The 72089-nt window shown below is 36.8% G+C and overlaps 3 protein-coding genes and 1 non-coding gene across 4 annotated transcripts; all 4 read left to right on the top strand.

The window, feature by feature from the left end:
- The first annotated feature begins 27858 nt into the window (after positions 1-27858).
- On the top strand, positions 27859-38526 carry LOC121260067 (MADS-box transcription factor 23-like). Its single transcript, XM_041161924.1, has 8 exons — positions 27859-28040; positions 33399-33477; positions 36759-36820; positions 37580-37679; positions 37805-37846; positions 37939-37980; positions 38159-38317; positions 38411-38526. Exons 1-8 carry the CDS (start codon positions 27859-27861, stop codon positions 38504-38506), a joined length of 762 nt encoding a protein of 253 aa, XP_041017858.1. The 3' UTR covers positions 38507-38526.
- Positions 38527-42069: 3543 nt separating this feature from the next.
- TRNAN-GUU lies at positions 42070-42143 on the top strand. The gene has a single exon. It is a non-coding gene; the product is annotated as a tRNA-Asn (tRNA).
- A 378-nt stretch (positions 42144-42521) lies between these two features.
- Positions 42522-48257, top strand: LOC121260551 (serine hydroxymethyltransferase 2, mitochondrial). Its single transcript, XM_041162476.1, has 16 exons — positions 42522-42856; positions 42980-43030; positions 43157-43243; positions 43577-43698; positions 43836-43912; positions 44230-44354; positions 44867-44959; positions 45060-45152; positions 45269-45466; positions 45585-45689; positions 46346-46411; positions 46532-46609; positions 46861-46972; positions 47055-47165; positions 47283-47450; positions 48057-48257. Exons 1-15 carry the CDS (start codon positions 42767-42769, stop codon positions 47426-47428), a joined length of 1554 nt encoding a protein of 517 aa, XP_041018410.1. The 5' UTR covers positions 42522-42766; the 3' UTR covers positions 47429-47450; positions 48057-48257.
- An 866-nt stretch (positions 48258-49123) lies between these two features.
- Positions 49124-60350, top strand: LOC121259158 (L-type lectin-domain containing receptor kinase IX.1-like; the record flags this gene model as incomplete). The annotated part of the gene is made up of 3 exons (XM_041160654.1): positions 49124-49145; positions 53623-54435; positions 59057-60350. Coding segments are annotated over 3 exons (1926 nt in total), but the record flags the coding sequence as incomplete, so codon positions are not given.
- Positions 60351-72089: the final 11739 nt, after the last annotated feature.

Below are 72089 nucleotides of genomic sequence, written 5' to 3'. Positions count from 1 at the left end.
TTAGTTTCATTTTGTCATTTCAGGTTACCATCTTTGATGCTTAACGAGCTACCTATGTCACTCATCAGGTGTATTCTACCCTTTTTAATTACTCCTTATTCAAATTTGATTCTTAAACATTGAAAACAATGTTTCATTTAAGTTGGGGGTGGTGGTGCAAATTTAGTATTTAAAATGCTTGTTGGAACTCTGTGCCATATTTTCATGGGTTAACTTTTTTTTTTTTAATTTACATCACACGTGCATCATTTTCACATGTGTACTCATTCTCATTCATAGCCATTTTCGTGAATTCACTAAATCCACTATAATCATTTTTTGCTTAAGCATTCACAAAACCCCTAATGTACTCATCCAAACTTTGTGGTAAGATGGTGGTTTGACACATATAGTTAAAGAACTTTTTTGCTTAAGTATTTATGTGAGTTTTGGTGAGAATTGAGATCCTACAAATGAAGTAAATTATTATAAGCATTCATTGATCTGTTGAATTGGGCACTTCTTTTGAGAATATCATTACATGATTTGTGGTAAGATGGTGGATATACGTAGGATATAACGAATGTCAACTTAGGATCAATGTTTGAGCCTTTCAAGCTAACTCTTTCTATCATAGACCCCTAGTAGCCAACTGAGCCAATAAACACATGTAGCTTTTTCTTTTCAACCACATCATCCATGCCTCTCCACATTGGAGTATAGCCTATACACTGATTTTTCTACCATTTTTACTTCCAAGTGTATACTAGGTGTGAAATTTACATTTTCTTTCTTTTGCGTTGAGTTCTTTGATTAAATAAAAAGTCAAGGTTGAGTAGAAATGACAAGAATACCAAAGTGTTGTGTGTTTGCTCATCAAATTGTTGAAAAAAAAAATAGAAGAGGAAGAAGAAGAAGAAAAAACATTATTATTCGATGATCTGAAAAGATGAAGAGTATATCAAGTGAGAAGTGTGGTCTATTGAGATATTTAATAAGATTCCCTTTATATGTACTTGGAAGTTTTTGAATCTTTTTCAATTTTTTTTTTCATATCGCCCCGACTCCAAGCTACGTTACAACCTTTTGCGTTGACCGTTCTGACCCTAAGTAAGCTTTTGGAAAGAGTGGTGGAAGTCTCATTTGTTAGTGCTCCTATTATAAGATCAATGTTTGCTTGTTGCTTGTACATAATTGCCTAATTCCCCATGAGAGTGTGTACACCCATTGTCAACTCCATAGAGAGAATCCTCACACGAAACACTTTTATACCCATGAGTTATGGAGTTGAACCTTTCGTATGAAATGTTCTTGATGTTGCATGTGTCAGGGCTTTTGGTTAAATGGATATAGTTTGGAACACACACACTCTGTGGATTGCTATAGGTGGATTGCTTGTGATAAGGTTATTGAATTCCTAAGATTGCTTTGATGTGTGAATCTGGAAAGTGTGACTTGGTGGCCTTTGTGTGTGATTTTCTTTGGTCTCTTTCGTTGTTTTGGCAAGAAAATTGCTTGGGACTAGCAATAAGCAAGTTGGAGGTGTGATGAGTGTACAAAAGTGCATTCTAAATACCCTATTATTAGACTAAAAATGCTAAAATGTGAAAATAAATCATAGAAATTAATGTGTATTTTTTAATTGAGTTTCTATTTATTTTGGGATACTCCTGAGCAGATTCTTATGTTTAATTTCAGAGTCAAGAGCAAGTCAAAACTCAGTCAAATTCAAAGGACTTTCAAATGGGCAAGACCTTGGAACAACCTAAGAACTTTCAACGATTGTAGGACTCTTCAAATAAGAATAATGATGGGGTTTGAGAGTAATTCAGATCAAGAGAAAAAGTCAGTCCGAAATTCGCTAGAAGACAGTCTGTACATATTTTAGTATTTTAATCTTAACTTTCCACTCAAATATTGGATTGATGTGATTCTTGATGCGTTGGAAATCTATCTTAAAAGGATACAAATTTTTCTCTAATAACGATTTCTAAATTCGAACTCTCAAAGTGCGTATGTGGCTGCCAAGATGAGTCCTAAAATTTAGGTGATTTTGTATGTGGGAATATGAAGACATTAGGGTTTCTTTCCTACCCTATATAAGCATTTCATTAGCACGAAATTGGGAGTGAGGGGAGAGAAGGGAGACGGCTCAGTACTGCAGAACGAAGAGACGAAATTAATTTCTATGGCCGCCGTGTGCTTTATTTTTCTCTTGAGATTTTTGTTGTTCATTATATTTATGGGTAGCTAAATTCTCAAGTAGGGCTAGGGATGAACTTGCACATTATATGGTATTTTTAATTTATGTATTTGATTTTCAATTACTAAAATTCTTTTGTTTTATTATTCTCAATTCATTGTTGATATTTTCTTCTCCGAATAATCATAGAATTTATTTTGTTTAAGGATTCAGTCATACTATTTCTATTAAATGGATTAGCTCTTTGATTATGTTTGGATCAATTATTTGTCTATATTGATTTAATTCTTTGTTGCAATATCACCTCATGAGTATATTTTCGTCGTTGAATTTTCTCAATAATGATAATAATTTATGTATTTTAAAAGTGGTGAATGATTTTTCAAATGGTTACATTTGGTTTAATCTTGGTTTATAAATCTATACCTTCTGATTGGAAATTTTGGGAATTGAGTTCCCAATTGAGTTATTCAATGAATTAAGAATAATTAAAATACTGGATTCATGCAAGGGATTCCCGACGCTTTACTATTTGTCAAATTTGAATACTTTTTCCATTAGTCACTTTGCTTCACTTTAATTTGCATTTAAAATTAATCTTTGATCTCTATTAATCATTTCATATTTTTCTTCAGTTTCTTTGTTCCTTCTGCTATTCTTTTAATTTGTCTCTTTGTAGAATCGACACCTCAAAATTGTACTACAACTACCGCGTTATTCTTTAGGCGTAATCAGCGTGAAGAGAGAGAGAGAGAGAGAGAGAGAGAAGGAAAAAGAAGAAATAAAGAAATGAGAGTTCTTTGGATTTGATTCCCTTGGGAAAAATGGTTTCGTTTTATAAGAGGGTTGGGCTTTTCTTCCAAGGCTTTGAACCTTCTTGTGTGCTAGGCTCCACACTCAAAATGTGCTTTTTGTGTGTTTCTTGGCAAGAACTTGATCTCTTAGAGCTCCCATAAACATCAAATGGTGTTCCACTCAAGCACAGAGGCTAAGTACAATTTCCTTGCCAACACTACAGTTGAATTGCAGTGGTGTGAAGACATGTTAGTTTGTGAGTTTATTTTGGTGGAATCTCTTTGTGACTGTAGCACTTCTCTTTAGTATTTACTTCATGATCTGTGTTGTGCTTCCCTGTGCTCCAAAGCACTGGTGTGATGATATTGGCGCTACACACATGTTTACCAACTCGATCTTCTAGAGAAATGATTTATGCAATCCTAAGGTGTGTATGCCTTACACATTTCTTTTGAAAATATAGGTAAATCTGGAAACCACATGAAAAAATTCACTTTTTAATAGTAGGCCCCATTTTTTTCAAAGGCAATACGCAAGGTTTTGCACATTCCATGACTTTATATAGCATTACTTGGCCTTCCATGCTCAAAGTAAGCATGTAGACATCGATTTTCATTTTGTTCGTGATCGGGTTGATGCTATAGCATTGCAAGTGTGTTTCATCTCTAGTTGTGACCGGCTTGCAAATGTTCTTACCAAACCCATCGTTTTCACATGTTTCCAGTTGTTGTGTTCGAAGCTTGATGTTCATGACTCCCCGTTTCACTTGTAGGCGGTTTTGAGAATCCTATGACAAGACTCTCGTCCAAACCAAATTCGTACAATTCATCAGTAATCAAATTCAAATAAATGAAATGTTACTCAACTGAAGTTTGTATTTCAATATAATCTTAGCTATATCTCTTCAGATGTAGTTGCTCTCTTATATTACTTATCCTCTGTAACAACTTAACTTTTACTTGAATATAGAACAAGATGCAAGCACCTGATAGACATACGGATGATTATACCATATAGCTTTACATTAATATTCAAACTCATAGAATAAAATATGCATGGCTTATGCATCATAGTTTGATTACGTTAGCCTAATTACCTCATCCTCATACATCTGCAATAATTAATGCTAGCTTATTTTCTCCTGGTTGAAAAAGTGTGAATATTGATTTGTCGAGTGCATTCACTTTGGACGGCTCATTTCGCAATAGTCTAGGCAGCGGCGTGGTGTTGGCTTAGGCGACAACAACACAGAGTGGCTGCGAAACAAACACAAAGGGGAGAGAGAGAGAGAGTGGCCGAGAGCAAGCGAGAGAGACACAGACAAGGAGACAAAATGAGCACACAGACAGAGAGAGAAAATGAGTGTACGAAAGAGATATGGATGGAGGACTTGCTAGTGTGGTGTGGCGCTGCAACCGGTGTGAAAAAGACAACGGAGGCGAAGGGGAAAGAGGAAGAGGAATCGAGTAATTAACGACAGCAGAGGAGCATGGTGATGGCCTGGTCTAGAGGGCAGTGGCTTGGAAACTCAGAGGGGGAGGGAGAGTTGGGTATGGGAGGTTGTGCAGAAAGTGTCGGGGGAAAGAAGGAGACATCAGGTGGGTGGGAGGAAGGAAGAGACGAAAGGTTTTATGGTTTTATTAAAATGACATCGTTTTGATCTATCCCCCCCCCCCCCCCCGGCGGGGCAATCTTCTCTCGTTTTTGTTTTTTCAAGTCTTGGATGTGGGCGTGATCATGGGCTGGTTCATTACAACTATACTCCAAAAATACTAATCAATACAATCATATCCCTCTTAAATCATTAATTATAAAGAGTAAGAATTTACCTCTTTCAAATAAAATGAAATCACATATACTACCTATATGCACTCATAAGTTAATAGTGAGTATCACAAACTATGTTATGTGTTGTACTCATCAAAATAAAGAAAAATACAAAAACTTGACTTTTATACCAAATATTAATTACATAACATATAACATACTCCAATCAGGCGGGGAAAGGAATGGAAAGAGTTCGGATTATAACATTATACAATTCAAGTTGAATATGATGCAAGCTTTTGACCATCTGAATATTCGAAGCCCACCACCTTGAAAGGAAAACAAAGCCCATGAATTCAGCTTGCAATTAGGCCTGGGGTTATTGTAGGTAGAATAAAGAATTATATTGAAGTCGAAAAGTTTGTCTTTTTGCTTTATTGAGAGCCCACGTACCTCCTCGATAATTATCGATCATAATTACGGTACAACCCATAATAATAATAATGACTTGACGGTGGTGGTCATGGTATTTATTACCGAGAAATTCTATTTACAGTGTAAGTCTTTTATTAAATAAAAAATAATAATATTATTTTAATAAGAATATTATTATAATTTTAAAAAAATTTTTGAAAATAAAATTAACTAAATTTATAATATAGTCTTCATTTAGAGACTGTACGTAACATTGCTCTTTAGTATTTACCTCGAGAGTTTTACTTTTGTTCATCCCGTCATCTTCATCCTCATAATATCATTGTATAATTGTCACATACATCTTTTCTGATATGCTAAAATCCCAGATATATCATTTTTTAAAATATGCATTCTTATATTATTTTTTTTAAAAGAAAAAAGGAAAAAAATCGACACCTATCTTTAAATTAGATTCAACAGTTAGGATACTCATGTAAGGTTATATAAATATATATATATATAATGGTTAGAATTAATTGAACCGAGAAATACTAAATTCGATAAGAGGAGACAGTTTAAAAGTTGCAAATCTATAGAAGAACAAAAAAGGGAGAGGATAGTAACTGCCCGGTGGTATTTATGGAATATTTATAAGTGGATATAATAGTAATATTGAGTGTGGTAGTGAATGTAAGAGTTATCAATTTTAATCTTCACCATCCAAAAAGCAGACCAATTGTGAGGCCCAGCATTAGTTAAGGTTTTCGATATTTGCACATGGAAAAACCTAGGGAGTATGCCCTCCCAACCCAACATCTACCCTGATACTTACACTTGGTCCAAAAAGACAGCTAACTAGGCCCATGCCCAGGATTGCCATAACAATTAGGCAAGTTCCAGTACCAGTTCCTTTAGCAACTTCAGCTGCACAAAAGTGCGCCCTCTTGCTTAGTTAAGCCTCTTTTTCCAACATCCTCAGCTCGAGTCTTTCCCGGCTGGGGATCAATGTTCTTTCTTTTTGCTCTTTCTTGAGTGCCAAGGATGCTTATTCTACGTTCATTTGGTTTGATACCATCTTTAAATTGAATATAGATCTGTATTTTGTGTTTATTTCTCTAGGACGTCCTGAGTAGAGGCCACAGTCCCTATCTTTGTGCAGGGTTTTCTTTTCTTTCTCTTCCTCTTGTCTGCATGTTCTTCTATGCTGTATGGAGGACGAGTTGGGAAAACATTACAGAGATTATCTCTCACTGAACAAGAACAAGAAGAGATGCAAGTGGAGACCAGCCTCTTGGAAGATGCCATTTCAAAAGGGAGCAAATGTTTGATTATGAAATTGCTCATAGAAAAATACTATAATAAGGAAGCTTTCAAGCAAACCATGAAGAAGATATGGAAACCAATGAAGCCAATTAAGTTTCGTGATTTGGACTCCACTCTCATATTGGCAGAATTTGAAGATATAAGGGATAAAGACAGAATACAACGTGATGGCCCTTTGTCTTTTGATAAACAGTTGGTGATGATGATGGACTTTGATGGTAGACAGCAAGTTCATCAAATCCGTATAACAGAGGCTCTATTCTAGGTACGAATTTATGATAATCCTCTGATGGCACGTAATGAATATGTGGGTTGCCTTATCGAAAGTTCGCTAGGTATAGTGGAGGAGATTGATTTGGAGAAAGGTGAAATGGCATGGGGGGATACATGCGTGTACGTGTTAAGCTTGATGTAACAAAGCCCTTGATGAGGAAAAAGAAGATCATTGTAGGTACAAATGAATCATTCTAGATTTGTTTCACCTACAAAAGATTCCCCAATTTCTGCTATTGTTGCAGACAATTAGGCCATGGTCGTAGCGACTATGAACATTGGCAATTGTCAAAGAAAACTTTTGAAACGGAAGCATTCCCGTATGGTCGATGGCTTTGTGCGGGAACTACAGGTGGACGAGGGTGGGGACAACGGCCACTGAAAAAGGCAATCGATCAAGAAATTTTGGTAAGAAATACAACGCCGAAAAGCAATCAACAGCAAGCATCAAATGTGTTTAAAAACCAAGGCATTACAGATATTGGGGGTGTAACTGCTACAGTTACTGGAATGACAAAGCAAACAAGGGTCGAGAATCTTGTGGAAGATAATTCTTGGTTGGCGAAGAATCCTTAGATTTCAGGGCGGAAGGTGATTGATTCCATGAACCATGATCAAAGGCCAACATATGTTCAATTTATGGTAAGAGGAGATGTAAGGAAAGATACGGAAGTTATTAGCAATTTGGATACGGGCCATGATGTTTTGGGACCTAAAACAGATAAGTTTACTTTGGATGATAGTCCACTTGCCACATTGCTAAAACAAAAAGGCCCACAGAAAGGTACTCAATGGAGAAGGAAGGATCAACAGCTGAAACAGATAGAACAGATTAACCCAAGCTCTCATATAAAGAACAACGGGCAAAAAAGACAAGCTTCAGAGGATGGAGATGAACAAGGCAGATATCAGAAACGTCAAAACATGGATACAAACGAGACTTATAGGGCAAAGGAGAAAGTTGAGCTATCGGCGGTGGCTATCTCACAGCCCTGTTGGGCACAATGAAAATTTTAAGCTAGGAGTCCCGTGGGCTTGGGAACCCACGCGAAATTCATACACTCCGCTACAATGTCACAAAGGAAGATCCTGCTTGGTTGTCGATAGTGATGGTAGAAGAGGTGGGCTTGCATTGATATGGAAGGAAGGAATTGTTTTGGCTGTGCTAAATTATTCAAAATATAATGTTCATGCGTTATTGATCAATGATGATGTTAATAAAACTGAAGTCATATCTGACAGGTGTTTATGGGCACCTTGACACGGCTAGTAGAGGGGAGACTTGGAGTTTGATCAGGTCTTTAAGTAGTGTAGATGGAAAAGCGTGGCTTGTTTTTTGGGGATTTCAATGAACTGTTGATGTTAATGAGAAGTGGGGTGGTAGGGAAAGGCTAGAGCAGCAAATGATTGCATTTCGTGAAGTACTCAGTAATTGTGATTAAGGGATTTGGGATTTGTTGGAACCCCATATACTTGGTATAATAAGAGGGAAGGGACTGCTAGCATTAGTGGAAGGTTGGATCATTTCCTTGCAAATCCTCAATGTGCCAATTGTTCCCCATGGCATCTGTTACTCATGAAAATGCTTTTATTTAGACCATATTCCCTTTTAGTTAGAAATGGATGGAGTTTATGTAGTGAGAAAAAAGGAGAAACCTTTCAGGTTTGAAGCAATGTGGGTGGAAGATAAGGGTTGCACATGTATTATTGAGGAAGCCTGGAAATGAGGTTCAAATAACAGTAGGATAGAAGATATTATGGAGATGATTTATGGTTGTGCAAAAAACATTGAAAAGTTGGAATAAATAGAAATTTGGGAATGTGCAATTTAATCTTAAGAAAGCACAAATGAACCTAGCTAGACTTTAGTTGGCAGACCCCAGTTGCTTTGATATGACAGCTCATATTCATGCAAGAGACAATGTTCAAATGTGGTTAAAAAGGGAGGAAATGATGTGGCATCAAAGAGCTAAACCCATGTGGCTGCAAGCAGGAGATCAGAGCTCTAAATACTTCCACACAAAAGCCTCACACAGAAGGAAGAAGAACATTATAAAGAAGTTGCAACATGATTATGGAGTTTGGAAAGAAGGAAAGCAGTTAACTCAAGAAATCTTAAAGAGTATTTCAAGAACTTTTTTTCAGCTTCGTATCAAAAAGGCTTGATGGAGATAGTGACAAATATCAGTTGCAGAGTAACTGGACAGATGAATGAGGAACTATCAAAGCAGTACACTGAGGAAGAGGTCTCATTGGCACTCAAGCAAATGCATCCTACCAAGGCCCCTGGGCCAAATGATATGTCCCTTATCTTTTTCCAAAAATATTGAAATATTATTGGGAAATCTGTTATTGTTACTACTCTACATGCCCTAAATTCTGGTGACTTTCCTCATGATTTGAATCATACTTTCATCACTTTGATTCCAAAGAAAAATCTCCTATGAAAGTTGTTGATTTTCGCCCCATAAGCCTCTGCAATGTCATTTATAAACTCATATCCAAAGTGATTGCAAATAGGCTAAAGTAGTTTCTGCCTTGTATTATTTCTGAGTCTCAAAGTGCTTTTGTTCCGGGTATATTCATAACTGATGATGTCCTCATTACCTATGAGCTTATTCATTATTTAAGACAAAAGAGGAAGGGGAAAAAATGTTACGTGTCTCTCAAATTAGACATGAGCAAAGCTTATGATAGCTTCGAATGGGACTTTTGGAAACAAGTCTTGACTAAATTAGGCTTTGAGGTGAAGCTGACCCAGATGATCATGAAATGTGTTAGAACAGTATATTTTGTTGTTCTGATCAATGGTGAACCTAAAGGGCCTATTTTTCTAACTAGAGGACTGATACAAGGAGACCCTCTATCCCATTATCTCTTTCTTCTCTGCATTGAGGGGCTTATTCATTTGCTTAAAAAAGTTGGCAGGAATCAAGTTGTGCTTGGAATTCAGATTTGTAGAGGGGCTCCTACACTAAACCATTTGTTGTTTGCGGATGATAATGTGAAATTTTGTAAGGCAAGTCCTTCCATAGAATATACAAGAGTTGTTGGATCAATATGAACATGCATCAGGGCAGAAAGTTAATAAAGATAAAACATCAATGGTGTTTAGTAAAAATGTCACAGATGCTATTAAAGAAGAAATTATGTCTTTATGGGGTGGTGGTAATGTTCAGCAGTATAAGAAGTACTTAGCTCTTCCTCCCATAGTTGGAAAATCAAAGTCTAATATTTTCTCCAGTATAAAACGTATACTTTGCAGAAATTACAGACTTGGAAGGAAAAAAAACTTTCTCAAGGTGGTAAAGAAGTCTTTAAAGCTGTGGCCTTGTCTATTCCTGCCTATGCTATGAGTTGTTTCAAATTGCCTAATTCTTTCTGCAAAGATCTTGAATGTATGATGGCTCTATTCTGGCGGGAGAAGAAAGCAGATGAAAGAAATATCTATTGGGTTAGCTAGAAAAAGATGGGTGCTTCAAAATTTAGAGGGGGTTTAGGTTTTAAAGACCTGAAGACCTTTAATATATCACTTATGGCTAAGCAAGGATGGAGAATCCTACAAGAAGAAGATTCACTTCTACAAAGAATACACAAGTCAAAATATTTTCTCTGATCATATTTGTTTAACTCAAAGTTGGGCTATAATCCATCTTATGCTTTGAGAGGAATTTGGGAACCCAAGAATTATCTACAACAGGGCTACCAATGGAGAGTGAGAAATGGAAAGTCAATAAGGGTTTGAAGAGACCCCCAGATTCTAGGACATAGAGTTTTAAAGCAGGAATTGGTGATAAGGGATGCAGAAGAAAGGAATAACACAGTTGATACACTCATTGATAATAACACATAATGGTGGGATGTACAAAAAATTAGAGCTCTTTTCAATCCAAAAATTGTTTCAGACATTTTGAAAATCATGATCTGTCCTAGAGGAAATGGAGATAGATGGATATGAAGCCAAGCATAAGATAGGAGATTTAATGTCAAGAGTACCTATAGATTTTTTTCTAGTATGTTGTAGGAAAATAGAGGAGAAAGCTCTAGTGCTAACAGAGATCATACTTTGTGGAAATTGCTGTGGAAAATGAAGATTCTCCAAAAGGTCAATATCTTTGCTTGGAGAGCCTGCAAAAACTGTTTACCCACTAAACACAATCTTGTGCATAAAAATGTTGATATTGAAGTCATATGTTGTTTTTGTAAGGATCAACTAGAAGACCTCCCCCATGCTCTAATCTACTGCCCAATTGTTCTTACTGTCTAGGATAGTTATCTGCCTATTTTGATTATTTTGAAAGATAGTGAGAGAATTCATGATATTAGGGATGCAACTATGATACTGAAAGAGAAAGGAACAATGGAGGATTTGACAACTTTCTTTCTAATGGCTTAGGGGCTGTGGTTTAGAAGAAATAAGATGCTTCATGATAACATCTCTTATGAACCTAAGAATGTGGTTGCCTATGCTTTTTCTCTGCAAAAGTTCTACAAGGAGTGGAGATCTACTTCAAGCTCAAGCCCGGCAACACAATGTAGCTGGAAGCCTCCACCCACAATTTTTCTCAAACTCAATGTAGATGGTGCTATGTTCTTTGATCTACACAAAGTAGGAGTGGGTGCTATTCTTAGAGATGAGAAAGGTAGAGTCATCATGGTTGTGAGCAAAGCGGAGGAGGAGGTTTCGAACCCAAAAACAGTTAAACTCCTTGCTATGTTAAGGGGGCTTCAATTCTATGTTCAACAGGGCATCTCGAAGATTATTCTTGAAAGTGATCACTTAATGATGATCCAAGAACTACAAATAGCAGACTCCTATTTATCTCTGCTTGGGAATTTGCTTAAAGAAATTATGAGTTTAATGCAGTCTTTTGATGAGTGCAAAGTACAGCATGTCCATAGGCAAGGGAATGAGGCACCTCATCGACTTGCCCGTTATACTTGGAATGTGGAGGGTCTAGAGTTATGGGGGCAAATATACCAACGTTGTTATCATAAGCTGTATGGCTTGATTCAAACTCTATGTAACACTTTCATTTGTTTTATGAAATATTTTCCTATCAACAAAAAAAAAAAAAAAAAAAAAAAAAGGAATGAGGAAATTTAACACATACCTACAATTACATTCCTTTACATAGCAAGATTCATATTTGCCATTGAGTAGTGCTACAGAGCAGCCACTGTAGCTATGCACACATTGCACACACTACATGGCTGCTTCTCATCATTTTTTTTTTTTTGCGCAAAACGCACTAGACGTCTACCACTCTCTCTCTCTTCCTCTCTCTCATCATCTCTCTCTCCATCGTCTCTCTCATCATCTCTCTCTCATCTCTCTCAGCAGCAGCTCTCTCTCATCAGCTCTTTCTCTCTCATCGTCTCTCTCTCATCCCTTATCGTCTCTCTCTCTCTCATTGTCTCTCTCTATCATCTCGGCTCTCTCTCTCCTCAACTCTCTCTCTCATCAGATCTCTCTCTCATCCCTCATTGTCTCTCTCTCATCTATGCTCTCTCTCTCATCTCGATCTCTCTCTCGTCGTCACACTCTCTCTCATCTCCGCTCTCTCTCATCGTCTCTCTCTAATTTCAAATTTAAAAGATGTGTGGTTTAGATGATGCCACATAGGGTGTGCAAAAATGGCTACTCCCAATAATGGCTGCTCCCAATATTTTTCATTTGCAATTAGATCGATTGCTACATATCCTTGTTAATTTTCTTGTCAAACAACTAGGCGTCCAATTTCACCATATGAAATAGATCATATATATTAAATTAAGAAGAAATTTTAACATCTCCATGTAAATTTGAGAAATACTTCTGTCACAAAGAAATTTTACAAAAGTAAACTCTCAAACTGACGTGATTTGATATAGTACATCAAATTATAAAGTTATTTTTATTGTAAAGTAGATCTAATGTATAGTATAAAACCACGTCAATTTGTAACTTTACTTTTGTAAAATCTTTTTATGCCTAGGACACTTCTTTAATAGAAAAAATACTTTAGCCATAACAAAGAGATTACACAAAAATAATCCCACGAGCTGATCACATGCAGGCTTGATGTGATTTGTTAAATTATAAAGTTACTTTTATCATACAATAAATTTAACGGATCACATGAAGTCATGTCAATTTATGAGATTATTTTTTAGTAATACATTTGTGACAATAGCACTTCACTTCTTAACATGAATATTAGACTTTTAAAAATGTATTTTTGAAGATAAAACTTGATGAGATTTTGATAGATATGAATAGAGAGATTGTTATTGCTATCAAGGAAAAAATCTTCACACTCTTTTTCAATTGATTGTAGCAAAATAAATATAAGTACACAGATTTTATTCTAGGAAAGAGAACTAAAATTAAGCCTAACATTTACAACACATTTACAAGAGATTGTTCCAGCTATTACTGAATATTTGATTTCTATTACAAGCATATTTTCAGCCTATAAATCGGGATATTTGATCTTGAGCTTGATTTGAGGAGTCTTCCCTTATACGCCCTCGCAAGATGGAGGTGCCATCGGCTAAGCCAATCTTGATTTTGAGAGAGTCCATGCGTTGTGGTTATAATGGCTTTGTTAATAAGTCTGCTAGCTGATCTTGACTATTGACATGTTGAACATTGAGAATTTTCTTTTGAACCATGTCACGAAAAAAATATAGATCAATCTGAATGTGTTTCATCGGAGAGTGCTGAATAGGATTGAAGTTAAGATGTGTTACACCCAAATTATCACATAACAATGTTGGTGAAGCTTTTATTGGTAGCCCGAGTTACTTGAATAATGATAGCAGCCATATTGTTTCGGAGGCAGCATTTGGAAGAGATCTATATTCAGCCTCGGTCGATGATCTTGCTACAGCTCTCTGTTTTTTTTTAACTCCAAGAAATGGGACTGGATCCAAGGAAACTTATGTATGCTGATGTGGATGTACGATCATCAAAATTGCCCGCCCAATCAATATTGGAGTATGTGATAAGATCAAAGCTGGAATTTTTTTTAATGTGGATGCCATGGAATATAGTTTGTTTCAAGTACCGGAGAAGTCTCTTGACAGCTGCCCAGTGAGTTACTGTGGGTTTATGCATAAATTGTGACAGTTTATTGACTGAGAAAGAAATGTCTGGACGTGTGAGAGATAAATACTAAAGGCCCCCAATAACACTTCGAAACTCAGTGCTATCAAATGATGTGGTTCCATCAACCAGCTTCAAAGCCATGCTTGTAGATAGCGGGGTAGAGACCTCCTTTGCACCCATCATATTTGTTTTTGAAAGAAGATCCCGAATGTATTTGTGTTGGGATAGGAAGAGACCTGATGTTGTAGGAATGACTTCCATGCCCAAGAAAAAATGAAGCTGACCCATGACTTTTAAAGAGAATTGAAGTCCAAGTTGTTCAATGATACGAGATAAAAATTTCAGATTACTGTCAGTGATGACCATATCATCCACATATACCAATAATAACACAAAATAGAGTTTTGGTGGTATATAAACAAGGATGAGTCTGCCTTTGAATTTTGAAAACCGAGACTCATGATGGCCATTTTCAATGCTGAATACCAGGCTCTAGGGGCTTGTTTTAGGCCATAAATTGCCTTATTTAACCTACAAACATGATGAGGTTTTGAAGCATCTTTGAATCCTAAGGGTTGGGCCATATAAACTGTTTCAGTCAACTGTCCATGCAAAAATGCATTGTTCACATCAAGTTGTCTCAAGGGCCATCCCTGCATCACAGCAACAGTTAGAACAGTTCAAATTGTAGCAGGCTTCACAACGGGGCTAAAGGTTTCTTTACAATCCACCCTAGGACGTTGATTGTAGCCTTTTGCGACAAGTCGCGCTTTAAACCGATCTATTGACCCATCAAATTTTCGCTTGACCCGGAATACCCATTTGCACCGCATGGGTTGACACTTATTGTGGGGAGGGACCAATTCCCATGCACCATGTCACATAAGGGCAGTAAGTTCTTCTGACATGGATGTTCTCCAGTGTGGTTCATGAAGAGCTTGGTCCACACAAGTTGGTTCAATGGTGCTTGGAATGGGATGTTTGGCTGTGGAATTTAGTTGTTTGGGTTTACAGATGTTATTGATTGACCAAGTGGTCATGGACTGGGTTTGTGTAGGATGTTTTGCAGGTGAGTCACAAGGAGCAGATGAGGTGCCAAGGTGCAAATCAGTATTAGTATTGTGCGTGAGTGGAGTGTCATGCGAATGTGATGAGGATTGCGCAATATCATGTGATGCAAGAGGATTAGGGCATGAGGAAACAAAGTGTAAATTTTGGGAATTAAGAGAAGAGGAGGGAAATGCGTTACCTGGAGGCGATGCAAAAAGATGGGTGAAGCACTTGCCGAGGACGACGAAGAGGCTGGATTTTCATAAAGACCATATCAGTTTTCATCAAACAGAACATGTCTGGAGTGATACACTTTGTTGGTAGATGGATCAATGCACTTGTAGGCATTTTAGGCCAAAGAATAGCCCACGAAGAGACAGGGGATTGCTTTGGGCTACATTTTATTTGTGTTATACGGCCGAATGAGTGGAAAGCATAAGCAACCAAATTTTTTTAGCTTCAAATAATTTATTGGTTGTTTAAACAATACTTCAAATGGAGATATGTTTTGAAGGAGAGGGGTTGGATGACGGTTAATAAGATATGCCGCAGTGGAAAAGGCATGGGGCCAATATTTCAAAGGTAGGGAAGCATCATGTAATAAAGTTAGGCCCGTTTCCACTAAGTGACAATGACGACGTTCGGAAACACCATTTTGTTGCAGTGTATGAGGAGCGATTGTGTAGTGACTTATTCTATGAATTGAAAAATACTTTTTTAAAGCCACAAATTCACCACCGTTATCCGAATAAATGGTTTTGATTTTGGATTGAAATCTGGTTTCAACAAGACATTTAAATTGAGAGAATATTGTGCTAACACCAGATTTTGTTTCCATAGGATAAAACCAAATATATTTTGTGAAATGATCAACCAAAATGAGATAATAATGTGATCCATCAGTGCCAATGGAACTAAAGGGTCCCCAAACATCAGTATAAATTAAGTCAAGAGGAACATGACTTTGAAGACTATTTTGCCGAAATAGAAGTTTGTGGGCTTTATTAACGGAACAAGAAGTACAAAGATGAGAAACATTTTCTTTTATTATTGGAAGAGAAAAAGAGTTGACAAGTTGTTGGACAATTTTATGATATGGATATCTAAAATGTTTGTGCCACCCATCAACGGAGGTCCTTTCATGCACGTTGGCAATCATTGTTGGAGAAGATTTCACCATTGACTTAGGAAGGGTGTGGACACCATTTTCACACGCACCTTTGAGTAGAACCGTTCCCGTGGTCTGATCCTTAACAAGAAAAAAAGAAGGATGAAACTCAATAAAAACATGATTGTGAGTTGTAAAATGATGAACAGAGATAAGATTTTTTCGTATATTGGGCACACAAAGGGTATCATTTAAATGAAAAGTGCGGGTAGGTGAGTGAAGAACCAATGAACCAATGTGAGAGACATGCAAACCCGAACCATCACCGATGACAACCTCATCAGTGCCATCATATTTAGAATGGATAGATAAATTAGCCAAATCACCAATGATATTATGAGAGGCTGCCGAGTCTATAAGCCACTTTGTGTCTTGGGCTAGTACAGTTGAGGCACAGTTTGTCATTGCTGCAGTAAATTGGATACGAGGGCAATTTTTTACAATATGGCCCAATTGTTCACAAAGTTTGCATTTGGGTGTGTAATGGCGATGGCCGTTGGGCTTGAACTTCCTATTGTCTCGTAGGCCGTTGTTATTTCGGTACTAGCCTGAGGAAATGTTGTTCTGGGGAGCTCCAGTGCTGCGATCAGAACCATTCGGCTTTGAGAAGCTTTTAGAAGAGTGGCCTCCAGAGGAAGAACCAGATCGCCGATTAGAGTAGTTGGCAAAGGCGACCAGCTGCTGGAAGGTGGCTTCAAGGCGGCGAAGGTACGCATTGTGACCTACAAGAAGATCATGTAGTTCCTCAAAGGTAAGTGGGCATTCTCGTGCACGAATAGGAGCTGCGATCACGCAAAAATCTGCACTCAGACCATTGAGGATGTAAAGCGTTCGATCATCTTCAGAGATTGGATGATCTATGAGGGAGATTTCATCTGTGAGAGATTTGATGGTGTGCAAGTACTCTTGAACCGACTTATTTCCCTTTTTGATCAGAGTAAGTTCCTCTTTAAGTTGCATTGCCCTAGTCCGAGACTTGCTTGCGTACATGGTGTGTAATTTTTGCCATGCTTCTTGGGATGTTTTGGCAATGGAGATGAAGGGTGTTATGGTGGTGGTCGTGGAGGCCAGAATAGCACTGAGGATAAGTTTATCTTGTCTTATCCAGTGAGTTCTTTAATGGGCAGAAGTGGGGTTGAAGGCAGGGCTTATCTCTAGTAACAGAGTCAAGGATATTATATCCATTGTGGAGTGCTTCGAACTGGGCACACCATTGAGGAAAGGTGGAAGGGGTAAGTTTTTCGTTGATCTAAGAGGTGATATTGAGAGCGATAAGGGGAATTTCTGTTGAAGATGGAGGAGTTGTGATCGAATTATAGGTATTTTCAGAGTGGGGGATCGAATTCTAGGTGGAGGATGGCTCTCCTGATACCATGATGAGATTTTGAGACATATGAACACAGAGATTGTTATTGCTATCAAGGAAAAAATCTTCACACTCTTTTTCAATTGATTGTAGCAAAATATATACAAGTACACGGATTCTATTCTAGGGAAGAGAACTAAAATTAAGCCTAACATTTACCGCACATTTACATAAGATTGTTCCGCTATTGCAAAATATTTGATTTCTATTACAAGCATATTTTCAGCCTATAAATAGGGACATTTGATCTTAAGTTTGATTTGAGGAGTCTTCCCTTGCATGGGAAGGAGCTAGTAATTCTGAACATGGGTGTGGCACGTCATGATGAGTAATCACTTTTGAAAATTGGATTAATGTAGAAAACAGGGTTCGACAAACCCTAACATGCATGGAAGGAGCTAGATAGGTTAAAGTGTAAAATGCATGATGCCAACAGTACTACAGGTACTGAAAGTTTTGTCAAGTATACCTGATTAACTGCACTTAGATCTGTCCAATCCATTAGCTAGCATGTTAGTTTAGGGCATCGATCAGAGGGGGATCACAAACATTCATCTCCTTCAATTCAAAGGAAAATAAATAAATAACTAATTAAAAAAAAAAAAAAAAAACCCTATTTTCTACATATACTTTAATTTCGTCCTTGCATGGTGCGTAGGAGAAATAAAAGTTATGATGAAGCTCATGTGCTTTCTCTGTTCTTCTCAATATATGATATACTATTTGCATCACAAACTAAAAAGATGTAATTTTTAATTTGTATAATGACTGATCAGTGAAGCGACACAATTCATCGTTGGGATGATAAAACTGAGTACTGGGAATGTACGCAAAATCACCTTTCGATCTTGGTCTATGTAAATATATGATTTCCTGATGATTGACACCTGGCCTGCCAAGTTAATTCGCATGCAGTTGGCCAAGTGGTATATAAATCTGACCTAATATTATTCTTGGACTTGATGTCTAGCTCCTTAATTCAAGGGAGGCCACGGCAGCGCTATCATAGTCATATCGAATCTTATTGGTTAGAGAAATCACGTCCACGTGGGCTAAGCCAATGGCAAACTGTGTTTGGCGACAGTCACGCCAGACCTTAATTATGATTATCGGGTGCAACAATAACTATATATATATTTAATGCAAAAGGTAAAGCACTAAGACTTGTATATTAAACTTATATATTTAGTAACACTTTCCCTGTATACCATAATATTGCCATTTTCTCGTAAGCAGCTTAGTACTCTATTTTTGGCCAGACAATAACTCGCACGTACACCTACAGCTTGCAAGCACGCAGTACTACTGTTTGCCATTGGGCTACTAAGCTCGATAAAAGCGTGGAAAGACGCCCCTCGATTGGCGGATGGTGACTGATCTAGGCCTCCGTCATGTAACACTTTGTGCCAGTCAATCTGTACAACGGCACGTGCCGGGTACATGTCTACCATGAAGTGACTTTTTAATACGGCCTGATCTAGATATAAGTTCCTGTTTTGGCTTCACATCTTTCCTTCCAAAATTATTACAGAATTTAATGATCAAAGGGTGTTCCACTGAATAAAACTTGTACTTAGAGGTGACCAATTGTAACAGCACTTTGGTGATTCAAGAATGAGTGCATGGTTTGTTTAGGCTTAGTTTAGATAGTGAAATAAGATGTAAATAATAGTAAAATTATTTGTGAATAATAGTAAAATGTTTTGAGTTGAGATATTTTATAGAGTTTTGATAAATGAGAAAAAAAAAATTGAATAAAAAGATTATAAAGTTAAAATATTATTATAATGTTATTTTTTAATATTATTTTTTTTTTTTTATTTAAAAAAGTTAAATTATCTTTTGTGCTTTGTTTAGAAGTTTAAAAAAATTTTAATGATTAGATAATGATTAGATAAAAAATATAAAAATTTGAAATTGAAAACTGTTTTTATTTATAGTATTTTGATATTGAAATAACATGGGATGGAATGATATGCTCTTGCTATATGCAAACAAGGCCAAAGAGTAATTAGATGGTGAACCTAAAAGTTAAGGATCAAGACTTGTAGGGCGACTGTTGAAAGAACTACTCTAGGCCGATAACAATTATTATTACAAGTTAAAGTCATGAAAATGTAGAACATAGACCTAGGGCTGGGCTCCGACTCCGACAGAGTCGGAGTGCTCGTTTTCGACCTCCGACTCCGACAAGAGTCGGAGTCAAATTGGAGCTCCGACTCTGACTCCGATAGGAGCTCCGACATAAGATCGGAGCTCGACATGCGCTCGACGTGGCGCTCGAGCGGAACTCTTTTAGAGAGGTTCGCTCGACTTCCGCTCAACATGTCGCTTGAGCGAACCTCTCTGGAAGAGGTTCACTCGACTCCGCTCGACATGTCGATCAAGCCAATGTTCAATACAACGTGTGCTCGACTTGCGCTCGACACCTCGCTCGAACGCAAGTGTACAGTAAAAAAAATTTCGGAGTCGGAATCGGAGCTTCTTGGAGCTCCGACTCCGACTGCGACTCCGAATAGATATTCGAAGCTACTCCTAATTCAGACTCCGAATTCCGATGACTCAGACGAAGTCGGAGTCGGAGTCGGAGCGGAAGTCGGACGGAGTCGAAATTTTCAAAATTTTGCACACCCCTACATAGACCTATAGATTTGCTTAAAATGGCCTAGTATGCATTGACTAGGCCTAACTACTTGGTGGGCCCTCGCATCCACCCGCCCCCCGTGTATGGGCCCAGATGGGTAGGCTTTTCTTAAAAAGAAAGGAGCAAGTGCGGGGGTCGTTGGGCTACCTGCCCACCCCAAATAGGGCCCCGTATATAACGAAAAAAATCCTAGTTTCTCATTCGTCTCTTCTCTCTTCTCACTCAATCCCTCCTATTGTCCAACCCCCATCTCCCAATCTCTTCTCTCTTCTAAATCTCCTTCAGAGCTAGCCCAACCCCCGGCAGTGCACCATGTCTCCTTATTCTTCTCCCCCCCTCTTTGTCCTCTTCTCTTGTCCTCCTTCTCTATTTTTTCTCCTTTAAGGTAGTGCGATGTCCACGGGTTACTGTGTGGCCATGGGTCTGAGTAAAGAACTACTACCATGAATGACTGTGGGTTTAAGAATAGAAGTGTTAGGCTTACAAAGAAATCAACAAATCAAGCCTCAAATACATAGATTCAATTAAAAAAAAAAAAAAAACCTTAAACAAAATAAATAAATAAATAAAAATAGCGCATCACAATGATGGAGACCATGGCATGTCCATGCTGGTGAGAGGGGCAGGGTGGTGGCTGACTGCCCACCCCAAGGAACGGATAGCAAGCCTAGCATTGACATATATAATATTTAGTCACTGAATACGAATAGACAAGTAGAATGGTCATAAAAGAAAGTGCTATCATTAGATCATTGCCTGTAGAATAAAGACGGCACAGATGCATAGTACAATATTACGATCTAAAGTTTAACCAAGTTAATCATAACTAATTAGTATAAATGTTAATTAAGATCTGATTTGGTGTTTGGTAGGAAAATCTACCAACCATCTAAGGTGCTAGAGGCAAGGAAAGAAAATGAGATATGGTCAATGCATTTGGGATTTGCAAGAATTTGATTATAATTTTCCATACCACAATTCGGCTAAGGAACTTTAGTTTGTCAAAACCAAATTTCAGCCTCCCTCTCAATCCAATTCTAACCTTTAGTTGACAAGGACCCAAATTAATTCTATGGTTGTACTTAGTTATTACCATCTACAGTTCAGCTCTTCTATATTAAAATACAAGAAATATTTGGTTCACAAAAAAATCTTGTAAAAGTAAAATTCCCATATTGATGTAACTTGCTCTGAAAATTTGAAATCTACTTTATAGTAAAAAAAGTTTTATAACCCAATATACCATAATAAAGCATATCAGTTTGGAGTTTTTTAATTTTATGAAATATTTTTGTAAACCTAGCACTTCTCTTATAATAATCTTTTTTCTTTCCCCTCCCTTCTCTTCTGTCAATTTTATTTTTTGTGTAGTGTTTTTTGGTTTTGTTTTTATGTTTTTCAGGTCAAATAAGGGAGGATCGCCGTTCGGGTCTTTCCAGTCGTCGCCTTTCTACACGCACCCCACCAAGATGACGTCCAACCGCCGATCTTCAAGACCACCAAATCCGGCGTCCATTGGAGTGGAGCGTAGCCCGCACACGTTGGATGAAGTTTCTGGATCTGTCGGTGTGTGGCCATCACACGCCTCTGAGGAGACCTCGGCAGACACCACACTTGGCTTTTCTGGACTCCATGACTCCAGGCCTTCCAAGATTGACCGTCGGCTTTCCTCCCTGAGTGACCAGTGCCTTGCACGTGCCACTGCCGACGCATTGTGCACTGTTCATCTGTTTTGTTTTTTTGTTTTTCTATTTGTTCCATTTTCAATGTTTACAGATTAAGGGAAGAATATATTAATTAATTTGCAGATTTTAATCCCAAATTACATTCTCTTTGCATCAATTTCAGAAAACATATATATATATATATATATATATGTGTGTGTGTGTGTATATATATTCCGAAAGAGAGGAATTGTTATATTCGGTAAGTATGAGGAAAATTACAAGAATGGTATATTTTCTTGAAAATTATAACAAAAGCTCTAGATTTAGTCGATTTTGCACACCCCTTGCACACGAATTGACATGGCATGGCAAGTATGGAAAATAAAACAATGTGTCTTGGCATCATGAGAAGGGCTCGGTTGTGGAACGGGTTGGGTTGTCATCTGATGGAATCTCCAATAGAAGGTCATTCTCAAGATGTCCAACCCTTCAGGGATTAGCAATGACCACCGAGGACTAGTACTCAAATAGCATTGGATACGTATGTATATATTATATGTATGTTCATAGTAGTTGAAATTAAACTTTCTAATTCGTGATTAGCTCCATTATCGAGATCAAATGGCTAGCTACACTACAACGAATTTCATTTTTAGAGACGAAATTTATTAGGGACGAATATAATTTCATCCCTAAAAGTACTTATTTGAGATGAAATTTAAATTTCGCCTCTAATTATGGATGAGGTTTTCAAGGCGTTCGAACAAATAAATATCCATTCGAACAAAATCTTTTTTGACGAACTATATCGTCTCAAAAAAAGAAATACATTTGAACAGGTAAAACTTTGCTTGAACAGAGAGTTAACGTCTGTTCAAATAGTTTAGTCTTGGTTCGAATAATAATCTTGGCGGGAAAGTATATATAATTTTGTCGGGGAAGTTCAAAACCGGTCGAACTGAAATTTTATGTTTGAAAGGGTGTTTTTTGGTGGGAAACTTTGGCGGGATGGTTGCAAGACAGTTTGAACTCAAAGAAATTGGGTTCGAACTAATTCAAACACCAAATTATTCATTCAAACGACTTGTTTGGTGGGAAATTATAAAAATATTGGTGGGGATTTGATTCAATATTGTTCGAACGGAAGTGTTTGGTTCGAATGATATGAACTTAGTTTTAACCCAAAATAGACGTTCAAACGAGATTGTTTAATTATAATAATTTATTGAAAGACATCCAAAATACCTTAAAAATAAATATTTTTTTTTTAATTTATTAGTTGTCATTTTCAAAATATAATATATATATATTATAGTATTAATTATGGTGAATTAAAATATTTCATATTCATAAATTAATTTTTTGTAATTAATTTAAAAATATTTTAATGAATTCTTTTATGTTAAATAAGATTTTTAGTTAAATAAATATTACTTTAGTAAAATAAGAAAATGTTTTTGACAATAAACAAGTTAGCAAACACCAAAAATAAAAATCATATACTAATTAAATCCAAAAAATATAATGTTCAATACAACATAAAAAAGTAAAATAAAAATTAAAACTATTTATTTGGTAAGTAGCTCAAAATCTTCCTATAAGGAAGATATGCGTCCCTCTATCTTGTGAAGCTTCCCCATGATGGGCTCAAAAATCTCCTTGATCAAAAGTAGACGATGCTCCTCGAGCAGATATTGTACCCCATCCAAAGTAGCCCTAGCAGGCTGCCTCTAAACACCAGCAGGAGTAGAAGCTGGATCACTCGTCATGCCATTATCTTGTGCTGCTTGAATACTAGCTCGAATCTTCTGCAAGTGACCCTCACTCCTGCTAAATGTCATCTTGCTAAGAGGCCCATTATGTGATTGCCTCCTCTCAGTCATTTGCACATTAACCCACAATCAGACTAAGAGGTTATAGATCATCAGTGCAAATGGTAGACTGCTTGCACTAAAGTAGAGTGACTCAGATCAAATCCGGTGGACGAAATATAATGGCAGATCAATCGGCTCTCTTCTAGCTATTCATAATATAAATCTAGCTCGCTTGATGTCGAAATCTATCTTGTGTTTCTCAGATCGACATTAGTGGAAACAATTAAATTTAGTATTCTAAAAAATGATGTACAGTCTACCTGCCTGATAACCTTGCTGCCATCATATGGAGGAGCCGAAGCGTCCAGCATCATTTGACGAACATTATCGTCTATGAGACCGTCATCTACTGGAGCATCATCCACACTATCACCCTCACCATTTGTCCCTACATCAGGCACAGCCGGCGTAGGGTATGCACCAATCACACATGAGATACCAATAAAATTAGAAATAACAAAGGCTAAGATAGTAATACTCACTCCACGAATGGTAAAGGTGAAGGCACAGCATCAGCCTCCATCTCACCCATGGTATGGTAAAACTCACAACCATGTCCGGATAGGCAACACCCATCTGCTGACAAATCGGTTCCCATCCCCGATCGACGATGATGGAGTATATGCTCTGTGCATCCTAGGCAATATCGCGAAAGTCATCTAGAATGATCTCTCACTAGACCAATATTAGTCTCCACATCTGAGCACTAACTTTTCAAAATTGTGATATTGATTTATGTACATGTAGGTATTGGTGATTTATATTGTTTATTGGACTGCACAAATTTGAGGTAAGCTTTATTAACCATTTTGGGATGATATGTACATGTAGGTATTTGGGTATTGATGAACAAATTTGTGACAAAAATTAGTGTAATGTATTTGGATATTTATGTAATTATATATATTGTTTGAATTGTGAAAATAGTTAGAGTTCTTTATTCAATGATTGACGTTTTTTTAGTTTTAGGGACTATTTGTGAAAGTTAGGATTATTGTAATTAATAAGAAAGTTTGATATGTTATAAATGTATGATATGTTATTAAGAAAGTTTGATATGTTATTAATCTGTGATTTGTTAATTATTTAGTGTAATATTGTTAATGTTGTTAGTATGTTATTGTAATTTGGGGATGAATAATATGGTGATTTGTGATATTGTTTGTGATATTGTTTTGTGATAATGTTAGTTATATTGTTTGTTTGTGATATTAATTTGTAATATTGATAGTTGTGAAATTAATAATAAATACCCAAATTTCCATAATATGAATTATTATCATAAAATACACATTAAAATAATATGAATAATTTGCATAATACACAAATTAAAATCATATGAGTTATTTCCATAAAATACCAAATTATAATATAAACCGTTAACTTGTCCTAATTAAAATAATATAAACTAACAAACCAATTACCAATAAAGAACGCACAATTATTTGCATAAAATGTAATAATTAAATACATTGAAGTACCTATTAATTTTGAACTCAAATAGTATGAATAATTTGCATAAAATGTCCAAATTCAAATAATATGAATTATTTCCATAAAATACCAAATTAAAATACAAACCATTAACTTGTCCTGATTATAATAATATAAACTAACAATAAAATTACCTGTAAAGAATGCACAGTTATTTGCATAAAATGTAATTATTAAATACATTGAAGTACCTATTAATTTTGATCTCAAATAGTATGAATAATTTGCATAAAATGTCCAATTCAAATAATATGAATTATTTCCATAAAAAACCAAATTAAAATATAAACCATTAACTTGTCCTAATTAAAATTATATAAACTAACAAACCAATTACCTATAAAGAATGCAAAATTATCTGCATAAAATGCCCTAATTAAATACATTGAAGTACCTAATTAACGTTTGAGGAGCTGATATCCAATGCATTCCACAAGTACAAAAGTCAATGTCATACACACTATCAGAAGTTCAGTACTGCAACAAAGGCGCGTCAAAATCTATTCCAAGTAATGTCACCAAACAAATGGGAGAAATTTTGTGATATATTTAAAGATTCTGCTTACCTGCTTATTAGGTAATTTCTCTGTTATCTTTTTTTTTTTATATATATAGTATATGTTGGATGTATTAAACATATAGACATAAATTTTTTTAGCAACAAGAAGAAAGTCTTACTGACTATAATCTGACCCAATTGTATGCTAAAACACATAAAAATCGTGATGGTGGTTGCACCAATCCTGAAGCAAAAGCAAATTATTTAACTTTAAGTTATTTTAATTCAATTGTCTAATAATATTTTTATTACTTATACTAACTTTAATGTTTTTTTTTTTTTTTTTGTAGGACAAGATTATATCACTTAAGGAAATTGCTACGGATACATCAAATGAATTATCTGTCAACGATGCTCAGATCTTTTTTCAAGTTTTTGGATCACGTTCTAAATATTTGAGGAGCTTAGGACGTTGTGTGAAGCCATCATCAACATCATCATCCTCTTCTCAAGTTAGATCAAGTGAAAAAAAACTCAGCAATTAGATAAAGTAAGGATTGAGATAGAACATTTGAGGTCCAAGGAAAAAGAGTTGCTAACCCGATTGGATCAAGCAACGGATTTAGAGGCGAGATTAGAAGAAAACATGCAGAATAAGCTGGAGATTCAATCCCAAATAATGTTTGAACAGTGGCAATCAATGATGTCACAAAACTCTATGCCACCACCACAATTCTAGAACTTATTTTTCTTCAATTGTCTTTTTATTATTCTGTCTCAGAACATTTGAACAAATGTGATGTTTAAATTATATTATTTAATATTAGTGTTGTATTTTTAATTAAAATCAATTTTGTATCATAAGTACCGTTCGAACGTAAAATACCCAGTTCGAACGGTAAATCTTTTTAACTTGTGCTCGAGCCAAAAACAAAATCATTCGAACAACCTCAGAAAAATCCAATCTGTTCAAACTGCAGAACCTAGCATTCGAGCAGTCATTTTATATTCGAATTGGCAACAATCGTTCATATTAATTGTGTTCGAACAACAATTTGTTTATTCAAACTGACTCAGTCTGTTCGAACACTCTGTCCGTTCAAACAGGATCAAATCTATTTAGTCTTTCGAATCAAGTTTTTGTATTGTTCAAACTGATCAAAGTTGTTCGAACGGAAGGCTTTCCATTTGATCGAGATTTTGGGACGAAAAATGTTTCGTCTTAGAAAAAAGTTCTTGTTCGAACACCTACGACTGGTTCTATCTAATTTCGTCTCAAAAAACCTTTTGAGACGGGTTTTTTTAGACAACTTAGAGATGAAAATGGGATTTTTACGAAAATTGGATCTTTTGGGACAAAATGTTTCGTCCCAAAAAATCAATTCTCTTGTAGTGAGCTAGCTAGTACTTTTCTTTGGACACAGAGTTTTTGTCTCGGTAAAATTCCATTATATATAGCCCTGCTTCCAAATTATTAGTTCCCATACGGCCTCGTCTCGTCCACGTCCATGAATTAACTTGCATGAGTTCCAAAGTTGCATCAAGCAGCTGCTCACCAAAGGATGTGGGAAAGGAAAGCTGAAAGATCTAAAAAACAATTGAATATATATATGTGTGAGTGTCATGGACTCGTGTGCGTGATCACCATATTAATTAAAGAGTAAATAAATTTTGTGGCTGATAATTTTTGTTAATTAGGTAGGGCACATTAGACTTTCCTGGGATGGTAACCCTTTTGTCCCACGTGTCATCAGTGTCTAATAGTACCACAATCTACACCGCGCGACATTAAAATACTTGTTTTTTTTCCTGCTGTCGCCATTAAAATACTCGAGTAAATTAAGGATGAATATACAGCGCCCCATTTCGTTATTTTCTAATATTTCTCAAACCAGTAGTCTAGGTCTCTATATATTAATACATTCATTTGGAGTTGTCATCTTCAATACCTACTACCAGTCCTGCAAGATTTTCTCTTCTTGATGGGAGAAAATGAAAAAGATGCAACACAAATCTCAATCACCAATATAAACGACCATCAGATCAATGTTTGCTCAAAGTGTTGAGCTGCTCAAGTACTAAGTAAGCTTTTCATTAAATCCCATTCAGCCTTTACCTGTTGATTAATGATCTAATTTAAATAATTATTTGTCAAGGGTACTCAAGGGTACTGTTGTTGCAGGAACCCTAATATATATATATATATATATATATATATATATATAGAAAGCACTAGCAGATCAGGGATGGGGAGAGGGAAGATCGCCATTCAAAGGATCGATAATTCAACAAGCAGACAAGTTACTTTCTCAAAGCGTAGGAAAGGATTGATCAAAAAGGCAAAGGAGCTAGCAATCCTGTGTGATGCTGAAGTTGGCCTTGTAATCTTCTCCAGCACTGGGAAGCTATTTGAGTTTTCAAGCACCAGGTCTGGCAATTTTTTTATTTTATTTTTCCTTTTTTCATTTTGCAACACTCATGTTTGTTCCTTTGTTCTGGTACTTTCTCTATCATGATTTTAACCATATCCATTTCATTTTCTTTTCTGGACTAAATCCTTTATATATTGCATAATACAGAACATTTTCTGCACCTGAAGCTTATAGTTTGCAGATAATGTAAATATATATCTCTTTCTTGCGATTCCTTTGTACTTTTCTATCTTCCAAGAACTTTTCATCTGTCCTCTCCTTCAAAAAATATATGTATATATGTTAATCAATATTAACCATTCAGGTGTCCACTATATATATACATAGTCTGCATGGCAGTAAATGACAAGAGACTAGGAATCTTGCCGCGTGGTGTGTAGATGGTCCTAAGGATTGGCCGCACTGCATATGCTTGAATCTACAGTGCAGCTTTATCCAGAGAAAAATCATCTGCTTTCAGGCCATTCGTAATTAGAGCAGGATATAATTAATAAAGCCATGGCCTTAATTAATTAGGATGTTGATCAACTTTGGGGATATTACATAGGGGAATCAAAAACAGAATAAAGGGACTCTTAATCCTTTTATCTCACTGCATGGGTATCGCTACCCTAGCTAGTCTTCCTGGTAAGAAAATCTAGACAAGCTTTGGCCACTAACTCTCGATAAACAGTAGGACTCATTTTCAGTTTGGATAACAAGAAGTTAATTAGATGAAGCAGAAATGATGGATGGTGAATTATAATGAATGTGTTTCCAGGTAAGTAGGAGACCGATGATGAAATGCATGCGTTTCTGATATCATATCCCCGCTCTTAGATCGCTTTAGTCAGTACTCGATCTCTTTTGTTTGGAGGTTCAAAATGCAATAAACAAGCGTGGCATCTATTCTAGATCATTTTCTTCCAGTTCTCTTAATTCTCGTTAAATATATTTCAGTCAATACCTAATCCTAGTACAACTATTTTTAGATTACGAATTTTCTAAAAATTAAAGCTAGTTAAAATACTGGTGTGTGGAGAGGTACTAGATTTAATAAGAATCTACAGATATATATAAATATATATATATATGTTGTGCATTACTTATTATAAGAAAATTACTTATTTACGACCAGTTAATTCCAGCGAAATGACTATTTACAATTAAAATTGGTTGTAAATTAATAGTCTTTTGATTACAATAAATTGATCATAAAAGCCTATTTTTCTTGTAGTGCGTACTAAGACAAGATAAGTATAATGCATATTAATAATTGATATAAAGGAATAATGGATCAGAAAGAATTATAATGAAATGATTTTTGCAAAGTAATTAAAAGAATTTTTTGATTTTAACAAAGAATGGGGGAGAATTAAGTAGAAAGGGTGATGCTTAAATAAATAGATCAGTAATAAGTTTGATGGATGGATATTGAAGTTGCTAGAGAGATCGGGAGGGGGGACGGGAGGAGAAGTGCTAGTGAACCGTTATGTAACTGAAATATCTATATTTTTTGGGTAAGTTTTTAAGTAGTACATGATGTTATCATTAATCTATAAGCCAATTAAAGTACTATACCGGGCATTAGTTATAACGTCCTCAATTAATTAACCTATACAAACACCAAAGTATATGCTTTTATAATACCATAAATCATCTGGGTATGATCGATCAAGAATAACATGTTTGAATAATATATAGAGTACTATATATAAGGGTAACTATATTTTTGTTCTTGAAAACTGTTGAATCTAGCTAATTGGAATAGTTTTTCTCCCATTAGGGTATTGATCTCATGGAAGATCACAAGTTGTTAAGACAGAGCATTAATTAATGAAATGCATGCCAAAAGGGTAGTTTACCAAAATTACCAAGACCTTGTTTTTCAGTTTTTAGTACTCTAAATTACCTAAATTGTAGTTGGACTAGACTTCAGTGCAGTACTAATGTCTTTGATCATGAAGTACTCCTCAACTAGCTAGATTCTTATAGAAAATACCATCCCAAACGTAAGTGTACGAGATTACGAGTCTCACGGCCAGTACTGGTAAAAGATAATTAGGGCAAACAACACAGAAATATTAGTGAAAGACAAACAACCTGAGGGGAAATATATAGATGGGAAACATGTAAAACAGCATATATATGGTCATGAAACGGATCATTGCTACAGGTGGTTTAATTAAATCCTTTGACACCATATATAAACACATCAATCAATCTCTTAAATCTATCTACTCAATATTTGATGATATTACGATCATCTTGAGTTTTTTAATGTTCATTGGATTCTCTTAGCTAGTTATAAGTTAGCCACAATTTTTATTAGCAGCTTAGTGGTAAGATGTTTATAATTTTAGAGATATGTACATGATTATGAGTTTTTAATCTATATATATATATATATATATATATATATATATATATATGTACACACACAATAATTAAGGCATGATCAAAAGCATAATATTATGAACCTACCTGATGTCGGACATAATTTAGATTAATTCTAGTGGTTAGTCTCAACAGATACTCGGAATAGAGAAGACAAGAGATTCGCCCAAAACACAGAGGAAACAACTCTGTATTCAATTGAAAAATTATCAAAACTCAGAATTGTCCAACCAAACCACAAGTCGGGCTGAAATAGCTATAAATCCGAAAATATCATAATTTTACCAAAAATAGAAAAATCCCAATGAATACTCCAAAAATAAATTCGTAATTAAAGAAACAATTTGCCAAAATCTGGCCAAAATAAAGTTCAAAAATACTTCCTAACTGAGAAACGAAATATTACCATAAAAGACAAAAGATATCTAAAATTTGAAATTTGAAGGGAAAAACAGCTGAGTGACCACGGCATGCATGCCAAAAAAAGCTTTCCAAATTGGGGTCAAATGCGCGAATCTGATACTTGCAGCCAAAGTTATGACCAAAATACCAATACGTGCTCAAAACTACCCCAAATCAAGAAGATTGTTTCCTGCTTGACTTGCGCTGACTTGCCGTCTCAAGGTAGTTCAATGCTATCAACATGCAATCTGACTACTCAACATCATTTGAGTCGGATCTCCCTGCATCACTACCATTATTAGAAGTTCAAATAAATCCTTTAAATTGATGAATCCCATTCATTCATGAGTTGTAGCACTCAACTTAGATGGTTTCAGCTCTTTGATCCTCTCTTTATTTCTCTTTTCAGTCTTCACAGTAGAGCATTTTTCTGTAACTACCAAAGCACTATAGATCACATCTGTGTTATACTATAAAAGGCTTTCCAATTGGAACACTATATAATCACCTGAAGCTTTAAAAACCCAGTCAATGTATTATAATCTCACCAACTTAAATCTTTTACATGCTCCTCTGGGATTGAGTTGTGAAGTGCCTTCATTCCACATGACATTTCTAAGACATGATCTCATGTACCATTTGCCACATCCCATGGAAATACCAACCACATTTGCACTGGACCTAATGGACTAGTACTTATATATAGCTTTCATTACAGTTTATTGAATCTCTTATTTCCATTTATTAAGATGTCGTTTGTTTTTGTAGATGAGATGAGATGAAATGAGTTGAGCTGAGATTAATATTGAAAATTGAATAAAATATTGTTAGCATATATTTTTTTAATATTATTTTTATTTTAGGATTTAAAAAAGTTGAATTATTTACTTTATTTTGTTTGATGATTTTAAAAAATTGCAATGAATAAATAAGATGAGAAGAGTTGAGTTGAAAAGTTTCATAAAAATAAACGAGGCCTAGAAATACATGTGGGACTTAGCTACCAACGTACACCGTAAATCAGTACTAGGACCTAACATGTTGCACGCTCAAACTACCAAAAGTTAACAATGCAGATTTTTTGGTCGACATATTTCATTGGCAAATGTGCCTTGTTATTATAACCTAATTCACATGATACTTCTTTCTTGATGACCAGATTTAGACAATAGTATCATTTGACAATCAATAGCTGTTGGAATACAATCATGTGTAGTTTACCATGCAAAGTATAAAATAAGCTAACAAGGATATTGCATACCATTTATAAGGGTAGTAGTTTCTTGGATGATGCAAACAAGAGTGAATTGGTAGTTCATGGAAAAACTTGAATCAACCCAAATTTAATATTTATACTCAATACTTATTTAGCCAACAAGAAAAATATTATGTCACTTCAAATAGACATTAATTATGTGTTATCTTATATTAACATTTTTTCTTTTATATATAATTTTGTCTCATGCCTAATTTATTGATTCTTCCGTTTACAACAAGTACTGATCATATAGACCCTTAAACTGAATTGAACAAATTCAAAGATATTCGGTTTGATTTTATCGAATGGGTTTAGAGTTAATTTTGTTCCGTTCTGGATTGATTTTGTGGAACCAAAATGATCTTTTCAACCCTTCAATTTTCTTGGAACTAAACCAACCCAAATTAAATTCATGCAATCCTTAATCTAATTTTTATCTTAGCATGAGCATAGACAAAGATCAAATAACTTAATGTAGTTAATAACTCGCCCTTGTTATATATTAACTCACCCTTGTTCATGCAATCCTTTATATATTAGCCCTAGCTTATAATGACATTCCCAAATTACATTTTACCCTATTAGGTTCTATTCATAAAATCAAAAATCAGGTTCTAAAACCCACAAGTCGGGTTTAAATAGCTATGGAAATATGAAATTATGAGAATTTTTCTCGAAAAGGAAAATTCTCAATCATTGCAGAAAAATTAAATAAGTATCTAAATAAAAATCCTGCTAAATTTTTGGCCAAAATCAAAATCACTTCTAAAAGTCAAAATGAAATATTTCCTTAAATTAAAGAAATGTAAATTGATAGTTTGAAGGGATAAAAAATGGATGGTTTCAAGATTGAAAATGTGAACCACCACATATGGCGTGGTATATATGCACTAAAAAAAGCTTTCTGAATTTGGGTCTTATATGCATGATTATGTACTCGTAATTAAAGTTATGGTCAAAATACCGACATATATGCAATATTACCTCAATTCGAGAAAACTGTACCGTTTCTTGCCATATTTGCGGTGATCTGCCTTCTGAAGGTTCTGAAGGTAGTCCAACGCTACCTTGTAGAATTTGATAGTTTTGCATCATCACACCCGGATTTCCCTGCATTAAAAATCGAAGCATACCTCACTGATCAATATTGTCATTAAAGCTTTTATGTTATACTGGACATGAATATTACCACAACTTGAACTGGAACATGATGTTTTCTTACACTTTCAAATGTGTCTCATGGTTGCTCCATTTTCATATTGATACATAAACCAGTATTTACTGTGCAAAATCTAATTATTCTAATTATTTTCATCAGCATCAAAGCAGTAACTGAAAGATATAACAAATCAAAGGAGGAACATCTGCAACTGCAGAATCCAGCATCAGAAGTCAAGGTATGCTTCGCAAAATATTCAACGCTGCATGCATCTACCGTAATAGCTTGTGTTCTGAAGTAGAAACCACTGCAGATTTTAAATACTACCAAAATATATGCAGTAGACTTCATTTACTCGTGAATCAATGAGCTAGGTATATATACTAAGTAACCCAATGGTACACAGTAGTCAACTGTAGGCCAGAGTTGTCATAGCATGGAGCGCCTCAAGATAGGTTTAATTAATAAAGCACGAACAGTATCATATCAATTTTCTCACAATAATGCATATATAGCATGTACATACATATATAGTGCAACAACATAGGTCTATTACACCTGCAAGATCTGAAAATAGACTAAAACTGTTTTGCATACCTTCATCATAAAGATACAATCATACATGTAAGCAATATTATTGCCAATGCTTTATGCATGCAATCCATCATCCTATTTCTCTGTGAGCGTTAATAGGACATGCCAACTCAAGAACTTCAAAAGAAAAATGACTTGAAAGTTGTATCATACATGTAAGCAATATTATTGCCAATGCTTTATACATGCAATCCATCATCCTATTTCTCTGTGAGCGTTAATAGGACATGCCAACTCAAGAACTTCAAAAGAAAAATGACTTGAAAGTGTTACTACTCATTACTTGGAATGTGTTATATGCTTGTATGATTTCCTGAAAGCTTAACCTTCATGCTCCCTTCTCAGCTGTTTCTTTAAGAATACACTTCTAGTGTTGGTCATTTAAACATGATGAATTGCAAAGAACTATCACAGTGACCGATAAAATATATCCAAGCTATCAAATATTACTTTTCAATATCAAACCTCATGCCTTGTGCTGTAATAGCCTTGTCTTAGCATTTCTTGTCTACCATGTCTAACCCTCCCCTGTGCCCATTTGGACACTTGCACAGCCCCTCCTACTACAACATATTTGTTGTACACAAATATGCTTGCAAAAGATTGAAATGTACATCAAGACACCAACTATAACATATTTGTTGTTTATGCATCGATACAATATCACAAAACTTTCAGCTGAAACAACAATCTCAAGTACTTCTTAAGCAACCAAAATAACTCAAGTACCACCCCATGTATCAGGCAAAGGAAATGTGATATTCTCTTCCTACTGAGTGTTGTTGGCACTCCAATAGAAAGGCATCCAACTCTCAGTTAATGGTCACAATCCAACTGGAGTGTCATAAAACAATTAGTATCACAATAGTCTAGCATCATGCTAGGTCAAGTCAAACGAACTACTTTTTAATGGAATTATGTTTCAAGGAAAAAACATAAAAAAGATCTTAAAGAACAGAAGTTCTTTAAACTTGAGCATCCAAGAGCAATGGTTTTGCAAGAATACCCTACAAGCATAGCAGAGCTCATCCATTTCTTTGGCTGAGAGCCTCAGACAATTAATCAACATAATCATTGTCATTCTAGTTAAATAGTTCTCATGCATAAAAAAGGTACTTAGAATTATAACTGAAGAAGAACATGATTTGAAAGAGATAGGGAGACATGAGATCAGAGAGAGTGAGAGAGTGAGAGAAATTTTCATGGTTACATTTGACATTCTAAGTTATGACTGCATATCTTTGCCAATGTCATAAAACCATTTTTCGCTTCATTTCAGGATTAGTAATGATTATATATAAATATATGTATGTACGAATGTATGTATATACACACAAGCACACAGATATTTAATCTGTGTGAATGTGTCTATATATATGCATACAAATATAAATATAAATATATATATATATTTCCTGCTAAATACACTAGATGTTTTGTTTAATGAATTGTTCTGTGCATTCAGAACAGGAAGAGAATATCAGCAATATAAAAAATTATGTCTAGTCTAAATGCAAAAGGATTTACGTAGCACCCAATGCAAATGTCATTAAAGCATAGTTGGGTTGAGCTCGTATAATCTGCTCCAAAAAATAGTTCAAATTACTTCATCTAGAAACATTATAGCCTTCACATCAGCCAAGGATATGAGCTACAACCTATTTGCTTGCACTTGCAAAATCACAAGCATTATCCTGCTAACTAATACATATTATCCTCCAAACAAGCTCTTGATGCTTTTGCAATGTTTTGACATAATTCCATTATAAGATAGTTCGTTTGTCTTGACGATCGAAGCAGTATCAGTAGTACAAGATATCAAGTATTGAACTGTCAAACTATGAAAGTTTAAATTATGTAATTGCTTCAGATTGCAGGATGTGGTTGTGCATACTTTCTCAAATTAGTGAAAATATTACATGACTAAGTTGGATTAGCTAATCCATGGTATAAATCAACCACACTGCTACAAAATAACATCTTTATGTTGCATTGTCCAAAATATTTGGAGCATACATGCATTTGAGCCAGCCAACCAAAATGGACATCCTAGATGTTTCCATTAAAGGAAGAGCTGATGAGGCAAAAAAAACTTAGAATATATTCATCGTTTTTCCTCTCCAGCCAATAAACAAAAGCTTTTTTTTTTTTTTTTTTTTAATAAAGAAACATGTGACACAACTAGACTCCAATAAAGAAAACTGAGTTGACCACTTTGCCTTTTACCCCCAGATTTAGAGTGCATGCGCAGTATAACTTCAAACTTCAAACTTCTTAATAAAAACCAGCTTATCACAGATCAAAAGGACATGTCTACATTGTAACAGAAATCAATAGGAACTTTCCATCAATGTCAATGCATGCCCATATCTTTTACTGCCACTATTGGTGTCTCTGAAAACTTTATTTTTTACATACACATTAGCATAGTTGTGAACCCAATACTTCAATTGCTTTAGAGTAATGGTCATTCAGGAAATTCACAGCTAAGCCGTATTATTTACAAGTCGGCCTTCAGTCAATCGTTGACAGAAAACTCTTAATCAGACATGATGAATGCACCTTAATGATTACATACATGACAAGTAAAAAACTAAAAGATTGAGCTACGGCCAATTTATTAGTGATAGCCATTGCATAAAAAATTATGTCATGATAGTAATCAATTAAACATATCAAAGAGATTAACAAGCTCACTCACACTCCAATTATACAGCTTTGATTTAGTAGCTTGGATTTGAACACATTCAAATCAGCATAAGATCATAGCTAAACCTCTTTAAAATAATTGGCAGGCTAATCTTATTTTTAAATAGTTAATGTTCATGGACAGATTTTTCGTTCTCTTAGTTTTCTTTTTAGTCATGATGAAGAAAAGAACTTTGCAGTTTTGATGCAATTAACTTGTGCTTCTGTACTTGCTAGTTCTTGCAAAGGGAGGTAGCAATCTTAAGGCAAGAACTGCAGAACTTGCAAGTAAACCAACGGTACCATCTATGATCTCCTTCAGCTTAAATTACATAATATTTCACTGGGAAAAATAGGCGATTAACCGGGCCTGTACACAGGAAGGTTGACCGTTGCTCAGCCAGTACAAAAAAAAACTTTAAACGTGTCCACTCATATTTTTTTTTTAATAGTTAAGAAAGTGATTATTAGTGAATTCGGATTTTTATTTTCTTTTTTTAATGGTTAAGGATGTTTAAAAAATGCTTAAAAGAAAAAAGAAAAAAATTATTTGCACTAGTGTGCATATTTGGAGTGTACATTTGGTGTCCACCCTAACATTGTCTATCTATAAATTACAAACATGTATCCAAAATTAATTTTTGAGATGTTCATATATATAGTATTTGATAAGATCCAGATAATGGTGGACTCTGTAAAACACCACAAAAACCAGCTTGATTACTATGTCTTTCCAACATTATCACAATAGTACTCATGCAGTTTAACCCTCTCCACAATTATATAAACCACATGGTAGCAAATTATATTTATTATTAATATTTAATAGATATAGAATGCAAAAGTGACCCAAAATGATTAGAGTAATGGTACAAATTTTAAATATACAAATTTTTTTATAAAAATGGGGTCCTATAAAAGAAATTAAAATTTTCATACTTTTCATAATAGAATCTAGTTTTTAGTAGAAAAACTTAGGCGAGATGTATGCATTTCGCTTTGTATATATCATTTATCAAATGTTCATTAATCTACATTAAAATGTCATGATAATACAGGCATATGATGGGACAACAACTTTATGCTTTGGGTGTCAAAGACCTACAAAATCTGGAGAATCAACTAGAAATGAGCCTACAAGGTGTGCGACTCACAAAGGTCAGAAACCTACTCGCTCTCCCAGGCCCTTCCCTCTGTCCCCTTTTCTGTGTGTGCATGAAGTACATGAATGTTAAAAGCGAAGCACCTGCATGGCACTAAACATGCCCTTTTAACGTCTGCAGGAACAAGTCTTAACTGATGAAATACAAGAACTAAGCCGAAAGGTCTTTGCAAAATGCACTCGTTGTTCTTTCTTACAGTTTTCTATCATGAATCGTTTCAGCTATAAAAAAAAAACTACTCTTTTTTATCACAGGGCAATCTTGTCCATCAGGAAAATATGGAACTCTATAAGAAGGTAAACCTTGTACGCCAAGAAAACATGGAATTATGCAATAAGGTATTCTGGTTTATAATTCACCCAAACTCCCAAACATTCCCAAAGAATTCAAAATTTATAGTGACATGTTTTGATATGGTAAGCTATGAGATCACTATGAAACTTTTTGAGCTTAACAATCCGACCCATGTCTCAGGTTTACAGCACCAGGCACATGAATGCAGCAAGCATAAGTTCTTTCATCCCATATGGAACTAACCTCAGAGACGACTTGGATGTCCCTCATGTCCATCTTCAGCTATGCCCCCCGAGCAACAAAATTATTAGCCACCAACAAGAGAAACAGAGTAAAAGAGTAAACTTTTCTCATCCCTTTTAAAAACTAATTGAAGAATGTTTTCCTTTTTCTATTAACGTGTTGATCCCAAGTACAACTCATGAACTCCAGGGGAGTACGTCTATATCAAGAAATTGTGAGCTGAGGATTTCGGACAAATGTTATTCAACTTACTCTGGGCAAATAACAAAGCGCTTCTTGGTGTGAATGAGCTAGACAAAATCCCATCAGCATGATGAATGTTTCTTGTGATATTGTTTGTGAAATAAACTACAAATTCAGCTAAAATATAGTGTTGAAATAATTAACCTATTGTACTATGTAGATTGAACGAATCGGACAAGATCTGAATGCAGGTTTTAGGGAACATAATTTTTTGTTGGCTCCGAGAAGAAAGTTATTTTTTCACAAGTAACTGATCTGTAAAGAAACTTATGACAGCTAAAATCATGTTTTTATTATTATTGTTGTTTTTTTTTTTCTTTTTTTTTTTGTCATCGTTTCATTTGTTGCTAACTGTTTTTTCCCTGTTCTTCATGGCATCAACTTTGTCATGAATTCCTTCGAAGCCTATCATGTATGCGTTTCTAAACCTGTTTTTGGCCATTAATTTCTTGCCATTATTAGTTTTAAATCATACCAATCTCTCATGCAAATTAAGATTTGTTTTATCTTCGGATACCCAATTAATAAAAGCAAACACCCAGAACACTCCGATGATGCATGGTGGATTACAGCTTCAGTATTGGATCATACTAATTTCTATGCTTTCCGCATCAATGTTACCTCGTATATATTCACGATAACTAATTGTTTTGAGCTTTCGGCTCATAGTTTTGGATAATTAAGACTGCTTGATTGTCATTTGATTTATCACCCCCAACTTTTGTTTTTCTCTAATTTATTGATATAATTTGCATATATCCAGGGAAAAAAAAAAAGCATAGGCGGCTACGCCACTAGTTACGATTGATCAACATTACATGATCAAAGTCCAATAAATGCCAAGTGGCCGAAGATTTTTTTTTTTTTTTTTTTCGTTTTTTTTCCCTTAATTTTTTAAGCCATAGAAGTCCCGAAAAAAATTATTTAAGACAAAGGTCTTATTCATCAGAAACTTATAATGAACCAGAATACGTACGGCGTGTCAGTTCTAATCAGTTCTATATATCCGGAATATGCCAAGAAAAAATAAATAAATCTGAAAGAAGAATAGCAACAAGAGTTGTAATGGATCGATCATAAATGCAACTGCAGCAAATTTAAAAAGATTCAACAACAACTTATGAACAAATTCTGAAGTTGCAAGCTAACTCCAACATCATTTCAACTCATTGAACTCCCATCTAACATGTTGATGAAACTCTATGGAATGTCGTCCAGGCACTTGATCATTTCCAAAACCCTCATCAAAATTCTGTGCATAGCTGACAGCATCATAGTGGAAAGCAAAGGTTTTGGCCCATATAAGTGCTTAGTACTGTCTCTAACAAACCTCCTCAAAAGCTTTCTCCATCTCCAGCTTCTTCTGCTATGTCTGTAGCTATGGATGCGAGAGTACCCCATTTCTTCCGACACCGGAAAGCACGACGGTGACATCATGCACCCAGAGACGCATGAGGATCGCCGGTGGACGAGATGCGTCTCCATTAAGTTCCACACCAAAGTTTTGATTTAAAATTAAACCAGTTGCTGCTGCTGTGCTGCCTAGCCAGCTACATGTGCAAGTGAGAGGAGGATCGATGCATTTCTCTTATAGGTACCAAGGCATATACGTTGTAAATCCCTTTCTGTACAACTTTTGTGGGCCTTACTCATGTCGATCGGCCTTTGTCATTTTACCCGCAACTTCGTCATCCTGGTAAAAGTTAAGAATGACAGATATATAATATGACGAACAGAAATCACCAATATTCCAGATATATCTTCCAAATTATATCAACTTCCATAGAGTTCATCACCGACTGTTAATGTGACCTCAGTTAATCTGTCAACTTTCTTTGGCCCTGACAGTAAATTCGCATAGATTGGCTTGAGTACTCACAGTTGTACTAATTAGTTTAGAAGGAAAAATTACAAAAAGAAAGTTTGAATTAGTATGTTAAATCTAATTTATAATATATAAGAGTTTTATGAACCATAGATTTCCGAGGTTGAGAAGCCAATGATCAGCTGGGTGATTATTCCATAGGATTTGGTGGTAAGTCCTAAGTTCGACAACATTTTATTGATTGATTACATGAGTAGGATACAAATCAAGATTTACTCCTGCACTGTTTAGAGCTTATAATTGGCTTGATTTAATGAAGTTATTACTTTGATGATTTTATACGGGAATTTAAAAAAATTATAATAATTAGATGAGATGAGAATATTGTGAAAACAAACGAAAGTTACGTAGTAGCTGTCTAATTAAGAAGTAATAATTGACAACTCTATAATTTGAATGTGAAAGATTCTGACAATAAATTAAACACAACATGATAACCCAACAACTATATATAAATTATATATAGATCATCACCAAATATTTTTGGTACTTGAACTGTAGTGTGAATGGTTTTTAATGCAGAGAATTATAATAATCGACATATATATTCGTTTTTTGAAAAATTCTATCTATGTACGTACCATCAATATATGAATTAAAATGGTAGGTGAACTGCATGATCAATATGAAAAGTTGACAGACAATGAACAAAGCACATAAATACGAAGTCTGCAAAATGAATTAGAAGTAGTACTGCCAATAGCAGAGAGAGAGAGAGAGAGAGAGAAGGAGAGAGGAAAGAAAATGATTTGAGCATGTGAAAATGGAAAAATCACACATTCACTGGGCACACTCACCGAAGCTTGTGGGGACTTGCTAGCTACTTGTCGCGTTTCTTAAATCTCGCACGGAAAGAGATGAAGCGGAGGACATGCAATACATCATGCACATGCAGACATTTTAGACCCTAGGGTTTGAAACCCACAGATCAATGTCTTGCTTCTTATCTTGTCCTGACCCTTCTTGGATCCCTTTATCCTTGGCCTGGAAAGTGGAAACAAAACACTAACATTAGTACTAGCGTGTCTTATCTTTTATCAGCTAAGTGAAGGACTTCATCATGGCCCATGGCAAATGTTATTCAGAAAGTGGGAATTGAGTACTTTTGTTCTTCTGGACCGTCTCATCATCTTGATCAATCTGTGATCTTTAACATTATTTGTACCTGTAAATTATGAAGAGACTAATTATGACCCAAATCTTGGCACAAGTCGAAAAGCATTTCTATGGTGATTTTGTTTGAAAATCCCTTGTGATTAGTCACTGTCCCACTCTTGATCTCTTTCTATTGAGAGACTGGATGAGAAGTCAAGTGTTCTGTTTGATAAAAGTTGCATGATGAGTATATATATATATGCTCTTCATAACATGAGTACTGTGGCATCAGAGCATCAATTCGTTTTATAATAATATCATTTCCAAGTTATTGTAATTTTAGGTTTGTTAAATGCTTTTCGTATCATTGACTCTTCAAACACTCAGGTGCCATAAATCTTATGCTTCTGCAAGCTATCAATTACCTGTCCCACCTTCTTCTTTATCAGTATGTGACATTAATGACGTGGGTCCTTATAGCTTTATCATAGACAATATCCCCTGATATGTTCAGACTCTGTCAAGGTAAATCATATTGCCATGAGAGAATTTTCATCCAAATTTTGGTAAAAACAGAAACAATTACCATTAATAAAAATAAAGTAAAGGAAGATATCATCAACAAGCTGGAATAGCTCAGTTGGCTAGAGCGTGTGGCTGTTAACCACAAGGTCGGAGGTTCAAGCCCTCCTTCTAGCGTTCGTTTTCAAATATTTTTTTTCTACTTCCTGTTACTGGGCCAATGGGCTATTATCTCTATCATGGGCTAGTGCATATATTTCCCTTTTATCTATAATTAAGCCAATACAGCCCAAAAGCCTGCATCCTAACGACCCACATGGGGCACCTTCTATCTGTGGACCAGCCCAGTGGGCTGTGAAATAGGTGGAGCCCCCATTCTCCTAATTAATGGCAACAAACCATCTCCAAGAAAATGACACAGATAAGTCTTTTGAGGTTGGTAAGACCTGTATTGGAAACTAATACAAAATGGCTTCGGTGGCCAACTTCGACTCTCAAATATCGCCATCCTATCATGTTATATCCTCGGGAGCTCACTTTTGTGGCCAACAAAATAGCAACTTACGGATAGCGTTTTTATGGCTGGTTTTTGTGCAATGCGCGCATGCATCTCTGCTCCCCACACTTCTAAACATTAAAAAAATTAAAAAAAAAAAAATAGTAGAGTTTACGTGTTAGAAACTTAGAATTGTGAAGTATTCTGCTACGTATATAGGACTATCTTGCACATCCTAGAGAACGATACTTCAACACACATAGAGAGAGAGAGAGAGAGAGAGAGAGAGAGAGAGAGAGAGAGAATGGCAATGGCGATGGCGCTTCGTAGGATTGCCTCTTCCCTTGACAAGCCCGTTCGACCTCTCTTCAATGGCGGCTCCCTCTATTACATGGTTCTCTCTGTTTGTTCTTTCTTTCCTTCTTGTCCCTTTTCACATTTTTTCTTGCCTACAGTTATAGTACTTCCTTTCTCACACTAGCTTAAAAATGATCATCTTTCGTATTTTCTGTTTCAGTCATCATTGCCTAACGAGGCTGTGTACGAGAAGGACAAAACCCGTGTTACAGTGAGCTAATTCATCTTCTTTTCTTCACACACACACATATATATATATATATATATTGCTGTATTCTCTGTGCGTATGCGTGCATGGGATTGCATATATGTTATAAACGTTCTTTTTTTGTAATAGTGGCCGAAGCAATTGAATGCTCCCCTCGAGGTTGTGGATCCGGAGATTGCGGACATTATAGAGCTTGAGAAAACTAGACAATGGAAGGTGACTCCTGCTCCTTTTCTGTTAAAATTAGCAATTGTTTTCGTCGGAGATTGTCAATTAGATTGACTAGGATGGGATGGTTTAATTCTCACAGAATCGAGTAATATTAATAGAACAAAGTAATTAATGTTCTTGGCCTACGCCTCAAGCTTTTGCTTAAATTTTGTCCAATATGTTAAACTCCTATCCAAGAAGTAATTACATTTACATTTCCATCGTTTTCTTGGTGATTGGGTAAAGCATTACAGGTTTCTCTACGGCATGCATGTATAATCACAGTTTACTACTATGTAATATAATATCTTATTGGAATTCATTGTTGTGTTGGTAAAGGGGCTAGAACTTATTCCCTCAGAGAACTTCACTTCTGTCTCTGTAATGCAAGCAGTTGGATCTGTCATGACTAATAAATACAGTGAAGGATACCCTGGTGCTAGATACTATGGAGGAAACGAGTAAGTCGACTAGATCTTCTTGAACTCCTCTAATGCTTGTCATGGATGTTATTGCAATTAGCATGGCTTTTACATTTTTATTTCTAGACCATGCGATTAAATTTTGATACAGAGCATGGACCTCTCTCGCTTTTCAGGTACATTGACATGGCAGAATCCTTATGCCAAAAGCGCGCTTTGGAAGCATTTCGATTGGATCCAGCAAAATGGGGAGGTAAATAAGTGTTTGTGTATGGTAATGAAACTGGAGCTATTTTTTCTTTACTGCCCTGTTTCTTTCTTTTATCTGAGGATGGTTGTTGATTCTTGTTGAAAACACATATATGTGCGTAGCATTTGTCGAAAATCTCTCTCAATCAAGTACATGGTTACCCATGAATATCTGTATGCATCCAACCTTGTCAGCCTGGTGTACATAACTAGAACCTCTCATCTGTTTAGACATTGTTAGCCTAATGGGTTTGAATGTTATTACAAGGTGATCATTTCCAAGCTGCTTTCCTAAACTCAATATCACCTTTGACATTGCAGTGAACGTGCAGCCTCTATCTGGGTCTCCAGCTAATTTCCATGTTTACACGGCATTGTTAAAACCCCATGAAAGAATCATGGCACTCGATCTTCCTCATGGAGGGCATCTTTCTCATGGCTATCAGGTTCTTAAAGCGCATCTAATTTTATCCTGAATCCTGATCCTTATAAATCCATCATGTTCTCATCCTTATAAATCTCTCATGAGTTTGCTTAAGTAGTACTAGATTGTATATCCTTTGAACTTGAAGATCTGTAGCCATCATTATATTTCTATTACATTTCTTCATAACTGGGAAGTTGTCATATCCATATAGAGAAATGTTTGATTCAGAAAGAAATTTTATAAAAATAATCTCACAAATTGATGCAGCTTGTTATGGTACATCAGATTGTTAAGGACTTTTTACTATACAAGTATATTTAACATATCATATCTAGCCTCATCAACTCGTAAGCTTACTTTTTGTGTAATCTCTTTGTAAACCTAGCACTTCTCGTTTGTGTATGACATTGATAACCTCGACATTTATCTTGTCAAGGCTTGTAACAAATTTTGATCAACCCTCCTTCTTTATAACATTGCTTTTTGGTTTTCTCATATGGAAATTACATCATCTCTTTTGCTATTATGCAGACTGACACCAAAAAGATATCCGCAGTGTCTATATTTTTTGAGACAATGCCATATAGATTGAATGAGAGCACTGGCTATATTGACTATGACCAGGTAGGCTTTGCAGCTCAACTCCGTTCATTTTTTTCCTTTCAAATTCCCTATCTATGTATAAGCAGAAGATTTGAGTGACATAAAAGCATGTACATTGCAGATGGAGAAAAGTGCCACACTCTTCCGGCCAAAGTTGATAGTGGCTGGTGCTAGTGCTTATGCACGTCTGTATGATTATGCACGTATTCGCAAGGTAACCTCCTTTAGATTTGATATCTAGTAACAAGTTATCATGTACTAGTATAGATGGTTTTTCGCCAATGTGATGCTCTCGAGGATCCAAAGTTACAATTGTTTAGCATTTGGCAGGTGTGTGACAAACAGAAAGCAATCCTGTTGGCAGATATGGCACATATTAGTGGGCTGGTGGCAGCTGGTGTCATCCCATCACCTTTCGAGTATGCAGATGTGGTGACCACCACAACTCACAAATCACTTCGTGGGCCACGTGGAGCCATGATTTTCTTCAGAAAGGGGGTAAAAGAGATCAACAAACAAGGGAAAGAGGTGAGAGAAACTGTTTTTAAGCATTTTTTGTTGGCTGCTTTGTTTTTGGTTCTGATTTTTTAACTACTATTGAGAGAGATTGTTTGATATAGCTCAAAATTGTATACTTCTCCTGTAGATATTGTATGATTATGAAGACAAAATAAATCAAGCAGTATTTCCTGGACTTCAAGGTGGCCCGCACAACCACACAATTACCGGTTTAGCAGTTGCACTGAAACAGGTTTGTCTGTTGATAAGACTATTGTTATCATTTTTCAGCTATTATTTATATCATCATAGCTGTTGTTACAGTTGTTTGTGGCAGTGTTGTCTGTTGCTGACTATGTTAGTTAGGATTGGGGCTTGTTGTGTTGGATTGTGAGCACACCCCAAAAAAGGTTGTTGCAGACTACAGTAGACATTAAATTAGAAGTAAATGATTTTCTAGTATTCTTTTTATTTTTCCCTTTTTTCATATTGTAAATGTTATTTCTTAATTAGTAATATATGATGTGTTGCGTAGAGCAGTTGATACATGCTCTGGTCCCTGAGGACATTATGCCATGAATTGTGCTTTACCCAAAGCCCTTGGTACAATTTACAATATCAACAGAATGATATTGATCAAAATGCCAAATGAAAAGAACAAGCATAGCGTAGAGGGCAGTGCACAGAAGCATTTTATTGAAGATTGACTTTCATTTTCTCTACATTTGCCTGCCCTTTTAGATGACCTATATATGGATCATATTCTCCAAAACATATCCCACCCAACCCCAATGCAGCCATGAAGAATGTTCTTTTCAAATTACCAAAATCAGCTTGCCCTTTAAGTTGGGCTCTCATCAATGTTTCTAATTGCAATCTTTTTATCTTCTTAATGTTTTCTGGACGCAGGCTACAACCTCAGAATACAAAGCCTATCAAGAGCAAGTTCTCAGTAATTGCTCAAAATTTGCACAGGTATAAGATTAGTTAGATGTAGCAAATTTTGGTCGTGTAGAACTCTAGGAATTTCAATCAAATGTCTAATTTATTTGTTTCCAATACTGTAAGCATTGAATAACATGGGAATTTATGCAGACTCTCGTTGAGAATGGCTATGAACTTGTTTCTGGTGGTACCGATAACCACCTGGTATTGGTGAATTTGAAGAACAAGGTACTAGGGAACACTTTTTGTTTTGTTTTTCTTCTCTTCACTGTAATTAAAAACCTTCCATGATACGGTTTTTGTCTTGTCGAATCATCCAACTCTACCAATTATTTGTGCTTTATCTTAAGCAACTACTTCGAAATTAATCTGTTAAGAGTTCTGGTTGAAAGACAATACCCGGTGTCCTAGTAGAATGCGTCAGAGATGTTAGCTCTCTCTGATATGTAAGATTAATATTGGAACAACTTTTTCTATAGGGAATCGATGGCTCTAGGGTTGAGAAGGTGCTGGAATCCGTTCACATTGCAGCCAACAAAAACACTGTTCCTGGAGATGTCTCTGCCATGGTTCCTGGTGGCATCAGGATGGGTAAAGGCTTTTCCTTGATCAGAAAGTCCTTATTTGATTTCTGTGGAGTATTTAAGCCTGATAAATTTTTTGTGCGCTTCAGGAACTCCGGCTCTTACTTCTAGGGGATTTATTGAGGAGGATTTTGCTAAGGTAGCAGAATTCTTTGATGCTGCTGTGAAGTTGGCTGTGAAGATCAAGACAGAAACTCAAGGTGTCTATATCTTTGATATTTGTAATTTCCTTGTCATTGGGAGTGTGTTTTTTGATATGGGGAAAACCCATTTGCTCAAATCTACTAATACAGAGTAAATTGTGATGTGTCTACCAGGAACAAAGTTGAAGGACTTCTTGGCCACAATGCAGTCTTCTCACTTTCAATCTGGAATTGCTAAGCTCCGACATGATGTTGAGGAGTATGCAAAGCAGTTTCCTACAATAGGGTTTGAGAAAGAAACAATGAAGTACAAGAAATGAGAGAGAATTTCTGTACTGTAAGGTTAGTTATAACCTGGATCTCACTGGAGTCTTGCATCTGTGCTGATGAGGCTAATTTTGTTAGGGGTTAAATCCTTTTATTTTTTTTCTACTTTTTTCTCATAAAGACTAAACTATGAAGAAAATATTTTCAAAGCTTGAATATCAAAGAATTTCATATCTGACAACTATGATACCCATATGATAAAGATAATGATTGGTGGTGTATAAGATCCCACATTGCTTGGGAATGAAAAATTCTTGCTCTTTATTAGGTTCTAATAAGACTCCAATTATATAATTGACTAGTCTTTTTGGAGTATTGGACATTGGGCGTTACAACAACGGACTGATTATCAAGTTTGACCTCCTTTGTCTGACACTTGAGAGTTATTAGTTGCATTAGGGAGCACATTATTATAGTTTTTTATTGTCTAATTTCTTTATCTGATGCATGCATAAATCGTCCTAATGTAAAATATTCTTTTGGGCTTCAAAGCATCATGTATTCTATAGAACAGACATGTAGTAGAACTTTTTTCATTAAATCCAAAGAAATAATGATCTTTACATTGGAAAGCAAATGATCTAATCGGTCCTTTTTTTTTTTTTTAATCTTTGGGAACAGGAACGGTGAGCAAAAACCAAGTTAGTTTTCCAAGTTGGGAAAAGAGAAGGGCCTTATGTCAAGGATGTGTAGTTACAGCTTTTATTGTATAATCAATCAAACCTTGATTTGGACCTTCACGAATGTATATATTCATATTAACTGAGGCTTTGCAATGTAATAAACTTGCCTTGATCTGAAGAAATGCAACTACTTTATCCCTATGCTGTATTCAGCAAGGCAGATGCTGGTAATGCTCTGCCACCATTGAGAAATTGCCTTTACAACTGAAAATGGCCAATGTAGCCATTTGTTAGCAGCTTGTACAATACTTCACTGGAAACGATTTTATTGAGGCTGGAACAAATCCAAGTCACACGTACCTATACTTTAAAAGGATCAATCAGCGGTATAATTGGAGTTCATTGAAATCACCCAATCATTAAAAAAGACAAGAACTTCTTCCTCCCAAAAAATATAGGATCTCATTCATCAACTTTCCTGTAGTTCTTATATCCAATATGAGGTAGTGATATCTCCGCCCTTAACAGAGGACATGGGTGAGTTTCAAGAGATTTAGCAAGTAGATCAGCACTTTTATACTGTTCATGGTGTGGAGGAAATTGAACCATCTACAAAGCAGATTCGGACTAGTAAGGAGTGAAATGAATTAGCTGTGCTTGAAGAGATCAGAGTTATTTGCACACAATTAGATGCACAATTAGTTTATCATCTTTATACTCTATACCGATACCATGTTAAAACTGAGAGGGAGAGTGATTTCATTCAAAACTGTATATTCGTTTGTGTATCACTTTACAAATATGTACAGGAGACTAAGTATAGAAATATGTATAAAAGGTAAATAGACTAATTATACAAATTAGACAGATTCTTAGAATTAAAGTGACTGATTTTCTGGAGATGAAGAATCTGGAAAATATAACAATTGTCAATATATGGTAGCTGTCAATAATTTATGACCTGTTAAGCCAGGTCATTTTTTTATATCGTTTAAATTAAAATAAATTAATTAATATAAGAGCAAAATTTGAAATATAACACTTCGTATTCTTTTCAAATTACATATCATTTATCACCACTTCATTACTCATCTCTTGTACTTCTCATGATCTCTTCAACTTCTCATGATCAGCTATCATTTTGTTCATTATAATTTATTACTTCCATCCTTTAATGCATCTTGCACTTCTTCTTGTCTCTTGCACCTTCTATTTGTTTTCTTGGTTATTATTTTTACCATTTATTATCACTTCATTACCTGTCTCATACATATCGTTATGTTATCTCCTTTCGTCTATAACATTTTGTCTTGTTTCATTTACCTACATTTCATTAAATCGAAAAAAAATCATGTTTAAACAACTTAACACAATAAAGTCATAAACAAAATAAAAAGTAATTAAAATAGAACTAAAAATTTAATAATATCCCCCGGATCAAGCAGGTTTATGGTTTATGAACTGAACTCGGAAATCAAATCTCAAGCTATAAGTGATTAAACAAAAAAGAGAAGACAGATAATTTTGCCGGCGCTGATCTTGATTGGCAGTAGAAAATCATAAAACCATGTTGAATCGTTAAAAGCACTTGACGTACATATACTCTTTTATTGATCACCGTTGAATATAGGAGGAAAAATAAATAAATCAAACTCGAGAATATTTGGGTACAAATAATGACCATTGACTTCAGTCTTTGTTTATAGATTCATAATCAGATATATCAAATTAATCACCGGCCGATCACTGCAATTAACACACACGGTCTGTCTCTGACTGATTCGCCTTCAAACTGTTGTTAATTCTTTTTTGAGAAACTACAAGTCATGCATTAACGTTTCGGCAAAACTATTGGCTGTTTAAGTTATATATGAAGGAGATGCCAATTTGATGGCATATGGATGAAATGAGACCATAATTGCTTTGTTAATTTATATTCGGCATCAGTGCGCTGACGCCATTGTTCCGACTGGGGAGCTGCATAAAGTCTTTCTCCTCGCCATATTAACTTGTCTATGTACCTGGTATGGGTGCAAGTGAAACTGCATGCGCGCGTTAACTGCTGATAATGTGCCGGCTAGCCAGGGAGCTGCATAAAGTCTTTCCTTCTATATTTTAGTTTGAATGAAACTCCACCAGATAAAATAATGACTGCATACTGGTTGTTGAAACTTGAGGATCGTTGAAATATTAACTCTTTAAGTTCAGATGCAACTTCCACACATTCATGCCTCTCCAACTTGTTCGTAGTCTCTCTCTCTCCCCACCTTTCAAGCCGTAGCCTCAGCTCCTCCGATCTTAGGACATAGTAATCATGTTACCCGTAACACCAAGGTCCAACACGAAACTCATGTTCGATTTTTTTTTTTTTTTAATATGAATGGAAAGCCACCTGAATTTTAACAAGTAAATTTTAGGAATAGATTACGAGCATCAAATTTTGTATTGATGGATTATGAACTTTTTATTGGGCTTGATTATTTCAGATTATTTTCTTCGGTAAAAATATTTTTATGGAGCAAGTGGGTTTTATTTTTGAGTTTTTGGCCCGACAAGTTATGGATCGAGTTAGGCTAGTATGGATGTAAATCAAGGCACAAATATTTTTTTTAACGAGCCCTAAAGCCCCGGTGAGATCACGCCATGTGCACCTCTTCCTGTTTTTCCTAGGGTTTCAACAACCTATTTAGGCATATCTCATGCACGTATAACCTCTCACAACTAGTTCACGCATGTTTCTCCACGCTCTTGCACTATTGCACGTCTCTCCCTTTTATTTCTCTAGAGTTTTTAATTGGTTTTTGTTCTATATATTCACCTTCAACTCGTCCTGCACACTTTCTCTTACTCCTCGACAGAACAACCATCCACATTTGCCTTCCTACACCACGAAACACGTGCAGTGCCTTAGAGTTAGCAACCACAGCTTTGCATGCCCTCCCACCGTCCAACTTCAGTGCACGTCCTCACACCCGCATAAAGCCCAACAGCCAGTTTTCCTAGTGTCAACCACGGGACCATCGTGGAACAGCCACTACCTCCACGTCCAGGAAACGGCCAACAACAGCAGTGAACCGCAGCGCTGCTACACCAGTACACATATACGGCTTCTATCCCATGGCATAACAACCCATTGCACCGCCCAGAACTCTCCCTGCCCTCGTACAAAAATCGACGCAACCCATGCATGCACTGCATTTCCACGGATCGCAGCTCCACCTCGTCGTGCGCCACCTCCACTTGACCATCACTAGAGCTCCAGCTCCTCTGCTGTACACCACTGCCCCACCATCATAGTGCCAAGAACAACCACCTGTATAGTGAACTGAAAACTCCTCTGTTTTGGGTCCCAAAAACAGAGCAACACACAGCCCAGTGCCCTTGTCGTTCAAAGCCACCACACATGGTGCCAGCGCCTCCACGTCATTACCACCTGCACAAAGAACTCTGACAGTCACTCCACGCCACTCCTATCACACCGCGTCCCTCCTGGTAAGCTCACAAAGTGCCACGGCCTCCTTGCCGTTCTTTCCATTCTCTCTCTCCTTCTCTCTCTTTTTCTACGTGAGGTTTTTCTCTCACTCATCTCTCTCTCTCTCTCTCAGTGCCCCACCACCGTGATCTGCCACTGCCCCCAACTGTGCCGCTGTAGACTTCCACCCAAGACACCGCTGCACATAGTTTTCGATATGCATGGCCCCTGTCACGTAATTTTTGATCCTAGGTTATTTTCTCAAAGAGCCATGCAGGTTATGAGTTTTCTTTCCCAGAATGCCCTTGATTGAGTATGTATCGATCATGTTTTTATCATCTACTATGCATGGGATTTTATTTGCAATATAAGAATTCATATTTACGGATAGAAGTTAAATTACTAAATATATAAGTTTTAAAATATGATTAAGTTAATTACCAAAATGAATCTAAGTTGTAGTTGTTTAATTTTAAAATATTTTGGTATAAATATATTAGCTAGTATTAAATCTTATAATTTGATTTCATTAGTAAATAAGTTAGATTTTGTGTTTTAGTCGGACTAATTATTTGGGCATTGATGAATTGAGAAATGTGACGATAGTTTAGGATTACGTGAATCTAGTTTTTTTGAGGAATTAAAATAGGTTATTTTAGCATCTTAGGCTTAAATGTTGAAATACGTGTTCGATTGGAAATTTATGAAAATTATGTGACAATCTTATAGGTGACGATTGATTTTTCATTCAGTACTGCTGTGGAGAAATTATGATAGGCTAAGAAGTTCAGGTAAGCGGGGTTCCTATGCTAGACTTTGCATAATATAAAAATGAACTGAGGTTGATTTATGAAAATGTGCATTACATGTTCTGAAAAGAAATGTGAAAATAACCTCAGTTAATTGTTTGTCATTACTCATTGAACTCTGATGAAAGAGAAATCATTTTTGTCATGACTGGGGTAGACATGAACTTATTTTTGGCATTCTATTTCTGACCTATACAAAAGCGCGAATATGAAAATTTGTGCATGATTATGTAAATATGCTTTGGATCTGCGATGATTATGAAGGTGATATGATTTTGTTCAGTACTCTGTTTGGATAAGACGTGATTTCTGAAAATTTTTGGCATGACTCTCTGATTCTAAATTTGATTTTGTTTCCGCTCTATTCAATTAAGGCCCTATCACGGGTTATAATAGTGGATACGGTCCAACCACGGGTAATAATAGTGGATACAGCCCAACCACGGGTTACAATAGTGGATACGGCCCAACCACGAGTAAGAATAGTGGATACGGCCCAACCACGGGTTACAATAGTGGATACGGCCCAACCACGGGTAATAATAGTGGATACGGCCCAACCACAGGTTATAATAGTGGATACGGCCCTACCACGGGTTATAGTAGTAGTCTACGTTTTGAGTGCACACCTTGGTGACAGAGTGACTTATGTTCTACTTGGCTATCCGCAGATACACAACCCTACCACGGGGGTTATACATGGCTTCTGTTCTGGTATGATGTTCTGATTTATGCTATGTCAGAGGATATTTTTGAATGAAAATATTTCTAAATCTTCGTTCTGATATTTTAATAACATTGCTTCCGCACTCTAAAAATGAAAATGTTTTGTTTTGTATTTTGATATCTGTAAATGCTCATGTTTACACACTGGTATATGTTTTCTGCTTACTGAGTTGTTGATAACTCATCCCTTATCTCTAAACATTTTTCAGATAATCTTGATGGTTCTACTGGAGAGCAAGAGTAGGCAGAATTAGAGAGGTTTGATGTTCGTAGAGGAATAAGTACCTGAGGGTACAAGTATTTATTTGAGAGTCTTAGTTAGTAATTTGGTTATTTTCAGTTATTTTGATTTGATGAGTTAAGGATATTTTCGAGTCTTTTGGAGAGTTTCAATTTATTTTATTAAGAATTTATGTATTGTCCTTATGAAGGAACATACATATTTGGTTTGAGTAAATGAATATTTTTATGGAGTTTCTGGATTATTTATAGTTGTGATTTTTGAGTTGATATTTAGGTTACAAGAGCTAACTCTCCGGACTTCCGGGAACGGGGCGTTACATTACCTCTTTTCTTCTTCCTTCTACTGCTTCCCAGTACTGTTTATTCAGTTTATTTCCAAATAACTAGATTTGATCCCAGTTCCACCGACATACTATCTATGGGTGACGTTGTACCTTCTGTTGGAGCCATTGAAATGAACGTTGTTGATTTATACCGAATTGGTTGGGTCGTCTATGCTAGGAAGTTGCTGCTCTGGGCCTCTGAAATGAGAAAGCTCACTAATTTTACCACACATTACTCGTTCGCTATCGACACTCGAGGTAGTCCCTATTATGGCGATGGACTAGCATTCTTCCTAGCTCCTGTTGGCTTTGATATACCACCAAATTCAGCAGGTGGATTTCTAGGCCTATTCAACACCACGACCAATTTTTCACATCGAAACAAAATTGTTCTTGTTGAGTTAGATTCAGCAGTGAACTCTGACTGGGATCCTGAAGTTGAGCATGTGGGTATTAGCAACAACTCCCTCGCTTCTGCTAATTATACTGCTTGGAATGCTAGCTTGCATAGTGGAGATACTGCTGATGTATGGATTACGTATACTGCTTCTACGAAGAAGTTGAGTGTCTCCTGGAAATACCGAACAACCTCTAATGTTGGGGAGAATACCAGTCTTTCTTATGAAATTGATCTCATGGAGGTTCTTCTTGAGTGGGTCATAGTTGGATTTTCAGCTGTAACAGGCTCGGTTGTAGAGCGACATACACTTCAATCGTGGGAATTCAATTCAACTTTAGACATAGTGGAACCAAATGGAAAGAATGCTAGAAAAAAGACGATACTGGTTAGTATAACGATATCAGGTGGCATTTTGATAGCTGGGGCATCATTAACATTTGTTGTTAAGAGATAAGAGAGACATGTTTGAATAATTCTGTATATTTGTTTTGTATTCTGCTTTACAAAATATATAAGAGTACAATGAAACTAATAACGGAAATTTACATATAAGGGAAAGATCCTATTGTAACAGATGCCTAAAAATAAGGAATCCCTGATTTTGTTCAATTCAAAAATATGGGAAGAGATGATTCTGTCAATACTCCCCTCAAGTTGGCGCATGAAGATCCGTAATGCCCAACTTGTATGAGAAATGATGGAAAAGGTCTTGGCCTAAAGCTTTGGTGAAGATCTCTGCAATTTGCTCATGTGAAGAAGTGTGAATTGCTTTGAGGAGGCCGGAGCAAATTTTGTCGTGAATGATGTGACAATCGATCTCAATGTGTTTAGTACATTCATGGAACACTGGATTGTGTGCAATGTGAAGTGCAGACTGATTATCACAGTAGAGGTGGAAAGGCTCAGGATGAGGGATGCCAAGATCAGTGAGAAGTTGCTTTAGCCAAGTGAGTACACATGTGGTGACGACCATAGCACGGTATTCAGCTTTAGCAGAAGAACGAGCAATGGTAGTCTTTTTTTTGTGCACCACGAGATCAGACTGGTACTGAGCTGGATGAAGTAGCCTATGGTGGAGCGTCGGGTGGTGGGACAACTGGCCCAATCAAAATCAGTATAAGCAGTAACCTAAGTGGTGCTAGAAGAGGAGAAAAAAATGCCTTGGCCCGGGCTCCCTTTGATGTAACAGAGAACACGCGTAGCAGCAGTCATATGAGGAACACTAGGGCATGCATAAACTGACTAAGAATGTTGACAGCATAAACAATGTCAGGTCGAGTGATGGTCAAGTAAATGAGACGACCAACTAGATGACGATAAATGCTAGGATCAGGAAGTAGAGGTCCATCTTCATTGGAAAGCTTCAAATGTTGTTCCATCGGAAAAGAGGCAGTCCGGGCACCAAGTTGGCCGCTGTCAGAAAGTATATCAAAAGCATATTTCCGCTGATTCAAGAAAATACCTAGAGAAGAACGTGCAACTTCGAGGCCAAGAGAGAACTTTAGAGAGCCAAGATCCTTGGTTTTGAAGTGAGTGGAGAGAAGATTCTTGAAAAACTCAATTTGGGGAAGAGCATTGCCAGCAACTAAGATGTCATCAACATATACAAGAACAATAGCGATGCTTGTGTGAGTAGTAAGGGTGAATAAGGAGTGATCAACCTGAGATTGACAAAAACCTGCATCAAGAAGCACAATAGTTAGTTTGAAAAACCAGTTACGGGAGGCTTGCTTGAGACCATATAGGGATTTTCTGAGTTGACAAATACGAGACTCCCCCTGAGTGCAATAGCCGGGAGGTGGGGTCATGTAGACTTCTTCATCAAGATCGTCGTGCAAGAAGGCATTGTTGACATCGAGCTGATGAATGATCCAATTTTTAGTAGCAGCAATAGCCAATAAGTAGCGGACAGTGGTCATTTTGGCTACCGGAGCAAAAGTCTCATGGTAGTCAAGTCCTTCAACTTGAGTGTAGCCCTTGGTAACCAGTCGGGCTTTGTACCTCTCAATGGATCCATCAGCTTTGAGTTTGGTTTTGAAAATCCATTTACAGCCAATGGGTTTCTTGCCAGGTGGAAAATGATCAAGGGTCCAAGTGGAGTTAGCTTCTAGAGCCTGGAGCTCAGTAGACATTGCCTCGCGCCAATGAGGATGTTTGAGAGCATCAGAATAGCATGAGGGTTCAACACAAGAGGTGAGAGCATTTAAATAAGTAATATGTGAGGGAGAAAAACGAGAATAGGAAAGAAAAGCAGATAAAGGATGAGTAGTACCTAAAGTCGTTGTAGCAGGTGAAGACGCCATGGGCTCTGTGTGTAGGGTGGGGCAGATGTAATCATGAAGATAGGAAGGCCGGGTAGTATGGCAGCCAGGACGAGAGACAGGTAGAGGTGACGGTGAGGAAGGTGGAGTTGAAGGAGGTGAAGATGAAGGGGGTGGAGTTTGAGAAGGGTTTAAAGGTGTTTGAGAAGTAGGTAAAGTGAGTTCAGGGACCGGAAGGGGAATGATGGGAGATGAAGGAGAAGAGGAGGAGGTGTCTGAAATATTTTGAAAAGAGAATTGTTGTTCATGGAAGGTGACATCACAAGAATAGAAAATGGACTGTGTATCAAGATTGTAGAGTTTGTAAGCTTTGTGAGTGCTAGGATAGCCGAGAAAGACACATTTAGAAGCACGAGGAGAAAATTTATCACGGTGAGTACGAAGAGTTTGTGCACAACAAAGACACCCAAACACACGAAGGTGATCGTAGTTGGGTATTTTGTTGAAGAGAACCTCAAATGGTGATTTATTTTGAAGAGTACGACTAGGAGTGCGATTGATGAGATATGCAGCAGTGAGAACACAATCATCCCAAAAAGGAAGGGGTAAGTGTGCTTGAAAACGAAGACTGCGAGCAACATTAAGAAGGTGTCGGTGTTTACGTTCCGCAACACCATTTTGTTGAGGCGTTTCAACACAGGTACGTTCGTGAATAATGCCGTGGTTAAGAAGGTAAGTTTGAAATTGATGAGAGAGAAATTATTGTCCATTATCAGTTCTAATGATTTTAACATTGGTATTAAACTGATTTTTGACAAGAGCAAAAAAATGCGTTAAATGAGTCTAAGGTTCAGATTTAAAATACATTAAATATATCCAAGTAGTGCGGGAAAAATCATCCACTATTGTAAGAAAATAATGTGCTTCAGATAAGGAAGAAGTATGGTATCCATCCCAATATCACAAAAAATACGATTAAAAGCAAAAACACTTTTATTAGCAAAATTTGGAAAGGGTAATCTAGTGTGCTTAGAACGAGCACAAACATCACAATCAGAAAGTGAACAAGGAGAATCCAAAATATTAGGAATAATAAAACTTGAGGGATGACCTAGACGTTGGTGCCATAGGGTCTTATTAGCAACGGATTGAGCAGCAAAAACCATAGGGGGTTCAGGACGGTACACGTAAAGCCCATTGCAGAGTTCACCCGCTCCAATCAGCTTCATCGACTGTGGGTCCTGAAATAAACAATTATTAGAAGAGAACGTAATAATGCAAGAATTGTGGAGGACAATTTGGGAAACAGATAATAGATTAAAGGTTAAAAGGGGAACAAAATAAACTTGAGTGAGAGTTAGAAAGGGAGAGAGAACACATGTGCCGAGACCCTCGACAGGAACATCCTGACCCGTGGGAAGCCGAATAGAGTGGGGGTTTGCAAGGGGCTGGAGATCGGTGAAAGCCTCATTGTGGTGGCAGATATGGTGGCTCGCGCCACTGTCTACCACCCAATGGAGGCATCGATTGAGAGGGAAATCAAGTTGAGGGGAGAAGAGGTTACCAATGAAGTTGACAGAGGACTCAATCGGAGAGGAAGATGGCGCGAGCAAGCCAAGAAGCTTCTGGTAGAGCTCCGGTGACAAGCCAGGGACCGGGCTGGAAGCCGATGGGGCAGCAGTGGTCTGGTTGACGCTGGACCGAGGCTGACCGAGAATGGATGTCTGGGTTTTAGGTCGCGGGTTGTGGCCAGGGGGATAACCCACGAGGGTCCAACAGCGATCGCGGGTGTGCCCATCTTTGCCGCAAGCCGTGCACTTGAAGGGCGGTTTTGGGCGTCCACCAGATCGGACTGCCATGGCCATGGTCTCTAATGCAGATGGTCGAATGTTGAGCAGCCTTTGTTGCTCTTCTTGAAACAAAATGGAGAAGACTTTGCTTATGGGTGGGAGTGGATCCATGGCTAAGATTTGAGTGCGAAGGGAGGCGAAGGAATCGTTGAGACCGAGGAGGAACTGGAACACCTGTTCATCATCAGCTTGCTGCTATAAGGCTTTGAGGTCAGTGCTTTGTTGGAGATGACCAAGTTCATCCCAAAGTTGTTTGATTTTGTTGTAGTAATCATGAACTGATTTTGTGGTTTGGTGTAGGGAAGAGAGAGTCCATTTGAGTTGGTAAATTCGGGCATTATTGCCATGACAAAATCGAGAGGCAAGATCAATCCAAACATCACGTGGGTTGGTATGATATTCAAGAGAATTGGCAAGAGATGGGATGATAGAATTGAGGATCCAAGTAAGAACCATATCCTTCGTTTGGTTCCATTGGGTGTATTCGGGTGTGTTAGGTTCAGGAGGTTTGAGGGTGCCATCAACAAAACTAAGTTTGTTTTTGGCATTGAGGGCTCGGGACATGGCTTTTTGCCATTTGGGATAGTTGTCGCCGGTTAGGAGTCCATTGACAAAGGTTAAGCTTGGGGAATCTGAGGGATGAAGAAGATAAGGGGAAGGGAGGGAAGGGAGAGGTGGGTTGGAGGATTCAGCCATGGCGTTGCAAGACCGATTTCTAGCCTGATACCATGTTAAGGTATAAGGAAGACGTGTTTGAATAATTCTGTATATTTGTTTTGTATTCTGCTTTACAAAATATATAAGAGTACAATGAAACTAATAATGGAAATTTACATATAAGGGAAATATCCTATTGTAACAAATGCCTAAAAATAAGGAATCCCTGATTTTGTGCAATCCAAAAATATGGGAAGAGATGATTCTGTCAATATTTGTAATACTGTGGAAATGGAAGGGAAAGAAAAAGAAAACTCCAGAGACGATGAACTTCACATCAATTAATGATGACCTTGAGAAAGGGGCAGGACCAAGAAGGTTTTCCTATGGAGATCTTGCTTCAGCCACCAACAACTTTTCAAATGAAAGGAAGTTGGGTGAAAGAGGGTTTGGTGCTGTTTACAAGGGGTACTTGATTGAATTGGACATCGCAGTTGCTGTTAAGAAAATTTTGCAGGGGTCTAAACAGGGAAGAAAAGAATACTTAACTGAGGTGAAGATCATTAGCCGATTGAGGCACAAGAACCCGGTTCAACTCATAGGATGGTGCCATGACAGAGGTGGGTTCCTACTTGTCTATGAGTTTATGCCTAATGGTAGCCTTGATGCTCACCTCTTTGGTAAGAGGAATCCTCTCACTTGGGCAGTGAGACAAAAGATAGCTACTGGGTTGGCATCTGCATTACTCTATCTTCATGAAGAGTGGGAGCAATGTGTAATACAACGGGATATCAAATCAAGCAATGTCATGCTTGATTCTATTTTCAATGTGAAGCTTGGAGACTTTGGATTAGCACGGCTCATGGACCATGAGCTGGGTCCTCAGACAACTGGGTTGGCTGGTACTTTAGGCTACATGGCTCCCGAATACATAACCACTGGTAGGGCTAGCAAAGAGTTAGATGTATATAGCTACGGGGTGGTTACCTTAGAAATTGCTATTGGGAGAAAGCCAGTTGATCTCCCAGATAAGGATTCTGCAATGGGATTAGTAGAGTGGGTTTGGAATCTTTATGGAAGCGGAAGGCTTCATATGGCCATTGATGAGAGAATGAATATGGATTTCGACCTGCAACAGATAAAGTGTTTAATGATTGTAGGACTATGGTGTACTTACCCAGATCAAAGTTTAAGGCCATCAATAAGACAAGCAATTAAAGTTATTAATTTTAAGGCAACAATGCCAAATCTTCCTATGATGATGCATGTTCCTTTGTATCACATACTAACCCCGTTGGTCAGTTCTGGTGAACCTTTGATAACTACAAGCCTTGAGCATGGTCGTTGAACATGTGAACCATTTACTTAGTAAAACTACTCATACAAATTAAGATCATCACCGGCACTTTCTTCCCTCTCTAGTTTCTCTTATTGTTGCCTTATCAACTTCAACAGTAAAAAGTGATCTCTTTGCCGCTTTGTTTACCCGCTTAATGTGTGTCTAGCAATCTGCAACCGTTGATAAGAACATTATGGCCGGGCGTGTTTGGATTTAATAAACTCCTCGGATGCAAGATAAGGGGATCATTTTGGTCTTAATTTCTTTGGCTATAGTGTGAGTGCAGAGTTTGTGTGCTAGTTCATAATTTATTGAATTTGTGAGCTTGATTATCTTGTTGAGTCATATAACATGTTTTGTATTTTTAGAAGAATCAAAAGTTGATGTATATATCATGCTACAGATGATCATAATCATGAGTTGTTGCATTTCTTATTGTGTTACATCACATAATCACAATCTGTGTAATCGTATCGAGAGTGGGAAGTAAGTCCCTTTGCCCCTTCATAAACAAAGGTCCCTGACCAGTAGTATTGAAAGGCTCTTAAAGTAATTTCTTACTTACTCATAGCAAATAAAAACACTTAATTGGTTACCATGTAACATAAATAAAATGTCTATGTGAGTTAGGACAGCTAACATCTCTCTCTCTCTCTCTCTCTCTCTCTCTCTCTCTCTCTCTCTCTCTCCCCTATGATAGAACTAGGACTAAGCTCTGACTCCGACGAAATCAGAGTAGTCGTTTCCAACTTTCGCTCCGACTCCAATCGGAGGTCAAAGCTCTGACCGTTTATTGGGCTAACTCAATTCCCTTTTTCGACTTCTGGGCCCACCAAAGCCCAATTCTGAACTTGTAAAAAAAATATTGAAAAAATAATAAAAAAAATTTAAATACAATAGTTCAAAAACTAAATAACATGTAGCCATAAGTTATAACAGTCTCATTTATTACAACATTGAACACTGACTTAGAGATAACTACATAAACACTAAACAGTAAACACTGTAAAAAGTTAATAACATGTCCACTTGTGCAGCAAGAATTTCACTCAATGGTCATACATGAAATGAAGAGAGAAAGTCGCAATCAATACAAGGAAAAAAACTGATAATAAAAAAACAATTCTACTAGGTACAACCGGCCATGCGGAACAGAGATGCAACAGGCTAACTCGTGAACATCTATCTTGAAAGCAATCATGTGGCTTTCTTCTCCCTCTCAAAAGCTTCTATCTCTCCCTCTCCCTCTCCATTTTGTTTTCTTCTCCCTCTTCCTCTCCATATCGTATCCTAAATCCATCCCTCTCCATCTCCATATCACCTGCTTTTTCTGCTTTTAAGTGTCCATGGAAAAGCTTTTGGACTTTGTTTTCTCTGTTTTTGATGTTGGCATTAACTCTGACTTTGGCCTTTTGAACATGAGAACTTGGAATCTAGGAGAAAATTTTAACAAAGCAATCGGGGGCTTGGAGCTATGCTCAATTAGGAGGATTTTTCTTCTGGAAATACTCTGTTGTTGAAAGAGATTTTGGTACTTCTAATGCTATGGTTACAGTAATTAAAAAAAAAAGCAGATTTTTTGAGGCATTTGCTCATGGCCCGGATTACAAAACAATATTATAGTGAATGCTAGTTTCCTGGAACCATAGTAGAATACATAGAAAATTGAGTTAGATGTGGGGAGACAAAGGGAAAAAAAGAACCTGAATATTTGGTGGTCTAGAAACGATACTCTATCTGATAGCGACAATGGAACTAATGGCTTAAAATTGGGTCTTCTTCCAATAACTTAATAGACAAAACCAAAGAGGCCGTAGGATTTACATGCAACAGGGACTTGAGATTTTCTTCAAGGGAAAAATTAAAGAAAAAAAAACAAAGGGGCTGTAAGATTGTCATCTTTATTCTGGGAGGTTTAGGGCATGCGAAGAAGAAGATGAGAAGAAGAACCTGTTTTTGTCTTCGTGTTCTTCTATAGGAAGCTACGTTCGTATGTACGAAGCTGCGACCACTTGCTCTATTCTGTGGGAAGACGAAGGGAAAGGAGGGCAGAAATGATACAAGGTCATTTGGTGTATATGAAACGCACAGTTTCATTTGTACATGTAGAAGTCGGGTACGCGGGGGTTCCCCCAACCAGTTGCAAGAAGAATTTTTCATAAAAAAATTGAACACGATAAAAGTAGAATTTGATTCTCACCAATAAAGGGGGTTCTCTATAGTCCATAGTTCCCAACTCTCAAGAGGCGTTCATATCAAACTCTTAGACATCGGCAATTAGGTTAGGGTTTACAATTAGGTCTATAAAATCATAAAAAGTATAAGTTAAATAAATAAAACATTAAAAATAATTAAATAATTATTTAAAAGCATATAAAGTTACCCGATTCAAGCCTATAGCTCTCGACATCAACGCCAACGGTATCTATTCCAATGGGCATTTCACTTATCTAGTTCTGTGTGCAAACGAGGACCTCCACGGTTGACGGTGACAATGAACTCCAATAAGCATCCAACACGTGACCCCCAGTGCTAAATGCCAACTCCGAGGCAACGGTAGTGACAAGAATGGCTAGCACATCTTGGGCTATATGGGAAATTATATGGGAAATGACTGGATACTTGACAGAATTAACCTTCCACCAAGTTAATAACTACAATCCACCACTAGGTGCCTCGACAGCTTCCATAAAATATTGTTCAACCTCAAACGTACACTGCATAATATTCCTCGTTGCAATGAGTTAATGATACTGCTGCATAATAAAATGGCATGTACCCTCTCCAGATGGGTCATGATCATCTAAGGAAGATGTCGACCTCATCGGCCTCGAGTGTGAGGAGTTACCAGCTGTGAATGAAGGCTGACCACTATTATTGTAGTGACTGTATAAGTCATCACTATCACTTTTTAGCAATCTAATACACTGTGCAGCCTTCACTGACCCGAGGACAAAATTTACCCAAAATTCTATAACGGCCAACTTATATCAGGGATCAAGGATCACAACCACAAATAGTAATCTATTTATCTTTTCAATATTCCCCTAATATTTATTACATTTGGTCTTCATCCTCGTAGCCATAGCAAATAACAATCCCTTAAAGTTAGCACAACTATTTTTCAATTGGAAGTGAAGCCCCGAAAGTTTGCTAAAGTACAAGTTCGCAGTCGTATATTTTGATCCAGATATCCGCATAGTTATGTCATAAAAAAATTTCAAAAATTGAACAAAGTACCTCACACTAGTCCAATCATGTGCGTTCGGCGCACCAAGCCCCTGTCCTGCTGGCTCCAACAAAATATACCTCAGGCCCCCATCCTCGACCTCCATCCGTTTGAATGCTTTTTGGTACTTCTGTGCCTCATCCAACATCATGTATGTAGAATTCCATCGAGTCTCAACATCCAAGCACAACATACTAGAACATCCAATCTAAAGTTGTTTTGATTGTCTTAAACTTAACAAGCATTTGGGGGGAAGCCTTTACATATCGCACAATGTTGCGAACTCTGTTAATGGAATCATAAACCTCTTTTAACCTTTCAACTACTATGAGGTTGATAATATGAGTACAGTATCGAACATGAATAAACTCGTGCTGATGAATGATATCATCTTTCACCTTCATATTCCTCTTGAACCAATCAATTACAGTGTCATTGGCACTGGCATTGTCAGCTGTAATACACAACACTTTTTGAATTTTTCAATCCTTTATACAATCATTCATCTCCGCCCCAATAGATGCACCCTTATGATCAAGAATTTCTTTGAAGCCAATAATCCATATATGCAAATTTCACTCATTATCAATGTAGTGTGCTGTGATACACATGTAGCGATACACATGTAGCAAACGTTCTGTATAGACGTCCATATGTTAGTCGTAAATGACACTCTTTAACCAGTGGTAATAAACATCTTCTTCATCTCCGCCTTCTCCTTCGCATACCTCTTCATATAATCTCGCATCACCGTATACCGTGATGGAATGAAAAATCGTGGCTCAATAGTTTGTACAAACTTTTGGAAGCCTCTTTTGTCGACAGTGGTAAAAAGACATCTCATCAGTAATTATCAACTATGCTAGGGGTGGGCAGCGGGGCCCCGCCCCCGCTGCCCCGACCCGCTTCCGCCCCGCCCATTAGATGCGGGCGGCGGGGCCACCCGCCCGCATCTGGGGCAACATCCGGGGGCGGGGGCGGGCTGGGGTGACCCCCGCCCCGGATATTATTATATATATATAATTATAATTATATATAATTATATTATATATTATACGTTATTTACATATATATTAAGAAAAAAAAAAAACCCAGGCATGAAACGACGTCGTTTCATGCCTGGGTTTAAAATTAAAACTGAAACCCTTACCCAGCCCCCCCCCTTCTTGCCTCTGCCGAGCCCCGATTTCTCATTTCTGTTCTTCTCAGTTCTCACTCTCGCAGCCTCGCTCTCGCCTCTCTCTCTCTCTGAGTTACTTCTCGCAACCGTGAGCCGCCGCCCGGTCCATCTATCTGCATCGCCATCCCCGTCGCGCGACTCGGACTCGCACCCGGTTCCTCTCTCTTCATCTCCGAAGGTAAGAAACCCAAATTCGACACTTCAATTTTTTTTTTTATTTACATATTTAATGGAGATTGGAGGAAGGATGGGGTTTATCGGAGATGGAGGATGGGATTTTGTGAATTGTGTGCTGTGGAGTTTAGATTGTGCATGTGGTTTGATCTTTGAAATTTTGAATGGCTCCCGTGACCCGTGAATTGTGTGCTGTGATTTTTTTTTTTTTTGTGCATTATATAATGTGTGTAAATCACTGAATTTCAATATTATTGTGTCTAGGGCTCCAATCCGAAACCCTAAATTAATTTAGGGGTTTTAATCTTTGAAACCCCTAAATTAATTTAGAGTTTCGAAATACCCTAAAGAGCCCAATCCGAAACCCTAAATTAATTTAGGGGTTTCAAAGATTTAGGGGTTTTAATCTTTGAAACCCCTAAATTAATTTAGGGGTTTAATCTTTAAAATTGCTATGCACTAGAGGTTTAAAAAATTAATTTAGGGGTTTAAAAACAGAATTTGATGTTCCCTACCAAATTGAACAAAAAAAAAAAAAAAGAATGCACTAGGGTATTTCGAAATTCAATATAATGAATTAAGATGAAATATATATATATATATATATATATATGAAATTATGAATGTCAAGTGGTACTTTTTTTTATTCTACTTTTTTTTTTTTATGTTCATTATAATTTACATAGTTGCTATGCTTATGCCTTATAGTCTTTCAAGTTATAAATATATATATATATATATATATATATATATTTATATATATATATATATATATATATATTATGAATGTCAAATTCATTTGAACACAAAAGAGAATTTGCATAAATATGTTGTTTTAGTAAAAAGAAAGCATTTAGGGTGACAAGACAAAGCCCTCAACAAATTTGGAACATTCATACTAACACAATAATTATGGTGCATGCCCATTATCGATATGGACATCCATCCTTTTGTAAAGCAACCATAATCATTATTATCCATTCATATCAACATCTCATCCCTTATTTTGAGTTGATTTCTAGACGTTTCATTTTTATTGTATTGTATTTAATTTCTTTATTTAATTTAATATGCTCGGATGTGATCATTTTTCTTAATATGTTGGTTCAAATTTGTCTGTTTTGAGTTCGGAGAAATAATTAAAATAGTACAATAAAAATAACTAAAACCACTATAAGTCTTTTTATAACTTGAATAATTAATGTGTCTTTTTAATGCCTAAAATTTATGACTTTAAATTTTTTACAATTGTTTGATGAATTATATAGTCTAATTTTTTATTCTAATTTTTTTTTATGTTCATTATATATTTGCTATGTTTTCTATAATTTCAGATTTGTTGTTTGCTTGAGTTCATGGATATGCCAGCAGATTCTAGTGCGAGCTCTCCTTTCCAGGCCGAGGGCACCCCTACCCCTACCCCTACACCTACACCTACCCCTCCTACTCAAACCCCTACCCCTAGCCCTACGGCACCTTGCCCCGCCCCCAAGCCCAACAAGAAACCTGCTTCAATAGTTTGGAGTCATTTCACCAAACTAGAGGGTGGTGACTCAAGTAACCCCCAAGCCAAGTGTAACTATTATGGAAAAATTTATGGATGTCACTATAGGAAACATGGCACCTCACAATTAAAGGTGCACTTAGAAGAGCAATGCAAAAAAAGTCCAATATTAAGATCATTACAAGACAAAAGCCAATCTAGGCTAGAAATTGGACTTAAAAAAATGGCGGATGAGACTAGTGGGGGAGCAACTTTGAAGGGGTATACTAAGTATGATCCCGATGAGTGTAGAAGACACCTAACTCGTATGGTCATAATGGACGAGCTACCTTTTCAAATTGTTGATGGGAAAGGGTTCCAAGCGTATTCTCGCTACTTGGAACTAAGGTTTAACATTCCTTCTCGCCACACGGTGGCAAAGGATGTAAAAAAACATTATTACATTGAAAAGGAGAAGTTGAGGGGTCAATTGGCGGATCAATTTGTTTGTCTCACCACTGACACTTGGACATCGATCCAAAATTTTAATTATATGTCTTTGACTGTGCATTTTATTGATTGTCATTGGACATTGCAAAAGAAAATTATAAAATTTTATAAAATCACCGATCATAAGGGTGAGACAATTGGAAAGGCCTTGGAGGCCGCAATAAAGGAGTGGGGTTGACCCGAGTGGTTACAGTCACAGTCGATAATGCCTCGTCTAACGATGTTGCATTGGGACATCTAAAGACCTATCTTAGATAGGCAAATAAGACACTCATGGGTGGTGAGTGTCTGCATGTGAGATGTGCGGCACATATTCTGAATCTGATTGTCACTGATGGTTTGAGAGATCTTCATGACTCGATTGCTCGGGTTAGGACTGCTGTGAGATGGGTGAGATCTTCTCCTTCGAGGTTGGACAAATTCAAGGTTGCTGCGAGATCTGCGGGCCTAACATCTAAGAGGGCCTTTGTACTGATATGCCTACACGATGGAACTCAACATTTCTGATGTTGGAGGCGGCCCAAGAATATAAGCTGGCATTTACATTATTGGGTGACGAAGACATCCAATATGTTAAATATTTTGATGATCACGGGGGATTGGGGAAACCCGTAGAGGATGATTGGGAAATTGTAACTAATTTTGTAGAGTTTTTGAGGCTTTTTTACGATGTCACCATGAGGCTATCTAGAACTTTGTACCCTACATCCAATATTGTATGTCAGCAAATATGTAGGGTAAAAGAAGAATTAGATGACATGGTCGCGGGTGGTCACATTAGGATGCGGGAGATGTCATTGATTATGAGGACAAAGTACGACAAGTATTGGGGAGATTTAACGAAGGCTAATATTTTGTTATATGTAGCTGTCGTCTTTGACCCGAGGTATAAGTTGGATGGCATGATATTTGGATTGGGCCTTGCGTACGGGCAAGTATGGGCAGAGCTTATTGCAGCAAGGGTTCGGGAAACCCTTACTAGATTATTTGATGAGTTTTCCACCCTGCGGGGTGGTAATATTGCGGCACCTACACCTACCCCATCCTTGGAGAGATATATCAAAATCTTGGAGAGATTTTGATATATTAAGTTGGTGGAAGGTGAATGCCGTGAAGTATCCCATCCTTGGAGAGATAGCCCGCACACTAGCCTCAGAGTCGGCCTTTAGCACGGGAGGACGTGTATTAGATACATTTCGGAGTTCATTAGCTCCTGCCACTGTGGAGGCTTTGATTTGCACGCAGAATTGGATCAAGGGAACTCCAATTCATGTTCCGGATGTTCTTGAGTATGAGAAGGACGACGTCGAGAAGGATAGTGATGATCAGTTTGGATCTGGTATTTATTGTAATTTCATTTTATAATTTCTTATTTTAATTTATTTATTTTCATTTAATTGGTATTCATTAATTTGATTTCAAATTTAATACTTATAGTGATACATGAGACGACGTCTACGGCTACCTCCGATGCAGTATGACTTTGTATTGGACCCACCATTGTCATGGTTTGCACAATTTCTTCCATAATTGTTTTTTGCATTTAAAATTTTGTTTCATCTTTATAACTTTTTAATTCTAATTTGTTTTATTTTTAACTTATTAATATTTCAGGTTTTATAACTTATTGACTTTTATGATCTTGATTTTCAGTCTCACAGCAATCGACATAACTCACCACTCAGTGAACTCACCGCTACGGCTCCACCCCAAAATCAAATTGATCAAATTGAAAAATTATGATTTTATTAATTTATAATTAATTGTAATGTTGCTACAATAGTTAATTGTATAATTTGTAATATTTATTTCTTTTAGAAGAGTTTGTAATAGTGTAATAGTTTATTAGTTCCCTTAATTTGTATAATTGTGAACAAAATATTTTAGCATAGTGCCTTACTGCCTTAGTGATGATTACTACTTAATTAGTTAATAACGTAATAGTTCAATGTATGATTCTATATATCCCTTATATATATGTTTTTTTTTTCCTGTTTTTAAATCTATATACTTTTTAATCTAAATAATGGGCTCAAATGGCCCAAAAACGAATTCTGGGCCCAAAGTGGCCCAAAAACCGATTCTAGGCCAATTAGGGCCCAGAAAAATGTACTGGGCCAAAGGCCCAGTATGGGGGCGGGGGGTGCGGACGGGTGGGGGTCCACCCCGCACCCCGGCCCAACGAACGGGGGACCCCCCCCCCCCCGCCATGCGAGGGCGGGGTCCGGGGAGAAATTCCCCACCCCCGCATATGCGGGGGCGGGGGGCGGGGGCGGGTGGCCCCGCCCCGTAGGGGGCGGGTATCACCCCTAAACTATGCAAGCTTGTCCCTTAACATCTTCTCACTGTATTGAAGGATTACCAATTTCTTAATCTGTATACCATCAGTGGCCGTAGAAGTTTCGTAACTGAGTTTGGTCTGATCAATGGCCACCAATCCCTTCGCAATCTTATACAACTGACAAGCATTAAGATGTGCTATTAATACACTGGTGCCTTGCTTCTTCGAATGGAAACCACAAAGTTGCCCATAGTGGTGGCATCTTGCTTACAAGTTTGCACAATAACTAGGAATTTTGGTGAAATGTTCCTGTAACACCCCGCCTAATTAACCATTAGGATTAACTCTTAAACACTCTAGATTAACCTTATGATTTTGATTTTTAAATATTTTTTTTATAATTTATGTTATTATTATATTATTTTGTTTGATTATTTTATTTGCTTACTTCAATGTTGATAGTGAGATTAGTTTAGACATTGGCATTTAGTATCTTTAAGCAATAGGTTAGAGAAGAAAGCTCATTAGTGTTTCTAGTAGGCCTTTAGGACCCTAGAACATTTATGGTCCAAGTCTTACTAGCCTTAGACCAAACCTCTTAGGAATTCAAGGTTTAGTAGATAGCTTTGCCCAAATATAAGAAAGGCTTGAGGGCCCAACACTCGGTGTAGAATTGACTCAAAGCCCAATTAGGTCAAGACCAGCCCTTTCAAACCCCACCTTTATGGACATGAGGCTTCTTTTTAATCCTCAAAATCTGGAAAACAAAGCCTCATCTCACTTAAGCCCAAAAGCTCATGAGCCATTAACTCACACTCATGGCCCTTTAAGCCCATCAAGGCCCAAAAGCCTTGTCTTCCATTTTTACACTTCCAATTGAAAGTCCATTGCACCATACCATGGGTTTCCTTAAGCTCATATCATACCCTAAATGCCCAAATTAAGTTTTGAAAGTTGGCTAAGACCATTAATCAACATGCATGAGATTAGTGATCTTTAAGCCATGCTTTGAAATATAATTTCGTCTTAATCTTTTTTTAACCTTTTAATCTGAAATTTTCTTGATTTATTATCCCATTTCATTATACTTAGACCTTACTAATACCCTAGATAAACCTCCCCACATGTCATTAAGGGAAATGATATATCAAACCTCAAACTTGCATCAGTCGGCTCATATATATCCTCTTTGAGTGCATGGACTATTTTACCCTTAGGCCCAATATTTTTGTGTCATTTCCTATGGGATAATATGGTCTTTAGACAGCTCATGAGACCCCTTCAAACTCAAACTAAGCCTTGGATGAAATTAGTTTCACAAACCAATTCAAGTGACCAAACCGATTGCACCCTTAGGCTAGTTGAGTGGGAATCGGTTGAATTGAGATTTAACCAACCATCTGCCTTGGTTGAGCCACCACCCCATGCCACCTCCATCACCACCCAATCCCCAAGAGGCCTCATGGCCATCATGGGAAATTTGACTAAGTTTTCCCACCCAAAGACGAACCAAAACCGAAGCTCCAAAACTGCCAAGTGAAACCACTTGAACCTGCCAGTTAGCATAGGTGCTTTACTTGACTTTTTGTCAACTGAACTATGCCCCACGACCTAGCCACCTCTACAAGACCATTGTAGCCATAGTAAGGAGGAAATTATGGTGGTTTCAGGCCATTTTTCCCCCTGCACAAGGTGACATAAGCTGAGGAAGGCAAGATGGAAAAATCAGCCTCTTACGCACCGCCCACCTCCACCAATCATCTTGGACCAAGGTCAATGTCTCCACCCCCTTGGCCACCTATAAATACCTCCCTCACTTACTCATTTCCTCCACACCTCAACTCCAAGCTTTCTCTTAAGTCTTGAGAGCACTTCTCTCCCTTAGAGAGCAATAGAATGAAATCGAGTAGGTTTTTGTAAGTTCTTGAGCAAGGTTGTCTTGAGAGCTTTGAAGGTTACGAAATTTGTAAATTTTATTGCCCTCGATATTAGTTTACATTTCAATTTGAGGTTTTAAGTGTTGGACTAATTTTTGGTTGAGTTTAGAGAAAATTATCGTGCTTAGTTCAAAAACGGGTCATTAAAGGATGGTTTGAGTGTTTAAATGATTTTAAGTGGAAATTTAGCTATAACATGTCTTAAGTATGATTTGATATGATTTATCATTGTCTTAAAATGATTATGGAAAGTTTAATTTTCGATTAAAAGCATGCCATGATAAGCTTTAACTTTTTCTTGTTTTGATCATCAAAGCATGTATCAATTTTAAATAAGTTGGAGGTTAAGGATTCTTAGCCACTCGTTCACTTTCACAAAACTTTTCATCTCATCTAATCATTATAACTTTTCCAATATTAAAAAGATATATTAAAAAGAAAATATTAAAAAGATATATTCTAATAATATTTTATTCAATTTTTAACTTTTGTCTCAACTATTAAATATTTGGAGGCATTACTTATATGGTGCAAAGTGTGAAATCTACACCAATCACAAGAGCCTCAAGTACTTATTTAGTCAGCAGAATTTAAGACAGAGAAGGTGGTTAGAAACCATTAGCGACTACCAATGTGAGATCAAGTATTACCCTAGCAAAGCTAATATAATAGCAAATGCGCAGAGTCGGAAGACACAAGAGGATGATTCCACAGGCCCACCTCGGAAATAGAATCTCTTCTACACAGCATGAGGAGTTTGCTGATCAAGGATCTTCCTGCCGAAACATCCATGACCACAGTACAAAAAATTGTACCAATAGAATGGGAAGATGTGAAAAAGCATCAGATGAAGGATCCCAAATGGGTAGAAATCAGATATAAGGTAGAAAAGAATGAGAGACCAGAAGGTTTTACCCTTAGAGATGATGGGTTGTTGTACTACCAAAATTGAAAGGTTATTCCAGCCGACCAGGAGATCAGGGATAAGATATTAAAGGAAGCACATCAAACTCCATACACGGCTCACCTAGGGAACACAAAGAAGTATCAAGATTTGAAGCAACACTTTTAGTGGGAAGGTTTAAAGAAAGATGTAGCAAAGTATGTTAATTGCTCAATTTTTAGACCAGTCAAAACAGAGCATCAAAAACCCGTTG

This window comes from Juglans microcarpa x Juglans regia, chromosome 4D, assembly GCF_004785595.1.
Source record: "Juglans microcarpa x Juglans regia isolate MS1-56 chromosome 4D, Jm3101_v1.0, whole genome shotgun sequence".
NCBI lineage: Eukaryota > Viridiplantae > Streptophyta > Magnoliopsida > Fagales > Juglandaceae > Juglans > Juglans microcarpa x Juglans regia.
Note: the sequence above shows the minus strand (reverse complement) of the source record. Positions and strands in the feature narration are given on the sequence as shown.

Coding starts and splice junctions, on each gene's coding strand:
- LOC121260067 (XM_041161924.1), top strand. CDS start 27,859: ATGGGGAGAGGGAAGATCGCCATTCAAAGGATCGATAATTCAACAAGC. Junction 28,041..33,398: donor TTTGAGTTTTCAAGCACCAG/GTCTGGCAATTT, acceptor TATTTTCATCAG/CATCAAAGCAGTAACTGAAA. Junction 37,981..38,158: donor ATATGGAACTCTATAAGAAG/GTAAACCTTGTA, acceptor CCCATGTCTCAG/GTTTACAGCACCAGGCACAT.
- LOC121260551 (XM_041162476.1), top strand. CDS start 42,767: ATGGCAATGGCGATGGCGCTTCGTAGGATTGCCTCTTCCCTTGACAAG. Junction 43,913..44,229: donor GGATCCAGCAAAATGGGGAG/GTAAATAAGTGT, acceptor TTGACATTGCAG/TGAACGTGCAGCCTCTATCT. Junction 44,960..45,059: donor GCTATATTGACTATGACCAG/GTAGGCTTTGCA, acceptor TGTACATTGCAG/ATGGAGAAAAGTGCCACACT.